The sequence below is a fragment of the Passer montanus genome, unplaced genomic scaffold, assembly GCF_014805655.1.
Source record: "Passer montanus isolate IOZ18808 unplaced genomic scaffold, ASM1480565v1 scaffold13, whole genome shotgun sequence".
NCBI lineage: Eukaryota > Metazoa > Chordata > Aves > Passeriformes > Passeridae > Passer > Passer montanus.
The window spans coordinates 1,873,750-1,945,838 of record NW_024359832.1 but is presented as its reverse complement, the minus strand read 5'-3'; the positions used below and the strand labels follow the sequence as shown (position 1 = coordinate 1,945,838).

The 72,089-nt window shown below is 42.4% G+C and overlaps 1 protein-coding gene across 1 annotated transcript; it reads right to left on the bottom strand.

Moving 5' to 3' along the window:
- Positions 1-11,835: 11,835 nt before the first annotated feature.
- On the bottom strand, positions 11,836-41,949 carry KDR (kinase insert domain receptor). Its single transcript, XM_039698956.1, has 30 exons — positions 41,705-41,949; positions 40,414-40,504; positions 39,728-39,924; positions 38,467-38,591; positions 38,016-38,184; positions 36,597-36,736; positions 36,207-36,375; positions 34,705-34,816; positions 34,450-34,613; positions 33,487-33,643; positions 32,272-32,392; positions 31,572-31,680; positions 30,462-30,806; positions 29,413-29,559; positions 29,137-29,268; positions 27,360-27,466; positions 26,821-26,956; positions 26,453-26,557; positions 25,714-25,827; positions 24,282-24,370; positions 22,333-22,489; positions 20,766-20,866; positions 19,292-19,414; positions 19,047-19,158; positions 18,558-18,657; positions 18,336-18,441; positions 17,119-17,270; positions 14,516-14,612; positions 14,337-14,425; positions 11,836-13,472 (listed from the first exon to the last, which is right to left on the bottom strand). Exons 1-30 carry the CDS (start codon positions 41,754-41,756, stop codon positions 13,268-13,270), a joined length of 4,023 nt encoding a protein of 1,340 aa, XP_039554890.1. The 5' UTR covers positions 41,757-41,949; the 3' UTR covers positions 11,836-13,267.
- Between the last annotated feature and the right edge of the window lie 30,140 nt (positions 41,950-72,089).

The following is a 72,089-nucleotide window of genomic DNA, read 5'->3' as shown; positions in this document are numbered from 1 at the left end:
CCCTACATGCCTGTCCTTTCTATGATAATATCTCTGCAAAAAGGCTCTCAGAAAAATCTTGAGCCAAATAATGCCTTTTCTATGGATCACAACTGCATGGGGAAGCCCTAGCACTTCAAAGAATCCAGGCATTTTTTCTGGCTTTCCAAGGAGCTACATATGGAATTACATGTACTGGTCCCCTCCCAGTATCTGAAAAGCAATAGGGTCTGTGTAATGGGATGATGTATGCAAGGATGTAACTGTGACTCTGGCTGGGCTGGCTGCTGCTTTCTACACTGACTGCAGCAGAAAGCTCACAAAGGTCAGTGCAGAGTCCAAACCGAGTCCAAAGGCAGAAAATCCAAGAATGAAGCATTGTTAGTACGAGTGGGTGATGAATAATCCATCATTAATTGCTAAAATGTTACAGTCATCTATGGATGGAAAGAGGAGTTCACCCCCAGGCACATGGCTTGACTCTTTGGGATGGTCCTGCACATGGCCAGAATTTGGACTCGATGATGTTTGTGGGTCCCTTCCAACTCAGCATATTCTGTGATTCCATGACAGAGACATTTACACTTGGATTGTGAATAGCTATACACCTCCTTCCTTAGGACATCCCACTTGTTTCCCAATTATTCCTGCTGTAGATATTTAGGCATATGGAAGTGCGAATTTAGGCATCTAGCTCTTTTTTAGGTTTTAGTATTGAATCTTCTCTAAATGAAAGGATCATTTCGTTTGAGTCAACATAGCGCCTGGAGAGGAGCAACAGAAACTTAAGAGTCAGGTGTCATCTATAGTTTGATCCTTTAAGCTTGCTGTTTGACATCTATTAATCATTATAGCTAGAGCCTTTATTTCTTGTCTAGTATCATATAGACACATTAAATAGAAAATATAAGAGATTAGACTCCAGAAAACCTCACAGGGCTGAGGTCCAACTACCTCAAAATATTTTTTTTTTTTTTGCCTTTCAGGAGTTAAAGGACTGAAATTACTCTGGTCCCTCCAGAAGTTGTAGCTACACTCTACTGAAATGCAAGGTTCCCTTTCTATGATCTTTGAAAAGTCAGTGAAACTGGGAGAGGCCTCTCTCTAGTGACCGGAGAAAAGCAAATACTACAAACACATGGTCAAAAAAAGACCAAAAATGACAATCCAGTGCACTGCAGACAGACAGTCTCACTTTGATCCCTGAGAAAATTTTGAAACAAGTACTCTTGGAAGAATTTTTTGTCATATAAAGGAATGAAGGTGATTGGTATCAGTTAGCAGGGACTTAAGAGCGGTAAGGCATGCCTGATCAACCTGATTGTCTCTTGTGATAAAATAACTGGCTTTGCAGAGGCCTTTGGCGAGGCTTTTTGAGGCTGACTCTCACAGTGATCTTGTATCCCATGTTAGAGCTCTGTAGTCTGGATGAGTGGATAACTAGAGGGCTGAAAAATTGGTTGGATAATCAGGCTTTGAGGGTTAATGGGTCATCCTCTACCTAGAAGGTGGTAACAAATGGGGTACCACAGGTGTCCTTCTTGTAAACTCCTTTTGTGTTTAGTATCTTTATCAATGTCTCAAACAGGGTGGTGAAGTCCACTTTCATCAAATCTCAGGGCTGGCCATGCTTCAGCAGAAGGCTAGAGGAGAGGCCTTCTGTAGTCCCTTCAAACCTCAGTTATTCCAAGATGCTGTGAGAAGACATTAAATACAATTCATGCAGTTCTTACAGAGAGTATTAATATTTGAAATGTAGCATGCATCAGCATTCTCTGCACTTCATCACAGTGCCTGCTGCAGGCAATTTCCCTTTCTGTTTTTCCATGTCATGGGTATGTCCATCACAGAAGACCATGATGGGTCAAATGGCTTTGTTGCTCACAGTTCACATGCTGAAGCTGTGGTTTGGTTTTCTCTCTGCAATGAATTTCAGCACTTGGCTCTCACTTCATATATTCTAGCTGTCACTGTGGTTTCAAATCAGCACAAGGTTTTCCACTTAAAGAGTTAAAAAGAGAAGCAATATTCCAGCACTAATGAGTCAAATACTATAGCTGAAAAAGGGCTGTGTGTCCTGAAATAGATTGGAGAGGATCAGTGCTGTAACCAAGTTTCCGTGTGAACCTCTGACTTTTATAAATACCAGAGACTCTTTCCTTTCAGATCCCAAGTTTACCTTCCTCATCTGGCTTGTTGCTTCCTTTAGCTGCATTGGGAGGGGACTGCTGTTTGTAGGGAGAAGCCTGGGTTATTGTTGTCTAATTGACCTTGTTTTTTTCCACAGATACTGTCCCATGGGCTTCAGAAACTGTGAGGCCAGTGAAAGGTGATTTTTCTATGCACAGTTCTTGCCGAAACAGCAACACTTAAAATATTGGCTGGTTTAAAATCCAAGGTGAAACACTCTTGGGTTTCAATGAGCACAAATTTTCACACAGTCCTTTCTGCAGGATGATGTTCCTCACAAGGAGGAGTTTATATGAGGGCAAAAATCCTGTGAACTTCAGAGAAAACTGGTTCCCTGGACTCTCTATAAAATGTATTAGGTTGTTGTGGTGTAATATGTATGGCATTTAACTGTTTTGCATAACATCACTCCGATGGTTCTTGCAGACCCTGGGCAGGAAATCACTCTAATATGATCACACTGTCTGCCTGTCCTCCCTTCCTGCCCCCTGCAGTAACCTTTTAGCCAACTAACTACTTGAATCTATTCATTTTCCATTTTATCATTTTATATATAGGCTAGTGAGGGGAAAAGACCTCAGAAGGAGTTTGTGACTTAATAGGCACTACAAATCTGATGGCAAGAGCAGGAGCCACAGCTAGTTCAGCCTCACTAATTCTAGGCTTAGAGGGCAGACCTCTCTGCTTTCTCCTTTTATTTCAGTCTCAGGTGATATTAAAATATTCTTCTTCTAATGAGTTTTATTTTAACATGCCCTTGTCTGCAGAAAGCTGAGTTGAGAGAAAATCAGATATAACTTGAGTTTTCCCTACTGATTTCCCAGCAGAACAGCAAATGTTTGTTCCCAGGGGCTGATTATCTCCTGCTTTGACAATGCCAATCACAGCCTTGCTGGCATCTCCATCTATTCCCAGCAATAACTAGGGAAAGCTATACCAGGTTTCTAGAGTCTTGCTCTAAAGCTACCTGGGAGGATGACTGAAATGTTAAGGTGTCAGAGTGTATGTGAAACAAGGGAAAAGGAAGAAAACACCTATTTGAATAGTTAACACCTACGTTCTAACCCTAAAGTTTCGAGGTAGAGCATTTTTAAGGGAGAGTAAAGTAAGATGTGTCTGAAATTTCCTGTGGCCCCACACCACATTTACAGTCATTTTTGTAGAAGAAACTTGTTTACAAGCTCATATCATACCTCTCACATGGGAGAAGACTTAAAGTGAGCCAGTGACTTGCTGGAAAAGGACACAGATAGTAGTGAGGTGTCAGCTGAAACAGGGAGCTGGGTTTCCCAGAGGGCAGCTTTATCAGGCTGTCTCTTCTGTTTCTTCCCTTCCCCTTCTCCCCTTCTTCAGCCTTATGGGAAAGGCTTGGAAGAAGTCAGACAGGTTAACTGCTGTGTTACAGTCTTGTGAAGGGGTCTTACCTGTCCTGCATGACATGGTTTGCACAACCCCTGGATCCAGATCTCTCACGTACCTGCTGTGCATGGGCTGGCAGAGCTGTAGCAGCACTGACAGATATTTGGTGCTTGTCTGCACTAAATACCAAGCTGCAAATCTGACAGGTTGTTTCTGCTCAGGCTCATATTCAGGGCAGCTATTCATTTGTTTGTAGAGGTGCTGTGGATGCACAAGTGCCACCAGCTGTAGGACTGAGCTCAGTGTATCTGGCTATGCTTTATCACTGGGGATTTTCCTGAGGCCAGAATACTAACTATCTCTTAAAGGTTGGTGCCCAGGGCAGCATCCAAAGACACCAAAGTAAACAGCATTTACATGTCATGGACTTGTACTTCTTCTCAACAAGCAGTTGTTTAGAATTTCCATGCTTTAACTTCGAGGAAATTTTTCCCTGTAAAATTACTAACTACACAGGCACCAATGGTGTCAATGAGCTTTCCCTCTCTGTGCATTGCTGAGCATGGTCTCGTGTTGTGTTCAGTGAACTTTGAGCTAGAAACATGGAGTGATAAGAAAATGTGATTTAGATTTTCCTTTATGAATTACCAATTTACATTCACCTTTTGGTTTTTTCCATCTTAAAAAAATTGGTAAACAGGTTGACTTCTTCACCAAGATTGTGTGGAAGTACAGGATATATATATTTAGCTCCAGTCAATCTGTTCAGAATGAGTAGGAAACCCATCAGTTCCTGAGGCTGTAATAGATTTCCTCTGAACAACATGTCAGCAGCCTGATGGAGCTGAGGATATTCTGCCTGTGTACTTGAAATGTCAGGAATGCAGTGTTTATTTGCAGCAAAAAGGCTGAAAATCAGGGCCTGAAGTCTCTCACCCAGAGGTTACATGACTCTTCAACAAGCTGCTGAGAGAGATACAAGCTGTGCAGCTGGTACTTGGTGGTGATGAAGCATCACTGAAATCAAACTGTAGGCTGCAGCCACCCGTGTGAGGTGTCTGTGACAGTGTCTGGTCCACTGCCCTTCACCCTCTCTTTGGAGACACACTCATTTTCCAAGGGCTTGGAACCACTTAGAGCAATTTGAGCAGAATTTGTTTTACCAATGTACACGGTGCTCTTTGCAGAGCACTTTAAGAGTGTGCTGGAAAACACACATTTATCATCTTTTACATGCACCTCAAAAACTGTAACTCTTGCAGAGAATTAGTGTCAAGATACTGTTTTGGTTAACAATAAGAGCTTACAAGTTCACTTATAAAAGCTTCAGGGGGTCATATTGCAGTACACCAAAACACCTTTCTAGGAGCTTTAGCAGTCGACAGTGGAATCCGAAGTAACAGTAAATCAGCAGGATAAGGACATAGAAAACTTCAAACACCCTGTCTCAGTTTTCCATGATTTGCAGCTCAGAGATTTCTTGAACCTGTGATGTGTTTTGTATATGAATGCTTTCTTCTTCCATTAATTTGCTCAACAGTTTGCTCAACTGATGTAAATTTTTACAACCTGTGGAAAAGAATGTCACAAGTTTTCTGAGCAGAGATGAAAGCTATATTAATGTATTTGCAGCTGATGTTCACTAGCTCTTATGCTGGAACAGACACAAAACCAGTTTTTCTCTACAACTCTATTTCTGTAAGACACAACCTATGTGAGGTGTGAAAAAAGTATTATCAATTCTCTCTAACACAAGCAAAAGGAATGCAGAGAACCCTTTTGATGAAGACTTTTACACATCTGAAGGAATATCTTCAGGTTTACTTGAAGTTCCTTCAGCTACTGAAGAAAAAACAAGAACATAGTGAACAGAGGAAAATGCCTTTCTTCCCATCTCAGAAAATGCCCCAGATTGAAGCAGTGGGTGACTCTCCCCCATTTGCAGCTCACAGCCACATTTGTGCTGCATCTGAAAGAGGTTGCAGTGGTTAAAAATAAGTTGAGAAAACCAATCAACCAATCAAACAACCCCACCACAATTTGTCTTTCAGTCAGCTCCATCCTCTGCTGGCACAAAACCCCACAGAACATGGGGTAAGGGTTAAGCCCAAGAGTCCTAAGGCAAAGTCAGGGGGTTTCTTCAGGTGAAGAAACTGCCCAACTCTGACACTTAATGACAGAGTACGTGTCAGAGAAATGCTGGGTTGAGCTATACTGAAAGTATATACACTGCAAGTACATCTTGTGAAGCAAGAACTGTCTGAGATGTACCTTGCATTTTTTACCATGGTATTTATGCTCTAATATGCCCAAACATAGGAATATACACTTAAATAAGAAAAAGCATCATATAATGAAAAATAAAAAGCACTTCATCAACTCAGATGAGAAATCTACCACAGACACTTCTGTGGCAAAGTGTTCTTCATTAGACTAGTGAATTTTTGGAGTAATTGACAGATATGTTTACAGCATTGTGATTTGAGTATACATATTTAGATGAGTATATTGATTTGCTTGAAAGCTATGTAGTGGTCAGGAATTTTAATGATATTTAGGCGTCAGAAGGGGGGAAAAATTAAATATACAACAATGTTTTTATAGAGTCTACTTGTAAAACTGTTAATTGAATGCAAAGATTTAAGACTGTGGACAGATTTTGCAACCTTTTCTTCAATGTCTAAGACATCTATCTCATCATGCATAGCCCAGTTTCAACAGAATTATAATGATTCCTCCTTATTTGATTTCAAAGTTGGCCCCATAACAGACTCTACAAACTATAACTATTAAGGGACTCCACATGGTACAATATTGATTTCTCTAATAGCTATATAATTATACTGAGAAGCAAATTGCTAATAAAACTCAATAATCCTCCTGAAAAATTAGCAACATTAGCCTGGGAGCAGGCTTGAAATGACTAAAGCCATTATTCTGATAGCATTAGCAAACATACATTAATAATTCTATTGCTTTAACTACACACTCCCTGCTGTTTTAGTACTTAACTATGCTGAAATGCTAAATAGTTGTTGCCAGTTTAAGAAGTTTATCAGACAATATAAAGATGTCTTTGTGATTGTAATACAAAACTACACCATAAGTGCACCAAAAAAGTTCTGCTGGTGAAGTTATCTCCTAAGAGCTCCGTTTATGGGTATTACTCAGAGTTTAAAGAGAGCTTTTATACCCCTGAGTCTTAACCCAGTAAGTAACTGATAAGATAGGCCTGGCTTTCCCTCTCCTTGGCTGGTTCATGGTGGTAAATGGTGCTGCTGTTTGTGCTGCATTTCAGTTATCCAGCCCCTGCCTTCTGCCTCTTATCCCTCCCCGCAGCCAGCCAGGAGCCAGCACAAACAGCCTGGGAGCAGGGCGACACTGCACACAAGAGACAAGTCCGGCCAGCCCCGGGAAACCTTTCACCAGCCAAAAATAGCCGCGCCGAGAAGATGCCGGCAAAGTCGGGTCTTGACATTGACTGATGCTCGCCAATGCCGCGCTGCACCCGTCACGCGAACCGCTTGAGAAACACGGCCTCTGCTGCCTGTCCCACAGCCGCCTTCCTCCCCACGGAAGCCGGGAATCTCGTGGAGACCTGCCTGGGAATCACGCCAGACAGATGTCACCTTCTCACCAAGGGGCCCTGTTTACAGGTTTGGGGAGATGCAAACAGATTTTGCAGGAATACTCTGACTTCAAAGGGGATGACTGGGGGATAGCTGTCCATAAAATCATGAATAACACGATGAAAGTGAGTAGGGAAAACTTGATCAATATGCTGAAAATAGCTTGGGCCATCAAGTGAAAATCTGCATGCAAACAGCTCTTGCTGTGGGATGTTGCAGATGTTAAGGGTTACACACGAGTTCAAAAAGTGGACAATCCATCGACAGACATTAAACATAAGGATCCACTGCTGGTTCAGGTGCCTTGCCCAGATGATCAGCTCTTAAACCATAGCCTGAACATGCTGAACAGAGAAATAAATGGAGCAAGTCTACAAGTGAAAACCTGGAAAACTTCAGGAATTGTCCTTCCTAGGAACAAAGGGGCATATTTCTGTATGAAATATGCACTATAAAGCAGCCTCTACATAGCTAGAAGAAAGCAGTGCTGGTCTTCCAATCCAACAATGAAACCTGAAGGTCTCTAACAACCAAAACCCTTTTGTTCTTCCTCAGTTCCTGATGCTAAAGCAAAACTCTGCAGGACCTATGCATATTTGCATATTTGAAAAGGATATACACAATTATTAAAATTTTATTTCAGTCGTTGGCTCCTCTCCCCTGCTCCCTGCAATGCAGCACTGCCAAGCCCAGGCAGAGTGTCAGTCCCAGAAGCAAGGCCACTGCTGCCTGCTGGTCCCCATCAGCTGCAGAGTTAACCAGGGTCCAGTACACTGGGAATGAGTGCTGGAAAACAACCTGCCATATCCAGCCTCAAACGAGTCTGACAGAGATGAAACATGACAGATGACCTTTGCTGTTGCAGTACATGGCACAACAGAAGAATAGAATGCATCAGGAAGTGCAAGAAACTCCAGCAACCAGACATGACTTGCGTTCCTCTGGTTATTCCCAAATGGGGAGATGCTGCAGCTAAGGGGGTGCCTTCAGCACATACAGAGGTTACCCTGTGGCTGACATCCTGCTAGTGAGAAGGGTGCCAGCAGCACAGACTTTGCTGTGTCCCACTATCATGGCACCATCACAATAATGGGCAATGCTGGGCCAAGCAGAAGTCCAGGCTGCCAAACCCTCACTGCTGCTTAGCTGGGCAGGATGAAAACTACCTTCTGTCTGTCTAGTGTGAGTGGCAATTATGCTTCTGACTGTAGCGTGAAAACAGACCAAGAGAAATAAAACTAAACTCTCTTTATGAAACCATTGCTAATCGCACCACTTAGCATGACTATACTGAAAGAAAGAGCAGCATGGAGCCCAGGGAAACAGCTTTGTAGGATGGTGAACAGATCCAGCTTTCCTTGGAAAAGATAACTGAACTTTATTTCATATGTTCCACCTTTTGAGAAAGTCTTTTTTTTTTTTTTTTTTGACCAAGACTTAGGAAACCACATGGCATGCCATTTTACATGGCACCAGAGCCTGTGTCTGACATTACAGCTGGGTCTGGAAATTGAATTCATTTCCCCCTGCTCCACCCCAAAACTTACAGAGCAGTCATCATTCACCATAACATGTCATCCCAACAAGCTGCAGGGCAGAGATACCTCATATTTGAACCAACTGCCAGCAGCCAGTGAACAATGTCTAGGTAACCAGAACACCCTTCATCATGAATCTGATATGTTTAACAGCTAATTAAACCTGTGTAGGGATTAGGCTTTACATTGTACAGTTTTATGGCAACAAAACCTGAGCTTCCTAAGATTACACTGAGCAGCTCCTTATCTCTGATGCTGAGATGTTTATCAGCACCATATGTTACAAGCTCCTGCTCGGTTTCCCAATGACCTTCTGGGACTTAATCATCCCGAATGTCAGGGGTTGAGGAGCTGAGGACATATATTACAACACAGAATGCAACACTCAGCCAGGCAGAATAAAAATACAGGGCTGAAGTCCAAAGAAAAGGTCTTTGTTGGTTAACTTCTGTCCCTAATAAATTTGTCAATTAGAAAGAACAAACGTTAACTTTGTTTTCCTTGCCCTTGCTGTTGCTCTGTGAGGTCCCACACTGCGAGGTAACACAGGGTGTGTACTCAAGTATCAGTGATGAGGGGAAACCTCAGATGATTCATGGTTTGGGAATGTTTCGCATAAAAATAGCAAATTCCGGCTTTATATCTGGAGGCTATCCACGCTACCCAGTTATGTTTCCCAGTCTTGGAACCATAAAAAGAGATGCCATGAAGAGGAAATTTTTGTCCCCAATGTCAGCAGCTCTGATGGTAGTGATTTTAGACATACACTGCTTTTAGAATTAATAAGCACTCTGTCCCAAAAGTATCCAGGCATGGTCTTTTGTGATGACCACATCAGAAGACATGGAGTATAATCCTAACACTTTTTTTCTTATGTGAAATGCACTTGTTTGCAATTGTAGATGCATTAATAAGAAAAGCTTAGGCAAGGACTGGATTTGCCAAGACATTTCCATGCAAATGATGAGACACTGTAATATGTATCTCTTGCAGGAAAAAGGACCTACTTGCTATTCTTGAACACCCCTGCATTCTTCACGTGGCCTGTGTTTATATTGATAAGGGCTGATATGAGACATCTCCAAGCCTGAAACTGTCTATTTCTGGCATGGCTGTGCTTGATTCCCCACATCCTAACCCACCAGCAATTACTGCTCACTCTGGCAGCTCCTCTGAACAAGAGAAGTCAATCCCATCACTGTTTCTCCTCATCCAACCCAGCTGCTCACAGTGATATGCTTGGATACATAATTTCGTAAGTGTCCCTTCTATTTATTCTAGCTCATTGGGCTCAGATCCAGGCTGAATTTCATGGATAAGGATGCTGATCCAAATGTTGACACTTTGCTGCATGGCTGCAGGATAGAGATAAAGCTGGGACTGGTTTGCAAGACATTTGCAAATCTGTGCATTATATGTCTGTTGTTTCATTGAAAATATCCCTTTTGGAATTTAAAGCATCTCAAAGAGAGATGTGGCATGACAAGGGTTTAGCTGAATGTGCTGTATTCAGAATACAACAAAAAGTCCAGGTGTTTTAAAGGATGTCATGGCCATGGTTCAAGAAAAGTATTGTGTTACTGGATGCCAAAGATATGAACATTTATAGAACCTTTGCTTGCTTCTGACAGTGATTATATGGTTTGGGTTGATTTTTTTTTTTTTTTTTTTTTTTTTTTTTTTTTTTTAGAAACTAATTTCCTTTCCTAAAGCAGGTGTGTGCTAATTGCCACATTTTCCAGGCATTTTTAAAACTATTTGGACCCAGAAGAGAGAGTTTAATTGGCTGACAAGGATTGTAAGTGTGAACTTAGTAACTGACATGGCTATGTCTTGAAACTTCATTAGTCTGCATGGTGGGAGGCTGTTTCAAAGGTACTGTGAACACACAGATATCTCTGTCTATGAGGCACATATCATGTGTTACACCAAGCTGGAGAGGGAAAAACTATGAAATGAGATGTCTAAATTGAACATCCCAAACCTTGAGGAATGCAGGTCTAGGACAGATGGATACCAATGGTACATCTTCATTTCCACCTCAGTGTCAGGACTCTCCAACATATGGCTTATCAAGGTCCTGCCAGTGTCAGTATTTAATGTCCATTGTGTAATAATACATGGAATAGCACTTTCATTAAAGACATTGAAAAATATTGCAGAGAGGGGATGTTAAAGGATGTAGCATTGTCTGTTGAGCATACTCTGCTGGCTAGACTCTTGCCTGGGAAGCAAGGCAAATGTCAAATATATACGTGAAATCCTTCCTAGAAGTTGTTACACATGATCTAGGAAGCCTCTTCCTTTTTTTCTGTCTGACCTCTCTGCTCCTGATTTCCTGGCTATAAAATGCTTTACATTTAGGGGGACAAACATTTAAAGCTTAACATCTCATAGCCTTGTATTTGGGTAATGCACAAAAAAGTGTAGAAAGCATTAGTCCCATGCTCAGCCTGAGAAGAATTTAGCAGTGAGATCTCTCACCTTCTAGACAAATGTTCTCACTATGCAGTAGCCTATCTCATTTCAAACTGCAATAAAGAGAAGCAGAATTAATCTGCAGTTTGTGGCTTAACTTCCCCTGCACTGTTTTTTAGCACAAGCTGTTATGTCCCTAGCAGTGGACAGCCTTGCCCTCAGAATGAATACCTACACATGCAGTAGATAAAGTCAAAAATTGTCCAACAGAGTGAAAAGGTAGGAGCTTTAAGAACAGATTTAAAATAAAGGAAGACTTCACTGCACAAGAGCAGGGACAACATTTAGTCTGTGAGAAGTGAGCTAGGAGAAACAAAAGTGGGAAAAGATGAATAAGGCTTTAAGGGAAAATGCCACTCCCCAAGCAAAAGCCACAATACAATTAGATCAACCATCCCCAAAGGAACATAAACTTTCTGAGGAGATTCAGCTCTTACAAGCAGTCTCTTCCTCTGACCATTTCTCTAAAGGTATTTATTGCCAACTGCTAAAAATCACTGAAGTTTCTTTACTACACGTGCCTACTACACATGTCTGTAGACTTGAAACAAGCAGTACTTTAGAATCTTCCCTGTCAACAGATAGGATATAACAAAGGAAAACAAACCTACTTGTAGCCCCCAGCTCTAAATTTCCAGTCCCTTTTAATAAAGTGAAAAGTTTTAGCTATTAAAAAATTTTATGACCTTTGCAATGCTACAGAACACAGATACAAAATGTGAATAGTAAAATATCTGTTATATAATATATATTTATATTTTAATATATTACATTTATTTCTACATAAAGAGGCTATAAATACTGTATATGCCTTATATTCATGGTTCCCAGCATTTGACATTATAGTAAGTACAAACAAAAAAAATACTTATAAAAATACAAAAAGAACTCAGTAGAAATAGCTTTACATTTTAAAATCTTGTAGTCCTCATTGTGTCTATCAATAGAGTTCTGGGACTACAAGAGCACAGGTAAGAAGTTGTCCAACAATTAGGCACAGTTTCATCACTCAGAGAAAATCGGAGCTGCCATGAAACCAGTCACGGATTCCCAAGGCTACATAAACTGAGATCTCTGCCACTGCAAACAAACTTTCTCAAAGGGAAAGAGTCAGACCTAAATCTGAGGGAGGGGGAATGAGATGAGAAGGTGGGGTGCCCTCAGGATGCCCCACCAGAACCACAGTGCTTCCTGTGGTCCTAGGGTAAATGACATTGCCTTTCCTACCTGTTTTGCAGAGGCTGCCCAAGTGGTGATCTGGGGGGAGGGGAGTATTTTCTGCAGCACTTTCAGGCAGCTCAGAGGCAGGTAGGCATGTGGCATGAGTGAGGGTGCTGGGGTGAAAGGGGAGCAGAGCCATCCTCAGAGGTCAGGCACAGCCCTGCTATTTGAGCCCCATCACTTGGCTCAGTGCTCTGCCTTCTCCCTGCTAACCAACTTCACTGAGAAACTCATGAGGACTTGTACAGCAGCCTTTTTCCTCTGCCAAGGACAGAGACCATCACCCCCACCTATATTTAGCCCAGCCTATGTTTAGTCTCAGGCCATCAGAGTGCCAGAGCCTTGAGCTGGAGGTTCCTTTTTTTGTTTGTGAAGGTACAAGCAAGGAATAGCTCTGAGAAACAAGAAGCCAGTGCTGTGCTGTTTCCTTCCTGGAGTCCAGCCACAAGGGGAAAAACAAACAAAAAAAAGCCCCACAAAAGCAGGGATGTGCCATTATTTCGTACAAGTAGGAACAGTTAAGTCGAATGCTGTGATGCTGCCTGCATCAGGCAGACACTCAACATCACCAGGCTCAGCCTCTGCCATGGGGCTGGCACAGCCCACACACCACAGCCAGGGCTCTGCACCCTCAGAGGTGCAGTGTCTTTTGAGGAAAGAGCCCCAGCCTGTCTCTTGTCAGTGTCTCTTGAGGAAAGAGCCCCAGCCTGACACGGCGCAGTTCTGCTGCCAGATGCTTCTGCATCATCCTCAGGAAAAATAAGTGTCTTTTCTTAGTCCCATGGATGCTACCTCTCAATACATCAAACCTGAATACCACCAGCCCAGGCAAGGAAGGCACATCCCAGGGGGGATGGAGCTGCCAGCTTCAACCTAGAGCGGCGCGGGGCTCTCGTAGGGGAGCCCATGGGCGCGGCAGAGCGGCGGCGAAGCCTCCTGGGCACACAAGAGTTCTGTTTCCTCGCTGGAGTAGACGGTGGTGTCCATGTCATCCGAGTGGTATCCTGACTGGTACCCACTCGTCTGGTTGGAGGCTTCGGACATGACGGACTCGTTACTCTTGCTGGGCACCAGCGTGCTGCAAAAAAACAATGAGAAACACGGCTGAGAGAGCTGTGTCTTCTGCAGGGCAGGTGGGCAATGCTGGATGGCAACTGCTTTCCATCACAGCAACAACCAAAGCAAAAGGCTGTTCTTAAAACTGGCTTCAAGCCTTTTTAAACATGCATTTGATTATAAGGAAAGACCTTTTCATATGCTCTAACTTCACTAACACATGAAAAAAATCTTTAATTTTATGACAACACAAGGAGTTAGATTGCAACCACAGATGAAATGGAGAAAAAGCTTTTAGAGGCTTTACTTCAGCTGCAGTGCAATTGTAACTGCAGTATATCTTCATCTGCACTGGAGTTGTTCTGGAAAAAAATAATTCCTGAGAAGCTCTCAAAAAGCATACACGAGGTTTCAGCTCCATGAATGCCACTGTGCTTCCTGTGAACTGCACAATGAAACCCCTGTACAATGCTCTGAAAATACACCCAGGTACATCCTGAAAACTTGAGTGCCAGCTATTAGGGAAAAAAAAAAAAGAAAAGAAAAAGACAGCAAAAAACCAGGAGCTGTTCATCAGTTCAGACAGGTCTCAAGTGCTCAGCTGTGTGCACCAGCTCAGTACCTTCGAGGGCAGGTTGATGCCACTGCAGCTAATAAATACAAGTCCTCTCTGGGTGCTGACTCAGGCTTCCAAAAGCTGCATTACCTCCCCTCTCCTAATACCAAAGGGAGATGACCAGGCATATTGGGCACAATTTTGCTTTCTGTTTTTTAAACAACCTTCAGAAAAGATTTTTTCTTCCAAACAATTTTAGAAACCAATCATCAGTCTTCTGACATATGCAATAAAAGGTTATATTCAATTTTTGTGCAGCCCAAGCCTTACCTAAAGGGTATTTTCACTTGTTTCTCACTCTCTTCCAATGCCTTCAGCTCTTCAGATGCAAGAACCATTCCACTATCTGTCTGGTTTTCCTGCAAAGGTGTTGGAAATGCATTAAAAAGATTAAAACCACAAAAAAAAGTATCAACAGAAGGAAAGTATGTATAAATAGACAAACTCACCTCCTGAACAACTTTTACAGTGGTTACCAATGGGACATCTTCAAATGTTTTCACGCTTGCGGGGCGGCTTTTTCTCTTGCTACCTTGTCGGTACTGACTGCAAAGAAAACAAAACAAAAATAAATTTGCGTCTGCTATCCACAACTTGGCTGCAAACAGCACAATGATATCAGAATCCTTTTATCTCTCTTCAGAGAAGTTAATCCTTTTGTCAAAACATATTATGCAAACTTCAAAATATCTATTTATTGAAAGGGATGAACAGACTAGAAAGTGGCATATTTCTGACCTTTTGCTCCTGACAATATTGATCTCTGAGCAAATTCTAAGAAATGGCGTTGAGAAAACAGCTTCTTTCCTCATTTACACTGGAGGGCTTAACTTCCTGCAAGCTTTGCTTAGAACTATAATAAACAGAGAAGCCTGGGGCACAGACGTGCGTCTGTTTCTTTGGACTGCACTTCTGAGACCCCTGGCTGGACCTAGGACAACAACAGCAGACTCAGCACACTGCTGCCCTTAAGCTCTGGGGATCAGGACAGGGAGTGCTAAATCTCTCTTGAAGGCTCTTCTCCAAAAGAAGCCCTCTGGTTCAGGATGACATCCATAAAAAATATTGGAAAAAATAAAATTAACTTTCATGGAGATACTAATACAGCCAACAAAACGACACCCTCAGCTTTCTGCCTAAGCGAAAATGGAATTAAATGGATGGTGTTCCAGTTAAACGGGGCAAATTTATGTTCTTAACAGCTAATGAAGGAAAAGCCAAGGAGTTAGTAGAGTAATCTGCATCTACTTGAAGTGCAAAGCTGGAGACAATTAAGAGCATCATTCCCCCCTTTTCTCAGCTTTGAGTCTAGTTATACTGAATCCTGCTTATTTCCAATAGACAATGATTTAAATTGGCGGGGATTTTAAAAGTGCCTTGAGTAGCCTGCTCAGGTACTCAATCACAATTCAGAATGTTTTTCAAATATTAAATATTTATTTTTAAATAAAATTTATCCTAATCCTGGGGACACTGAACAATTATTTTACACCTTCTTTGGAGCAAATTTTCATTTACTAAAAACAGTTACTATATTCCCTTTCCATTTTCTCTTTCTAAACTTAACAAAACCAGCTGATTTTAATTTATATCAACCATCTAAACATTCTTTAATATTCTTCACATTTTCCCTGTGCTTGCTATCCTCCTCTAGCTCTGATTTAGAGATTATATTTTTTCATAGTTAGTACTTTTGTGAAGATTGAAAAAGACATCTCTGAACAGATCAATCTTTTCCACTACCTGTATAGCAAGAACCATGCCTACAAAATAATTTTCAGCTACCAGAACATAAGAATAAATCCCCTAAGCGTGACTTAACCTCCTCACTGTGCCTCTCCTAGCATGCTTACTACAAGTGCTTTCACAATGCTGTCACAATGTAAGATGAGAGAAAAGAGATTCAAAGTCTCCTTAAAATGTTGACAGAGTTCTTTTACCTCTGTTCATAACAGGAAATGGGAACAAGAAAAGCCACACAGGAAGTATTAAAAGTGGAAAATAAATGCGATGTTTTCAGTGCTAAATCACGCTTTTTTGTCTTTTAAACAGGTATAGTTTGAACTGCCCCACTACTAAAACATGGGCGTGAGAGTTCAGCTGCAGGACCATAAGCTGAACTGAAGTGTGAAATGCATTGTGCGTATGTAGTCTTTTCTAGGACCACATAAAAATGTTATCCTGCTCTACCTCAAATCATTGGGAACTCCATCTGGGGTGGTTGCGATACAAGCAGTGAGGCAGAGGGCTCTGCTTCATGGAAACCCATGAAACCTGTGAACAGAGTCCATCTCCTCCCTGATGGTCGCGTTGCTCTTTGCACCCTCTTTCTTATGAGATTGCATTGAACAGACCAGGGCTCCCAGCATCTCAGTGGCTGTATTGGATGAGAAAATGCCTTTCTCTCTTACATCCCATGCCAGAGGTCCTCAAAGGGTCCAACATAAGCCCCTGAAGAGCATTAGTACAAACTCCATAGAGGAAAGTCACCTCTGCCGTGATACCCAACAGTATCTACCATTGTGGATGCCCTACGAGCCCACCAGAAAGAAGCAGTGGACAAAAAACAGTGACAACACTATTTATGTCATGTTCTTCTTGCCTATCAATTCATGAGCTGTTTTTCAATGTTTCACTTAAAGAGGGGAAATGCCAGAGAGGTTATTAGTGATACATCTATCATCATTAATGTTCTTGGCACCTGCAACACAAGAACACTGCAAACACAACTGAATTGGACCAGTAAAACCCTCTATATGTTCTGGTTCTTAAAAAACAGACATTTTCATGGGTTTTGGTTTTTTGTTTGTTTTTGAACAAGAATACCAAGTCTTGAAAGGGTAGCAACAATAAAAGTAAATAAGAATATCACTAATTGGAAAGGTAAGAAAATAGCTCTTGCCCACAAAAGCTTTACAAATTCCTTCTTATCCCTATGGAGAAGGTTAAATATGGACCAGGCAGCTGAAGTCTCTTCCTTTCATTTTCCCTCCCCCCAGCATGAACAAAACCTTCCCAGAGGCCCCAGTAGGATGTCCACCATATAAAATACCTAATTCCTGCTGTGTTGTCATAATGGAATTTAGGATCACAGACTTCCTCTTCCTCCCTACAGGAAGCAGGTGAAGTTGGGAGAGAGAGACCCGAATCCTCTTCCATATTCAATGATACTGACAAAGGAAGGACAACGTAGTCTTTACCATCCTGTAGAATGCAGTGAAAAAACACAAATTTAAATAGGCTACAGAGACATGCAGACACAAACAGATACATGCACGTACATGGAGAATGCATCAGCCCAATGGTGTGGGTGTTTTATTAAACTATGAACAGTATACCACCTTTGCAGGAGCAGCTACATTAAAAGAAGGAAGATTGATAAGAATCACTTCCAAGTAGTTTTAATTTTTTTTAAATAATAGATTTTTATATTATATACTGTAACATAATGTATAAACCGGACTTTTCATTGATGTCTTTGAAAAAAGAAAAGTAGATCTCATTAATATTTGAATCCCAATGCCACAAAGAAAATTAACCTGACAATTTAGAAGGGGACTGTAATTCCCATTATCACTGAGAGGTTAGAAAGGAGAGAGTCTGTCTAATATGGAGCACACAGACAAATCCATCCTCCTTCATTCTGTGGGCTCACATCTATGGCCCTGACCTTGTCCGCTTCCGTAGTAACTGAAGAGGAAGCCACAAGATGGAGAGCTTGGAAGGGAGGCCCATGTCCCCACCTGGCCACGGTGGGCTCTCTTACTGCAATGCCTGCACACAGGTCATGCCTTACTACCTTCACTTGCATGGAGCTGCTCACAGGCAAGGAGGTTCTTGTGCCCTTGTTTTCCAGGATAGCCATTAAAAGCATTGCAGCACACACCCTCACACAGACAAAGATAACCATCTTTGGCACAGTAAGATCAACAGGAGCTACCTGCTGGAATGCGTCTGCAGCCTGCAGAGAAATCAGCAGCAGAGCAGGGAACTGAGCCTGTGCCAACAACTCCCCAGCAAAGACAGCAGTAGTGTCATGGGAAGCTCTGCTGGCAAGGCAGAGCTTTTGGTTACCACAACACAACTTCTGGGATCTTTACACCACAAGTCACTCTCTGCTAGTCAAAGACCCAACTTCTGATCAGTAATGGGGGCAGTAGAAGAAGCCCAGGCTCCCTGACAGCTCCAGCAGACAGTACCCAACTATGGAACGCTGTGATGGCTGGCAGGACAGGACAGATTCAGATTCAGAGAATACAGGTCACATACCTGACGGACATTGGCTTGCAGTAAATTCCCCAAGTGCTCCACCAGCTCTGAAAATGTTGGTCTCTGCTTAGGATCTCCATGCCAGCAATCCAACATTGTTTGATACCTGGAATGACAAAACCAATTAAAATACCAGCATGAAGAAAACAGCACCTATTGCTTGCTCCTGCACCTGCTAGTAGTGTGGGGTGAATGTGGGCAGATGGAAGAAGGGTTTCTCACATTTCTGGTGTTGTATAGTCTGGTGCTCTCATTCTCGTTCCTTCTTTCAGTCTTCTGCAAAATTCCTCATCAATTTTCACTCCAGGGTACGGTGATGCTCCTAAAATTAAAGCAACAGTAATTTTAATGCATTAGACTCTTAAATTTTGGGATTCATTTTCAAGCAAATAACTTGCTATGGTTTGTGTTAATAAGACAATTTGGTGTATTTGGATGTGTATATAATTTTTATTTATGATGGAAACAGCAACTGATTGAGTAAATGAGGCACATCATCACATACTGAAATTGTATGAAGAAGCATTTCAAGGTTATGTTCCTACATTGGCATTTCAAAAAAAAAGTTGAGTATTTTATTTTGATGGAGAAAATATACAGGAATTTTTCAAGAAGTAAAAGGAAAATGGTACAGAGGTTCCAAGAACACTTCAACTGCTTTCTTCAGACTCTTTTGTTTAGACATGGCTCAGTAAAATTAAAGTGACTCACCTAATGAAAATATCTCCCACAGCAGAACTCCAAAGGACCATACATCACTCTGAATGGTATATACTCTATCAAAAATGGTCTCCGGTGCCATCCATTTTAGGGGTAGTCTGGCCTAAAAGCATTTTCATAAACAAAATTGTAACACATTTTAGCAAAACATTGAGTTTCCAAAAATCTCTTTAAGGGAAAAAAAGAAGTCCTGATTTCATATTAATTCTCTATCAAACAGATAATCTGAAACTTACATCTCCTTTCCTGACGTAATCTGGGTCTTTGTAGATGTCTCGAGCCAAGCCAAAATCACAGATTTTGACCACGTTATTGTCTGACAAGAGGATATTACGAGCAGCCAGGTCCCTGTGGATGCACTGCAAAGAGAAGTAAACAACTTCATGTGCTGCCTGTCGTCACAGCTCTGTCCACAGGGCTGATTTCTTTCACATATGTGCTCTCCTACCCTCAAAGGCAAGATAATTCTTAAAACCTTTTAAGAAAAAGAAACCTCAGCATCAACAGTTGCTGATTTTAAGTGCTTTTTTGATGGTCACAACTGATTTGGCTCAGAGAGACTTGTGTTCCCAAGTCCAAACATACGTCTGTTTATCCACTGTGCAGAGAGGGCCTTTGAAGTTAGCTAATTAATTATCCTAAGAAGCTAACACAAAACAGGTTCAGATCTGATTACCTTTAGATTTACTTAGGTTCACTCAAATCTGTGTACTCCACCATTTCTCTGAAAAACACCACACTAAAATGCTGACTTGATTCCAACACAAACTGATCTTTACTACAGAGAAAGAAGTCCACATCTCTACCTATGCAGAACAGCAGCTTAGTTAACAACCCAAACACTTCAAAACTCCAGCCTCAATAGCCTGAAGTAAAAAAAAAAAAAAAAAACAAAACAAAAAACAACCAGGCTCTGAAAGTGGCTTCAGATTGGCTTCTACTATGGATTGGAACTGCAGATTCTGGAAGCAGGTATTTTTACATTTGCACATCAACCAGGATGAATATGAGAGGCAGACAAAAATATGTTTTTAGAAAAAGACTCTGAAGTCTGCTCTTGAACACCTAGCCTGCACTCTAGAGCAGTGCTGTATTTTCTGCTTCTATGTTCTATTCCCATTTCTAGGTGGTTTTTTTCTATACAGCTGCAGACAACTCCTCACTCTTACTGGAATTGTCATCCTTTGAAATACGTGCTCTACATATTTAGGCTCAAACAGAAAAATACTTCTAGAAGGAGAAAATGCAGGTGAGGTGCTGTTGACTTTCAGGGTGTCCTTGGCAAGAGATTCTCCAAGGAGTCATCCATGAAGTTTCATATTGTCTCTCCTCACACTGCCCTTCCAATCCCAGTGCACAATGTACACGCAACCTCCTTGGGGCAAAATCCTTTACTCTTGTTTAGCTCCGTTTCTCCCTAATTCCTTTAGTTGTCCTTATAAGTCAGTTCCCCTCCTCCAACCACTTAACCATTCCTCTATGAACTGGTGGCCCATAAACCTCATACAGATCACTAACATTTGTGTCAATAAATGCATGGGCTGTTTCATGCTGTAGTATTAATGATTTGGGTATGTCTTAGAGCAAAAAGAAAATGTTGCGGATGACTGCCAGTCCAAAGATGAACATGCTGTTTCCTTCTGCAGACCTACAGCATTACTTCCTGCAGTCAAATAAATAACATGCCACTCTTCCTGAGAAGTTCCTTACTTTGCGTGAAGCCAAGAACTCCATTCCTCTTGCCACCTGGAAGCTATAACAGATGAGGTCCTCCATGGTCAAAGGGTTCTTGCAAAGGTCTTCAGGACCAGCTGCAAAGAATCAGATGACAGTCAAATATGCCCTTTGTCACTGATTTCACCAATAACTGCTTGTTAGGTAAAAGTCCATCCAAACCTTATGCCACACTGGACTGGAGGAGCAAATCAAGCACTTTTTTTTAAAGCTATATAATTATCACTAACAACCCATTTTACATCAAACTAGTCTTGTGCAAAATAAACTTTGAGACGAGGGGCTATATCCTAGGCCTCCTAGCTTATTTCCAAAGGAAAGATTTGTAAAACAGTCTTGAAAGAAAAACAACCAAAATTCAGCTCACAAATTCCTAGGACAGTAAGGCTTTCGCTGGTTTCAGCAGATGAATTTAGAAACCAATGAGAGGGAGGCCCCACCTAGTCTTTATGAGGAAAGAATATGCCATAGGGAGATTGATTTGGCAAGAAGCCCTGCTAATTTAATGTAGAAGAACCCTAACCTCATCATCTGGTGACCTGGAGGAATAATGCACTCAAATATCCAAAGATACCTAGGCATTTAGTTCCTGTTGAGATAAACAACTCTGTGACTTTGTTCAGCTTTTGATTTTAAGCAGACATCTACCAAGAACTACAACACTGGTGGCTAAAACCATCACCATAAGGGCTCCTTCAGGTCTACATACGTATTGTAACATTCCAGCTCAGAGGGTCAATGTCTACACCAGGGAGTACTGGAAAGGGACCAAGATGGTGTGGAAATGCATGAGGTACATGTCTGACAATACCTATTGGATTGGATTGAAACTGCAAGATCATTCTCCCTGTTCACATAACTGATGTATTCTTGGCACTAAATGATTTTTAGCAGCAGTAGAGGTACAGGAAGTAGAGCTATGGCTTTCCTCCCAACTAGTCTGATCTCACCCCTAGGTGAAATTAGCAGCCTGCGAAATGGCAGCACTGAGCATTTTGTGCTGCATCTGCCAAAGGAGAACATGGCAAACGCATCAGTGAAACCACTGCAGAGGATATGTGCATCCTGGGGAGGCTTTGAATGAGTGGATAATTCAGGCTTCCTGTTCCTGACAGACCACCTGGGCAGAGGGAAGGCAAAGCAAGCTCTCTACTAATAAGCAGTGAATCAAATAGCACTTCACAGTGTTTAACTTCTGGGTAGATATTAAGGAAATTCAGTTGGCATGCTGGTGCATCCCTCTCTGCACTGCCTTTGGAGTTTGTACTCTGCAATTTTCCCTGAAAATACTGGGGCATTAAATAGACATATCTCCAAAAAGCTTCACACTAAAAGCAGACCCTTTTCATACAGGATATTATCTGGGACTGGGCTAAGGGGTTTGGGATGCTGATCTAGATAAACCATACTCAGGAACTTGGGTCATCCAGAGAATACCCCACACACAGTTTTGAGGGAGCTTCGGAAATCACACAGTCCCCAGTGTCCCTCATCAGCCCCACCAATGACACATGCTCCAACACCAGAAGAAGATGCATCCTACCATCCTCCTCTTCCACGTCACTCAGGGACCGCTCCTCCACAAAGCCAGAGCTTGCTGAGCTCTGGCTGCTCGTGATGCTGTCCAGCCGTTGCTTCAGGTCAGAAGAGACATCACCAACATAGTTCTCCTTTCCCTGCCTAAATCTGGCACACTTGGTCTAGAAATATGAGAGAAGAGTGAGAAAAATCAGAAGCTGAAAGCATGCCAGAAGCTCCTGCTGGAGAGGCAGTGATGCTGCCTATGGTCTGTGCCAAGGTCACACACAGGGAGGGCACGGAGAGCAACCCAGTGAAGGCATGATCAGCTGCTCTGCTCCAAGCCAGCTCTGGCTGGGGCTGGTGCACTGACAGTACCAGCAAAACCCAACCCATGGCCATGCAGGCTCACCAGCTGGAGCACTGTCTGCCACTCCACAGCACAACTTTCTCCTGCTTTCACAACCTCCCAGCCAAACCCCAGCAGCATCTCCACATGCAGGTGACTGAATGCACACTGAGGAGCTGGTGTCCTCAGCCCCTGGTGCCCCCCACTTGTGAAACACCTGTGGATGGATGCTGCCAAACCCTCTGGCACACTCCAGCCTCTCCGTACTGCTATGGCTTCACCTCCTGCTAATGCAAAGGCTCTTCTGCTAAACCTCCACCTTGGCCAAAATCCTAACTGCCATCAAAATCTGACTTATTTCCTTCTTCCTCTAAGCCACTGCATGTCTCTAGGGAGGAATCCAGCCCCACAGGTATCCTCCAAAACATTTCCATTTTCTCCAGCTTTGGTTTGGTAATGTTTTCCCTGCCAAGGCTGTTTTTTAATACAGCCAAATCACATTCCCACTGCTTATGTAAGCAAGGGTCAGCACTCTCATGAAACCCTGTCTCTTACTTCAAGGCCTCTCAGATACTTGTTTATCTTTTTTACCTCACAAGAAGATGCAGTGACTTGCAAGAAACCCTGTCTCTTACTTCAAGGCCTCTCAGATACTTGTTTATCTTTTTACCTCACAAGAAGATGCAGTGAGTTGCCTTTGCCAATACAAAATAGTAAACAATGTCTCCAAGGATAAAGAAAAATAACCCCCTGGAGAGCCAACAAGCAGTGGGAAGAAGCTCTGATCTAAACACAGCAGCTGCAGGAACGCTCAAGTCTACCAACATGGCAGAGCACAGCCCAGGGGCCTCCCTCTTGGCTGTGGGTGGAAAAGGGTAGGGTCCCCAGGGTGACCCTGAGTGCTGGGTACACACAGGCAAGTTCTCCATACATCAATCTGACCCTCAGAGAGTATGGATTCTCAGATGGATGCTCTCCATAAATAAGGCCTCTCAGAGGTGCCCAGAAATGAGTTTTAAAATGCCATCTTCCCACTTCTTTCAAATCAGGGTGCGGAAGGGGTGCTGTAATGGAGCTCCTTTTTGCAAAGGACTCAGGAGGTGAAAAGCTGAATGCAAACTCATGAGCTACATCAACTGTACAAAACTATTAACAGCAGAAGAAATGTGTAGCCTCGTTCAGCAATGAACCAAGGGGGCAGAAGAACAGATAATCATGTGACAGCAGATACCTATAGATATCTGATGGGTATATACACTAAGCAAGGAGTGCAGTTATTTAAGGTGGTCTGGAGCTTAACTAAGAAAGGAAAAAATTCAGGCTGATAATCAGAAAAAACTTCCTGAAAGATACAGCCAAGTGTAGAAGAGTCTGCCAAAGGAAATAGTGGAAGCCCAGTTCCTTTGCACATTTTAAGCTAACAATAACAAAACAGCTACATTGCAGGGGCCAGGGGAAAGACTAAATGACCTCTGATGTCTTTGCCATCTCTCATTCCCATGAGAAGTACTAAGACATTCAGGGTCCCCAAGGATTGCCACTTCAGTCTGCACTAGAAAAAGAAACATTGTGTGTGGAAAAAACCCACCAAACCAAACATTTCACTGTTAACCTTGACTCCTTACCTTGTACGGGATAAATTCACTCCTCTTGCTCCGTAGGTAAGCTGACAGATTTCCAAACTTGCAATATTCCACAATCACCATGAGTGGCCCTGTACAACACATAAAGCAATTCATTAGACCATTTATATCCCACCTTATCTCACAGCATAAATTCTGGCTAGAAATACATATGGTTCAAAGAGCATTCCAATAGCCAAAGGTTTTTAAAAATATCAGTAATAAAAAAAACCAAACTAATCAAAGCACCAAAATTATTAAATTTTCTGCTGTTTAAAGGAAGAAAACAGAGCACATAATATTGAAAATCATGGGCTTAATTTCATATGTCAGAAAGTATAGTGATGTGCTTATATTTGAAGTGCCAATAACAGCCATATTAATTGACATTGTAAGGACGAAATGTAAATATTTGAAAGAGCTTCAGTGCAATTAACCTCTACAATAAAACACACATGTGATTATCCATGCCTTTTTCTACAGGTGATTAGAGTACTAAAAATTTAAAACAGGAAACTTGGTTTCAGACATAGATGTTTTAATGTACAATCTAAATATGGTATTTCATGTTCAAATTTACTTCATATAGGCATTTGCTATGGTGATAAATTTTCATCCTAGGTTCCGCATACTGGCCATCTCTATTTTATTATGAAATAAACAAGGAAATAAATATTTATGGATTATGTTTCCTTCAACTACTGACTTCTGTCATGGAACTTTACAAATTAAATTTTCATCCCACAGTAAGCCAACAAGTCAGCTTCCCTGAAAAATTATTACTGAGTTACTTTACATTGAATTTCTTCCAAATTAGTTTGTAGTACTGGATTTGCTAAACAAAACATCTGTCTCTGATTATAAAGTGAAATAGATTCCTCCAGCCAGAGCTGGACTCCAAATTGCAATCTCCCCTCCTACACACACACGTAGGCACCAACAGCCCATCCAGAGACAGAGAGGGGAAGTCCCAACTCGCAGTCACCCTGTAGCTGCTGACAAGAGTAAGAGTAGCTTGTTAAACCTGGTATTAGACTTGGCTTGGAGGTCTGTTACACATGGGCTGCCCGCTATGAACGTGGCCCTCAGGTACAGAAAAGCAAAGTGAGAGAACAACTAAGGGATGGAGCTGCATGGCCCTTATTTCACCCCTACTTCACCTTCATTCCATCTCTGGACCTGCCAACTCTGATCAGATTTTTTTGTTTGTTTTGTGTGTGTGTGTGTGTGTGTGTGTTAGAAAGAACTACTCCTTCATTCCATCTCTGGACCTGCCAACTCTGATCAGATTTTTTTGTTTGTTTTGCGTGTGTGTGTGTGTTAGAAAGAACTACCCTTTCCAATCCTTAATTCTGAATTTCAATTGTCTATGCAGCAGAAATGGATGCAATAGCGTTTTCATCAGCACCTTCTCACCCACTAAGAAGTGACTCACCTCCTGGCTTTGTGCAGGCTCCAAGCAAATTGACAACATTGAGATGATGGCCAATATGAATGAGTATCTTCAGCTCTGACATAAGTGCTCTGTGCTCACTATGGGTTGCCCCTTCTGCAGAGGTAAAGCAACACAGGTCAGGAACACCACAGACAGAAAGGTTGTGCTCCCCTCCCCAATCTCTTCTGGTATTTAACCAGCCCATCAAGTGAGGAGCCTTGTTGGCTAGTAGGCTGTGTCAGCTGTGCCAGTAGAGCACAGGGTGGAATACAGCCCCCAGCTGCTGGCAGCCCCATTTTGCTGCCCCATTATGTCTTCTTTAAAAACAATGTGTCTGGGAACCACACATTTCATTTTTCCTGTGGCAAGTGTGAGGCAGTATAATATGATTTAAAGTGAGGAGAAAGCTATTCCAAATTGCAATTCAGTTTGGAGCGTGCCTAAGCCATTGTGTTGAGACTTGCAGAAAGCTTCCAACAAGGATGCATAAGGGACATGTGCAAATTGATTGCAGGAGCAACTTTACATTCTGAACCTAAGTAGAATTATAAAGCAGTGGCCAGAAAAGCACAGCTGCATTGTTCCAGTTATCAATGAGGGAAAGGCATGTACTTTTGCTAATAATTTCTTCATGATAACAGCCGTTAAGCTTAACTTTTACAATGATGGGTATAATGGTTATAGTGTTGACATATATCCCTGTATTGTATATTCAAGTTGAAGTTCTAGTCATTTTTACCTTTCAGCATTTTCACTGCCACTGTTTTGCAGGTAGCAGTTTTGTCAATCCCAAATGCATCTGCTTCTATGACCTGGCCAAAAGCTCCACGTCCAAGAGGTTTACCTTGAAGTGAGAACACAAACATATTTGCTTGACACAGCAGGAAAAAGTTGTAGATTTTAAAAGCTACTTCAAAATGAGCTCATGAAGCAGAAATTAACAAGAGGACTTAAAATGTCGATAGGATGCATCATATCCAGTGGGAACACAGAGCCCACCCAGGGATCATGCAGCAGAGCAGTCCTGTGGTGAGCCAGGACTGGAAACATCCAGCAGCACAGTGCTGGCTGCAGTACCACTAAATGGCTCATGCAATGAAAACTCACCTAGCTTTAGCCGGTCTCTGGGAAACTCCCACTTGCTGGCATCATATGGGAGCCGCTCACAATGCTCATCTATAGGGACTTCATCAGGATCCATGATGATTGACAAGTAGCCAGTCTTCATGTCCCCTCCGTTGGCCTGGAAAATGGTATTAGTTGCAGTTGCACAGTTTGTTGCTGGCAATGTGCAGGCAAAATGCCATTTTCTCACTTTAGAGTATTTCATTAGTTCCCAGAAATGCCAGGCTACCATTTTGCTGCACCATGTCATCATGAGTGTGATCATTGTTAATTACTTGCACTTTTTTTTTTTTTTTAATAAACAGAACCAGATGAAACATTTTTCTCTTGCAAGCGCCTGTTCAATTAAAAACAAATTTCTGCGCCCCCGGTTCCAGGCAAGAATGTTATGGCATGGAGAGAAAAAATGTGTCTGTTGATTTAAGAACAATGGAAAGAAGCAATACAAAAGGCCTCAAGTCAGCTCTCATTTGTCATGCAAGACCAGTGCTGATAGGATGGTATGAGAATTTTTTCATTACCCGCTTAACGGTCCGGAGGATGATTACAAGAAGCAACCAGAAGAACATGGCAATCACTGCAGTGCCAACGAGGATAATGAGCTCCAGATTTGTTTTCTCTTCAGCGCCTGGGAAGAAATAAATGAATATTTGAGTGATAGTTGGAAGCATATTTGTTTTGTTCATTCATTAAAGTAAAGAATGGAGGTCCTTGTTCTGAAGGTTCGTTTTAAAAGTGCAACATGGAGCAAGGAAACGAAAGCAAAACAAAACAAAAAGCTTGGGGGTTTATGTTGGAATATTACAGTTTCATGCTGTTTTACACACCATCACATTTCTCAGCATCAGTTTTGTTCCAAAATCAGTGTCTGGACCTTTGGCAAATATAAAAAAGTAAAATCTGCACTTTGGAAAAAAATAATTGTTTTAGAATACCAAAAAGTAATTACTCTTTCTTTAGAAACCAAAAAACCACCCTCATCATATAGAAAATAAAGAGCTGTGAGAATGACCTAGAGAACAATCTCTCTCTTGTCTCTTGACATCATTCAGCTGGGGCATGAAAAATGTGGTTCTACGAGAACACATGATAATAAGGTCTTATTTACAATGTTCCTTTTCCCGTAGAAGAGTGGCCAGCAGATACCATTTAGTGCACCCACACAGGTCTCCTCTTCAGCCCGTCTGCCACATCATGCTCCTGTATTTCATCCCTTGCACCACTGAGATCTTCCTACCCAGCAGCACACTCCACTGCATGACCCCCACGAGCTGCACTATACATTTTCTGGAGTGAAACAGTATGTCCTACACAAATTTCAAACTTCTACAGATGTTACCACATCAGCTGAAATCCACATCAACATCATCTGCATATAATTTCTACCCCATGTAAACATTTTGCCCAACTTCTAAACATCCTAAAGAGACCTCTAAGAATAATATAATATTGCTTTAATTACCTTAATGGTATGGATCAGACAACCACCCTGACCTTTAAAGACAGAGGTGTGTGAAGGGCTCAGTGACTAAAGTATGCAAATGTACTAATGAATGAATGAATGAACTAACATCAAGAGCAAGGACCTTTTAATTTGAGGCCTCTTGTTGCAACTCTTAGTGGAAAGTCTATTGTGGTCCCAGCTACCCACACTGCAGACTAACCTCTTGCTACCATTTATTGTTTGTCATTGTAATTTGTATTTTGGTGTGCCACAATAGGACTGGAACAAGTGAGAGATGGGTCTCACAAATGCTGCTTTCAGAGTGTGATGGACCAAGGCTGGAGTCCCCTAACTCAAAATCACTACCTGTTTCACTGAAATGGAACAGCAATCACAACAGACTGCAAAAAGTCTTCACTGTGTTTTCCGTAGATGCTGTGAAAGCAATTACATAATTTCAAAAGGTACAACATACTATGCTAAAAAACATAGTATGACAATTATGTTACCTAGACAACAGAGATGCCCCAGGATATCTGCATGTTTATGGGTTTGTATCTGCATGTTTATATCTGCTGTATGGGTTTGCATGTAATATAGATTGGCAGAGTTTTCTTTGCAACCACAAGTAAAATAGATCCAGTTTTTGTTGAAAAGCTCTAAGCAGCATAGTGAAGAAAAAAGCACCAACCTCAACAGCTATGACAGCTCCCAATTTGAGCTTCATAGGAATGGTCAGGACTTTTCACAAATTTAACAGTATATTTTCAGATCTCCCATCGGGATAGTCAGTAGATTTCCTTCTAGTTATTCTAAAGATGTTATGCACAATCTGGAAAGAAGCTAACACCAACCTTCCACTGAAAAAAAAGCCACTGCTTTGCTGCATCCGAGGGCATTGCACGCAAGGCAGGTGTACAGCCCTCCATCTTCTTTCCTCACTCGACGGATGGTTAGTGTTTTGTTTCCATCTTTCAAAACAATACCTGGGAAAAAATATGATTCTTAGTTTTGCTATTTTTATGCCAATTTTGTTAAGAATTCAAAATGAAACTTCTCGTGGTGAAAATCAGCAGTCCGTCCCACAAAAGAAAGCCTTTTAATGATAATAGTAAATGAGCAATCCTCACCTGAATCTTCCACAAGTGTCTCATTATTTTTAAACCACATGATGCTTGGAGGAGGAATGCCATTCACTGCACATGACACTTCTATAGTTTCACCAATATTTGTTGTTTGATTTTCCAGATTTCCAACAAGTGTGGGTGCCATGGGCTCTGTTGGTTTGAAAACACGGTAAAATTACTGTTTATTAAGAAAAAGATCCATTTTTTTCAGTAGTAGCAGTTCATGTCCCAGTAACAAAGTCTCAAATCCTTTTATTACACCAAGAGCCACAGTGTTCATGTTAAGATCATAGTTCAACTTCCACATGACATGAAAAAATTACAATAGCCAAGAAAATTTCAACAGTATTGCTATAACCTGCTTTAGCTGATTTAATTTGTAACTGTTTAGGCTGCTGAGGGAAGAGGGGGTAGTTGAGAAATTGCTTCCCTCGCATTTCTGTGTCTAGAGGCCTTATGAGAGGTTTGTCACTCTTGGTCCATTAAATGTCCATTCAGGACAGGCCATGAACATGCATAAGTATTTTCCTGAACCTGCCTGACCAACCTAGACATCTAGACCCCAAAGCAAAGTCACCACTATTTGTGTGGAAAGCTGACTGATTATCAGCTTGCATTGCTTGTGCTGAGTACCAGTGTCACTCATGGCAGTTTTAAATTACAAGCACTACTCCAAACTCAAGAGCCAGTCACACAAAGCAACAGCATTAATGCTATGAGTACACACGTGTGTATACAGCTACAGAGAAAAATGTGTTCAGAAAAGTAAAGTGGAGAAGTTACTGAGCTAAACACATGGCTTCAGCCGAAGCCAAACACATTTCCTTGCACAGTGGCTCAGTCAGTGTTTCCTCACTGGTATTAATGAAACAGTGCCTGCTGCCTGGACAAACCCCAGAGGAGTGTGTTACAACAACTGGTTTAAATCTATTTAACAAACTGAGCACACCATTAACCAAACACATGCAAAGCCTGAACATACCAAAAACTGACACTACTGCAATGCTTTCATACACAGCCACTCATTTTGCTTCAGAGTAAGAGATCCATACCTTGAACAGAGAGGTGCTTCACCAGGCAGTGCTGTGTTTTAGCCTTTTTGTCCTGAGCAATGCAAACATAGTCCCCTCCATCTTGGAGGGAGATGTTACGAAGGATGAGCTCTAAGGTGACGTTTTCACCATTGGTATTTGAAACTGTCCCGTTCAGCTTCTGGAGAGCATTGAGGTTCTTGCAAACAGGCATGGGCAGCCCTCCGAAGGGAGTCTGTGAAACATGAGCACTGAGCTTGTACCATGATAGCTTCTCAAAGGTGAACTTGTCTGCTGTGCATCGCAAGGATGTGTTATCCTTCTCTGTCAGTTGATTCTGGGGCTGGACATTAATTTCAAGACCCCCTGCAAGTTAAAAAAAGTAAAATAAATTCCTATTTGATTGTGAATTTTGTGGCTAACATTAACTTGCAAAAGTCATTTTGGAAATACAGATTTTGTCATCCTATCTGGTTGAAAATAAGGAAAGGAAACAAGGACTGAAATAAAAAAAAAAAAAAGACTGACAATCAGTCAACTAATCAATTATCTATAGAGTACAATCTCATTAAAAGTGATACATTTCAAATTAATCAAATTAAGGACTGTGTAACGAATTCAGTCACTCTTCCTGTAGAAACTTACAGCAACCTGAGATGATTCTCAGCACTATCTTATAGTTCATTTTTAGATTTTGATTAAAATAAAATTTTGGCACATGAATATGGGGACTGGTTGTTAAGGAGACATAAGTTCTTTGCCACTTGTTTGGAAAATTTTAACCTTAGCTCTTACAGTAAATCTTTACTCATTTTGTGACACTACCATAATTTCTCTGCTGCTCTTTTAAGTGACTGCTAAAGCTCAACAGTAGTCACTCTTGGGACAATATCTTGGATCACTTTCACTGGCCTGCCACTCCACTGATGCTGATACAACTAATCACCTGGCTGAAATTAGTGGCAACTTTAAAGGCTGCCTAAAGAAAACCTTAAGTAAACCTAACATCCAAAAGAATTAAAGGATTTCATAAAGGTCAGGAATCAGGTAACATCACTGAAGTGCCTTTCATCAGCAAACAGACAAAATGAAATTAATTTAACATGGCTGTCCTTGGCAGGGGGCACTTACTGGTCACATGGAAGGAGATCACTCTCTCACTTGACCCAGCCCTGTTCATGGCCGTACATCTGTACAAAGCAGATACATTTGCTGCTTGAATCACGAGGGTGCTCACAGTCTACAAAAGAACAATCAAGCAATTTCATACCACATCAGTGCTAAAGTAATGCCCAACCACCTCAACAGCTCAGCAAAGGGCTCTGCAGATATCTGCACAACCAAAAATCCCTCCAAAGCACAAATCCATGGCATGGCAGAAGCACAGTCCCCTTCTGAAGTTTACATTTTTGTCCCTCAGCGTGTAAAAATCAGGTAAAATAAAATGGGAAGAAGCAGAAGGTGGACTTTGGTATATGTATTAAAACATGCTGCATCCACAATTTCTTCTCCTTTTCAATCTCTCCAACTTCTATTACAGTTAATTTGCAAGATTAACTCATCTAACTTTAGACCACTAAAAGGCAGTTATTGAAATCTAAGTCAGTTATATTCCTCAGTGGAGATTCACTTGGGAGCAGTGTTCAAAGGACCTGAAAGTGTGTATCTCTGCCTCTTGGCTTCAGCAGGAGCTTGCTCATCTAGCTGAGAGTAGATCCCCAAGTTTAACAACAGGTGAAAAGAGTTTCATCTCCAGTGATGTATTTCCAGACACATAGACTCCTGAAGAGGGTTAATCATTCCCAGCCAAGAGGAAAGAAAATGTACTCACCTTTGTTTTCCCAGCAATAGTAACGACCCGGTGCTTAATTTCAACCTGATTCCCACCCTTTCTCTCTGAGATCATTTTCCATTTCTTGCATGCATATGGATTGGCCCCTGAGCGAACTTTCCTGAAATGAAAGTAGAGACACATGCATTAGATAAGAGGAATATTTGCCCTTCAAGAGAAGTATTTTGGGTTCTACTTATAATATGAACATATTTATAAGTCAGATGCGTCACTGGCCACAGCTTGCATCTATGAGAGAAGCGTATGCTTCTGGAAATATTTCTATTAAATTTCACCCTATAACCTCCTGAGACCTTCATGCTCTTTAAAGTAAAGGACCCCCAAGCCTAAAGGTGAATTTCCTAATTAATCTGCCTGTGTCAGCTCAGTTGGGATGGCTGGAGCAAAGCAGCTATTCTGGGAACAAACCTCCATTCATAAGTGGATGATTCAAGTTGATTTAGTTCAAAGGAAGACAGAGAGACATAAAAATCGCTGAACTCCCTACAAGAATTTCTTGAGGACAGTAGCCATTGTGTAGGAAGCAACCAGGCACCAAAGGAAGAAACTAGTGGAATCATTTTAAAAACAACAACAGGAAAGAAGAATGCCTTTTTTTTTTTTACCCTGGACCTTTTTTTGTTAAAGGAAATCTGGGCTTATGGCAGGTCCAGATAAGGGAAGCTGCGTGAATCTCAGTCAGGCACTCTCTCTATCATTCCCCAACATCAATCAGTGCACTTCCTCTGAGATACACTTTCACACAGATAAAGAGCCCCATCACACTCAGTACTTGAGCACAAGGGAAAAAAACACCACAAGGATGCATCATTAGCATAAACAACAAATTTCCTGTGTTTGGGATGGAGTTTTGGGCCAGCAGCCCACAGGGGGATCTGAGGGAAGGGCATGCAAACAGCTGCATTTGAGACCCCATGCAAGTCAAATGCCCTTCAAGAGAGCACAAGAGCAACATGCCAGCACTGCTGGATCCTCTCTACGGGTGGCCCTCGCCTCTGCCAACAACAATGACCTTGGCAGAGCCTGCCCGCAGCAATCTGCAAATTAAGCACAACAATCTTTTTCTTCGTTGGCCGTTGGGTTTGCACTCAGTAACGAGCCTGGATGAGGGAGGCACCGGACAAACCCCAACCCAACACAAATATCCCTCAAGACCTCCATAAGCTGCAGAAGACAAGAAGACTTGGCACTCACTGGGGGCTGAAGGTGCACTCCTCCTCCAGCTGCCATTGCCAGAGCACGGAGGTGGGTGGCGGCACGGCGTAGACGGTGCAGGTGAGCGCTTGGGTCGAGCCGTACTTGTAGGAGTCCACGGGGGCCATCAGAGCATTCTCACCGATCTGGGGGGGCACTGCAGGACAGAGAGCAGGTCACACCTCCTGCTGAAGGCTCCAGTGTGCATGCACTAGACCCACGGTGACCAATTCACACCATGCCCCAATACGAGCCCAACAGAGCATCTCCAAGGATATGTGGGGAAGCATTGAACCCGCCCAACACTTTGAGGATCAAGATACTTAGGATCTCCTACAAAATCCCCCTTCAATACTCCATGGTTTAAAATGCAGCTCCTGGATTCTCACCACCATTCCCAGCCATTAAATGCACATTATTCCCCAGGCCTGATCCCACTGCACGTAGCCTAGCTGCCCTTTCCAAGACCTGCTGTCTTCAAAGCATAGGCTGTTTCCTGGGGAGCAGAAAGGAGGAGGTAGGGGAGGAGGAGGAAGGTTGTAGAGGGCAGGGCAGAAGAGGAGGGATAGCTTGTGTGGGGCAGGAAGGATGGGTGAGGCGGGACAGGGCCAGGATGGAGCGGGGGGGAGGAGGACTCCAGCAGCATAGCCAGCAAGAAGGGCAGGAAAAGTGCAGGACACAGAGGCAAAGAATAATATACAGAAAAAAGAACCCAAAACAAAACAAAAGACCCCACCCCACACAAAGTATCATCATGACACCAACACCCAGAGTCTGCAGCCTCTTGACTGACACATCCTACAGCCAGGAGAGACAGGTCACCTCTGCCCTCCCAGGGCTGAGGGTCAAGGACTGTTCTTCTTCAGTACTTAAATCTTCATAGGGAGGGGGTGAATTAAGACTAAGGATGGTAATATACCACATCCACACATGAAAGAAAGGCACCTCTGTTACCCCACTTACCATTTACCAGCAGGGTAAATGTATGTCTTTTCTGCATCTTGTTAATGGGGTTTGTAAGGACAACCGTGTAATTCCCTGCGTCCTTTTCAGTTGCTTCAGTGATCACTAATGCATAGCCAAGTTTAACTGTGTGATTTGCATTGATGGCTTTTACATTTTTATACCTGAAGAAAATAAAGGGCACTTTGAATATTTCATGATTTGCTTTAACTAAGAATAGCTCATTTTTCAAATACATTATATCCCAGTTCTTACCATTTAACCTCTGGTGGAGGATATCCTTTAAACTTGACAGGAATTTTGACTGTGTCGCCTAGCCTTGTCTCAACAACATTCTCCATTTTCTCCAGGTGAATAAAAGGACTTTCTGGAGGGGAAAAAAGGAAGTAAACTAAATGGTGTTTTCTCATGGACCAAAGCAAAAGTGCTTTCCATTTGGGTTAGCACCTAACAAGATGACAAATAGAAGTTAGTGATAGGATGGTGGGTCCTTGGTAAAGCACAGCTGGCTCCAAACTGGGCTCGGGAGAGATGCCACCATGAAAGCCTAGTCCTTTCCTTGGCACAGAGGAACAGAGCAGGTCCCTCACTGGGGAGCTCTGGAAAGCAGAGACAAGACTCAGCTCTCAGGATAGTGTGCCAACTGTCAGACGTGTATATACATACACATATCATAAAACTCTCATAATATACTTATTCCAGGAAACGACACTATTCAAAACTGCAGTGTGATAAAGTTAAATACTCATGTATGTATTTCAACCACTGCAGTCACAGGGTACCTTGAAATTATTTACATTACTTGTTATAAGCTATAAACTCGCATTCAGACAGAAGACAGCGATTAGCCTTTTGACTAAACTAGCCTTTTCACTAAGATTTAGGATGGTTTAGACTTAGTATCTGGTATACTCAGTATAGTACATGATCTCATTTTGGCTCCTGAAGAGCAGAACAGAAGGAACCCAGGAGAAAATTCAGTATATCTTGAATCACTATGTCCACAATAAGTTTGAAAGTCTTTTGTTTTGTTTTATAAGTGCCATGAATATTCTGGCCCCTGAAATCAGACCTCAGGAAAATCAGTCTCCTTCAAAATATGAACCTCTTTGTCTGACTGGTGGATTAAAAATGAACCATTCTCATGCTGGAAATTTTTTTCTATAAGTAAGTTAGTGGAGCTGGGGCTGTGCCCAAGTGGGGGTTGAGAAAAGGCTGTAGGATGTGGCCTCGTACTTATCTATTCACTTAGCCAAAGCTGTTTCCCTTGCATCATTTCCGTACCACCAAAACTCCATTTGATTCATCTATTCATAATGCAAAAGCTGAAAGTTTTATTTTCTTAGCTTCATTCATGCTGACCCAGACTTTTGTGTCACAGAGCCACCAAGACCTAGCCTAAGCTCACCAAGAGTGAGAACAGGCAGCCCTTGTACAAAACCACCTACACAAACTGAATTTTACAGGACCTTTAGGAGGTCAATGCAGAAGAAGGTCAGAGGCTTGCATCGGTTTATTTTACTGCCCACTTTCCGGTGGGATTCTACAGCTTTCAGTAAAATACAGCATCCTTTAAAATCTTATTATGAACTAAGGCTGTGGCATAAAAATGATCCCATACTAGTTGCAAGAGAAATACTATAGCTGCAGTTTGGTTCATTTCTGTCATTTGATTCATCATCGAGATGCATTCTGCATCCCAGTAATTAATCCTAAATCTGAAACAATCAACAAAACTGAAGTGGAAAACATCATACCGTGGATAACAAAGTAACTGCTGTTTTTCATGTTCATACGACCACTGGATGCTGCGCAAGTGTATCGACCATTGTCACTTAAGGACACACTGTCAATGGTAAGGGTGCTCACAAACTTCTTTACTTCTCCTGCAGTGGTTTTTACATCCCTAATAGTGGCACGTTTTTCCTGCAATAGACAAAAGGCAGATGTTTGGAAATGTTGTTGTTATTCCTTCTGTCACCCTTTGCACTTGTATATACCAGAAATTTTGTTGTGTATTATCATCTTCTTTCTCAGTGTTTTAAAAGGGGAAGTGATATTATACCTAAATAAGGATATATACCTAAATAAATATTATACCTAAATTGCTTTGTGATGAAGGCACCTGTAAGTTAATAGAACATTACCTTGATGGAAGGGTAGTCCCATTTAAAATCAATTCCCACATTCAGCTCTGTCCTTACAGTGCAATTGAGAACAAGTTTTTCTCCCACTGCCAGCTCTACTTCGTTGTGTGGGTTCATTGTCAGGTCATAAATTCGGTACCCTAGAGAAAGACAAAGGCACACACGAAACATGGGGGCAAATAAGCAAATAAGCAAATAAACGATAAGCAAATTTCCCAGGTGAATTCACCACAACTCCCACCAAAACCCCAGCTACAAAAAAGCCCCTTGATGCCCGTGTGCAGGGTGTACAAAGTAACTCCCACCAAAACCCCAGCTACAAAAAAGCCCCCTGATGCCCCAGTGCAGCACAATAATGGGTGTACAAAGGAGCCTGGAGAGAAGTGACGTGCCTGCTCCGAGCTGAGACCCGTGTCAGACAGTGACACAGCAGGATGTGTGCACTTGATCAGAGCCCCTCCGGTGGTGGGAGCAAGCAAGAGACAGTGACTCACAGTGACTCCTCTGCCTCACACACCTTCTTCTTATCCTTGTGAGACCTAAAACTAAGGGAGATTGTATACCCATTCCCAGCAGTAAGCAGGAACTTTATAGAGAATAACGGTGGGGCAGTAGCAAAATTACCCAAAGTCTACTTTGTGCAGTAAAATATTTCAAAACAGAATATTCTGAATGCAGAAATTCTACAGATATTCTGAAATTCCTCCAAATCAGAGTGAGGATCTGTGAATTTGGTGGAGAAGTAAATGCCTTCTGCTAAGAGTAAAGAGGGAAGGCTATGCCTTCCTGACAAGCCAGGAGAGACTGCCTTGGTGCCATTTGGATATTTGAAATGGTCACTCATTGAAATGTCCTCAGCTGAAAGAAAAAGAGCTGCTGAGTTTCAGTTCAGGCTTAAGCCTCCACAGAATTATCACATTGTTTCTAATGATGAACAACTGACAAAATGTAGCAGGAAAGCATAAAACCCTGTGAGAGTCAAGACACAGGTCTTTAGGGAGACAAGACAACCCAGCTCACAGTGAGAGCTTCAGATCCACCCTTCCCTTGGTACCCACTCAGAGCAATTTCTTTTTATCTGCTGCTGATGGTTGCTTGTTTCTCATTTCCTTCCACTGTGACTGAGATTGTGGATAAGTGATTTTAGGAAAAAAGTTTGCATTGTCAGAACAAAAAAAAATTAAAATCCCTGGCATCAATGTAAAACACTAAAAATAGAAGCACTTATCCCAATGATCAACGAGAAAGAACACAATACATTGCATTTAAAAGAAAAGTGATATAAATCTCAACATCCATTTTGCATTAGCTGCATTGTCAGTATTGAATAACCTAGTGCCCAACCAAATGTAATTGGTTCAGTGTGCTGTAGAAAGCAAAAGAACATTGGTTATAGAGAAATAAAAACCTTTGGCTTACCTACAACTGCAACTATGTATATCACAGACTGGTAGCTTTCATCGTCTATTTTAGCTTCGCAGAAGACCATGCCTGCATAGTTGATTAAATGACTGGGTATAGTGAAGCCTTTTTTATTATTCCATGAAATGGATTTACCGTCAGGAACAAATATCTTTTCTGGATATTTCTGTTTGGAATATTGATAAAACACATAGTCAGAATTCAAAAATGGAACAACCCTGAATTGTCACCTCCAGCATTTTCCACAGCTGCAGGGCCCCCATCTCAACATTCTAGCTCAGGGAATTAGCACATGCTTTGAGAATACAGCACTCATCTTGTAATCACAGGCTATAAAACTCACAATGATGGAAAGGAGTTTTTAAGAAATGTATTTTCACTTCAAACAACATATTTATGGCAGAGTGACTTCAATAACTGTTGAAAAATTAACAGGCTTTTTCCTTACCGCATGTAGAGATACATTGAGATTTGATACGGTTCCAAGGCACGGCACTACCACAGTTTTATTCTTAGTGATGTATACAATGCCAAGCTGATCACTCACTGAAGTCACAAATGGTGATCTGTAATCTAGAATAATATTCAATTGATAAGTGGGTATTATTCATCACATGATTATGAAAACTGGAATCTTTTCCAGTTTTCTTATTTCCCTATCTTTTCACAAGTCAGTTGTATTATTTTCCATGTCATAAAGCACTGAAATAATGAGACTAAATAGGGGAGGAACGTGTTTTTATAGACACCCCACCCCCCTGATTTAGAATATCATTATTCTCAAAACAGTTATCAGCAGCAGAGTGCACTTTGAGAATGGCTTCCTGCTACAGCAGTCCTTTTGTCGACAAAAAACTGATTTACCCTAGTGTGACTTTCCTTGCATAAGTATTACAGGAAATATCAGTTAAAAATTGTGACATGTTACACTGACTCCCCTGATGGCAGCATCCTTTTCAAAGTCAGACCGAAACACAAAAAAAAATAGCTCCATGATATTACAAAACAAACTAAGTCATGCACTTAATTACATCTCATTTCTCAAAATGGTAACTATAAGTTAACAATAAAGAGGAAACAGGATGCATATGGAAACAAGGGTGAAGCCATCAGTGCAAAAAGGCAGATGCCTCAATGAATGCACTTATTGAAGCTGAGCGTATAACTGGAGTCTTTGCAGTGTCTGCGACACTTAGCTGAAAACTGAGCTCTTACAGCCTACACAGATTGTACCAGCAGAGTCAGCAAATGTGTGAAAGTTTATGTTTTGGGGTTTGGGTGGTTTTGGGGGTTTTTTTAATGGTATCAGTACAAACCGTACATGGAATCGGATCTGTAATTTCTCTGTATATAAACTCTGTAATCCTCTCTCATATGAAACTCCTGCTGAGGTCAGTAATAGCTCTGCATTCATGAGGACAGGCTCAGAGCTCAGCAGAGATACATATGCTAAATTCTGGGTGGAGAACAGCAGACCATGTACTGCGTATGGCAGGTCAGTCCAGAATTATAGGTACAAATGCTTTTGTGTTGATGGCAACTAGCATACCTGAATTTAATTACTCAACCTGAAAACAAGAAAAATGTTTCATAGGATCAAATATTCTAGGATTAATAAATTTTAGCATCAAAACTGTTTTGAGACACTATATTCCTTTCTTCTCTTGATGCTAGGGAAAGAGACACCTGAGAGCTGTGTAAGCACTTACCTTGAACATAAACATAAATGGTTGTAGCTGCCTGGTTGTCCCTGTAAAGGCACTTGTAGTCCCCTGTGTCATTGCCAATGACTTTGCTCAGAGTAAGTGTCTTGCAGTAGGGGCCATCACTGCAGTCTGTCACGGAGATATGCCTCTCAGCATTGCTCTGCTTGCTTGGCCACGACCACTCCAGTGGTCTCTGACCTCTGGGAAAGCAAATGTTAGAGTGGCAGACACTTCTGATATGACCCCCAGCCCCACCACTCTCTGGCTATGGAAAGGGATGGGCTTCACCCCGTCACAGAGAGAGAGCATCAAACCATGTAGGACAAATTCACACACACAGCCTACTGCTAACAGCTACCTGAAGCTACTTGAGATTTACCTTCTGCTGAATCTAAGTGACAAAGCCCCCAAAAGAGAGTGTTGAGAGTATGGCTCAGCAGCAGGATCCCCAAGGACACAGCCGATGCTTCCTCCCCCAGCCACCCGACACTCCCCAGCTCTCTCTTACTGCAGCCCTCCCACATAATTTCTAAAACTTGTCAGGGAAAAGTGAGGCAGAAGGCACAAAGGGAGTGGAGAGAAAGCAGGAGGCCTGGCAGGAGAGAGATCACATCATGTGTGATTCTGTACAGAAGCTCACTACATAAATTACCAATCATCAAAATCACGGTGAACAGATTTGTCCTTACCTGCAAGTAATATTTAGTGTGTTGTTTGCCATTATTGTGAGGACATCTTTTTGGATGCTAAGGGTTGGCTGATCCAGAGACATAAATAAACCTGCAAAAACACGTGTTAAACCTCTCTAATAAACAAGTAAATGCCACTCAATCAGAAAAGTATTATATACAGGAATATTTATCAGGTTTTAAGTGGACACTTTCACATCACCTATTCAGCAGCAAAGGGTAAATCATGATTTTTCACACATCCCAAAAAGTTCAAAAATTCTGTCATAACAGGAAGCAAAGGCAGATGGTCAGGAGCTAGCTGCAGAGCACTACAATTCAGCCAGCCAGGGTGGAGTTCCTGTTTTCTTGCATTGCCAACTTCAAGGTCTAACAAGAGGATGTGGGACATTGAAACGAAGTGAACCTTCATCTGATGATCTCACTCCCTTGGGGATTACCAACTTTTTTTATAATAAATTGAATATATTTCTTTGAGAGTACCGATCAATGAATTATGCAAATAAACTATTTTTACAGTTTGTCACAAATCTGAAATCCCATTAATTTATTTTATGCCACGATTTTCTAAGTTTATCTCTTTCCTCCTAAGAAGTTAGGCAAAACTGTGTTGCCGCAGTTACTACTCTGGGCACAGCGGCTGGCATCGCACCCACCGGAGCCACCGGCGCTCGTGAGGGCTGAGATCTGGGTGCCAGCGCTTGCTCTCAGGCACCAGCCCAGCTCGTGCAACATTTGGGAGTACCACAGGGGAAGATTTTCCCTCCTCCCTAGCTGCTGCCATCGCCTCACCGTGCCGAGCCGTGACAGCCCGGCCGGCTTCAAGGGGCAGCAGGAGAGCGCGGCCAGAGCGGGACATTCCCATTTCGCCAGCGTTTCCCCGTGCTTTAATCACTTGCATTCCGAGCAGGTTCTTCTGATGACAGGTTTCCCGCGTTTGGCTCCAGGGACATTTTGCTCTCGGAAACGACAGCTGATGCTGGAGCCAAGCGGGCAGGACACTGTGCCGGGCAGGCAGCCCGCTCGGACGGGCCAGCACCAGCGGGCCGGACCGGAGAGGCCAAGAGGCCAGGACAGGAGGGGCCAGCAAGCCCGCAGCCACGGGCGCTCCGTCCCGCCCGGGACTCGCTCTGCCTCGCCAGCCCCGACAATCCCACGGGAAAGCCGCGCCCGCCCTCCGCCGCACCCGGGCATCCCTCGGCCCCTCTCCTCGGGGTGCCGCGGAGCTGCCGGACCCCGCGGCTCCTCGACAGACCGGACCCGGGTAACGCGGGGCTGCCCGAGGGCTTACCTGGAGCCAGGCACAGCAGGACCGCCAGCAGCCGCGCCGCGCCGCGCTCCATCCCGCAGAGCCCTCTGCCCGACGGCAGCTAAGCCTCGGCCAGCCCCGCCGAGTCACCCGAGCCGAGCCGAGCCAGGCCAGACCGAGCCGAGCCGAGCCGAGCCGAGCCGAGCCGAGCCGAGCCGAGCCGAGCCGAGCCGCTCCGCACGCCCCGCACCGCCCGGCAGGGATGCGGGACCCCGGCGAACGGTGCCGCCCCTCTTGTGGCCGGGGCGGGGCCCGGGGCCGAGCCCCCGCCCTCCCCAGCACCATCCCGCCCTCCCCAGCACCATCCCGCCCCCCTTCCCGGCCCCAGGCCCCCCTGCGCATCCCGCCGGGATGCTCCCCGTCGGACGGGCAGCGGGAGCTCTCCCCTGCTCGGCGGCAGGAGGGCCTCAGCAGTAAGATTCAGCGTCGTCTGGCGCTTCGTCGTGTTTTTTTGGGGGTTTCTTAAACTTCCCCCCAACAGAAAAATCCCAAAGGGCAGCCACATGAGGTACTGTCAGTGAGACACAGCCGTGTTCCTGCTGGCAGCGACTGTACCCTGGGTGTGAAGTGTCTGGCAGCGTCAGTGCTGAGTTCAACGTGGAGTCCCCTACCCATGTAGCACGTACCCAACCACCCTGACTGGCCACATCCCAGCTGATGGGATCCAAAAAGCGCCTGCCACAGCTGTCCTTCCCACCTTTTAATCAAAATTATTAACTAGTGGCTGTTAAAGAGGAGCTTGTGAGGTAGTCCTTTGGGAAAAATAAACACACGGTGGTCATTAATGTGTTATCCATACATATGATATAAATCCTATGGGGGAGATAGATCAGTAAAGAGAGGTATGTAGATAACCAGGTAGACAGAAACACACAGCTGTGTACATAACTATACATGCATATATATGTGTGTGTACCTCTACATGCCATCTTTTCCTTTTTCCCTGCAAATCTGCATGGGAGCCTGTCCACAAATGACTAAGTTAATGAAGCAGTGATTTTATTTTGCATGCAATGCAATTCCAGCTGTTTTACTGTACTGGGGATAGAGTGTAATTTCCTTTGAAATTACACCCTTGTTGGTCAAAAAGATACAGGGAATGGGAGAAGTCAAAGTTTTCCTAGAGATCAAATAAAATCCATGAAAAGTCAAATAAAACTCATGTGATTCAAGTGGCAGCAAGTCAACACCATGCAAATAAAAACTGCACTTGCTATTCCTATGAGCTCTTAAACCAGAATACTGGGAGCCCTCATTAATACCCCTACCTCCATCATACTGTGGGTCAGGTCATTGGTATTGCTGAGTGATTTGGGGAACTCTGGCAGTGAGTTCAACTACTGACCTTGCTGAAACTAGGCTGCATGTAAGGTTTCTGTGCTAGTGACAGTACTTAGTGAAAACCAAAGGTACATACTGCTAAAAAAGCCAGTTTTAGTAACTTTATTTGTGGTGATGCTGGTTTTGTTGGGTTTGACTACAAAGAGAAAAAATATTGATGAGGGTTGGAAGACCTGCAAGAAGTGTTTGCCTCAAAAGCAGTTTAGGTAGTCAACAAAGAAAATTAAATTACAGGGGTAAGTTAAAAACTATTTACATGAAATTGTTACCAGATCCACAGAATCACTAGCAGCTCACTTTAATGCTTTCTGCATTCTTACATAGGCTTCCAAAATGCAGCTGTAGAAAATATGCCCCTATATTGATTTTAACAAGTAACTTTTCTAAAATTTAGTCAGATGATGTGCAGCTACAGCTTACTGCAATACCACTTGGGCTCTGTTTTCATGCACAGTCATTGCTATTAAGTGAGTGGTTTGGAAGGGGGGGCTGCTTTCACTGTTGAAAATTATTGTGGCGCCTGAGCTTTATGGAAACAAATACCTACTGTTTGTCCTAAGCACATCTAAGCCAAGAGAGATGAATGCTAGCCCTCTACAGGCCCTTTGCCATTTGCCATGTCCCCTGCCTCCTTCTGCCCTGCAGCATCCTGAGGAAGGGAGGCAGAGAGAGGGGCTGACCCTTCAAACACGCAAACCTGGCGAGTGCACCTCGAGCTGAGCAGCCGGCAGCAGGGAGCTCACACGTTGTGGCTGTAGCTCATCCACAGAGAACTCTGCATTTTAAAAGCACAAATTGTTTTTCTCTCCCTGAGTGATCCCAGTGAGATCTCAGTTTTTACACTGTGCTTCCTAAATGGGACACAATCCTTCAGCACTTTGCCTGGCTGTCAGTATGATCTTGGTAACTAGAATAATTTTGCAGGAACTGCTGCTTCAGTGCATGAATTGCCATCCCTGTAGTACCAGGGACATTTGTGGAACCAATGAGAACAAGAGGGTGACTTCTTTGAATGGGGCCCCAACCCTGCAAACATTTAAGTTACAAAAGTAACTTTATTCTGAAAAGTCAGTCAACAGATGCAGGATTTTCATCTGATTCAAATTATTATATGGTGTTGGTGAGACTAATGCTCTAGAAAGATCAAATAAAAACTAGAGCCAAGTGTCATTGAAAATGGTAGATGTTTGGGGAAAGTGAGAATTGGAAAAGATGTGAGGTGACTTTATCAATACATGGTGGATGATGTCATATGTACTTTGCTAAACTGATTTTTCTATTTTGAGCTTCTGGGGCTTTTGCAAGTGGATTTTCCCTGGAAGATGCCATGGGGAATCTCTGAGAGAAAAATCAACCAGAGCACAGGAGAAAGTCACCTAAAATCCAAGTCAGTGAAAGATTCATGTAAATATATTGTTGCTGTGATAGCTATGGGACACAGATGTCTGTTTACAAAATCAAAACCCCAGTGGTTTAAGGGATGGCAGCTCTCTCATCCAGCTGTTTAGGCTGTGATCTCTGCACAGCCTTTGTGTCATCCTTCAGACTTGTAGAGTACCTAGTGTAGTCCAGATTGCACCAGAGACTATCAGGGGTCTAGTGAGAAAAGCCAAACTACATATTAATGTAGTTAGTAAGTACAGGATGGGATTTCCTCCCTCTCCAGAAACAGTGTGAATATGGACAACTTCCTGGGATCTAAATCCAGCCTGCAATGGCTTCTTCTAAAGATCTTCTACCCTCTGCCTCATCATTCTCACCTGCCTCAAATAACAGGAAAACCCACCAAGACTTTTTAAATTTGTCTTACTTCAAAAAGGTGTTTCTGTCTTGGCCAGACAATAGCAGCAAAGAAACGTGGAGCTAGAAATGTGGGGCATGAAACTTCAGCCGTCCTGCCACCCTGAGCAGATCTCAGCTCAGCATGAGACCAGACCTGGGGAGTTGTGGAAGGCTGGTGTCAGACAGACAGAATGCAATCAAACCCTGTGCATCGCTCCGTGCTTCATCAGACTGACTCCCAGCTCACACAGCACCTCCCAGAGCCCCTGGGAGAGCAGTTTCCATTCTGAAATCAGTGAGTTCCCAGTGTCTGGGCTCGTCAGCCCCTCTCTGCTGCCGCCTGCACGCCGGGGAAGCTCCGTGTCCATGGACGGTCCGGGAATGGTCTGGGCCATGGGAGGGGGCACCGAGCCTTGCCTTGGCCAAGCAGGGCCGGCGAGCCTTTGTTTGTGCCTCTGCTCCTCTGGTCGCCAAAAGCTCATTAAAAACGGGACACAAAGGAGCAGCAGAGGAACCGGACAAGCCCTCTCGCGTCTCCTCCCCGACCTGTCACGACTCCGCCGGGCTCTCTGGCTCTGTCACGGCTTCCCGGGCAGCCCTGCCGAGCAGTCCGGCTGGAGGCCAGAGCCGCAGCAGCCAAGCGGCCCTTTGTTTGCTTAATTATTCAAATAACAACCTGGGGGGAGATAAGGGCTGGCCCTGGCAACACCGATTATGTGCTTTCCCGCTCCTGCAGCTCAGCAAGTTTACCAGGGGTCAGCATCCCATGCAGAACACATCTGGAATGCGGCAGCCGTACCGCCTGCCGGGCACACCTCTGTGCCGCAGCCGGCTGCGAGCTCCTCGGCATCTCCCGCAGGAGTGGCTGCTCCCATCAGCTCCGTCTGCATTGCAGACTGCACCGCTGCAGCAGCCTGCAGCCTTGGCCCTAGCGTGTCTCTCAGCAGGAATGCATCCCCAGCACACCGATAAAATTTGATGAGGCAGACACGAAGTACATACAAGATGCTGCTTCAAGAATATGAGATGGCCTTCATGCAAATGGCATGCAAGATCAGAAATACATTTGCCACAACATATACTTCATGTGCAGACCCCACAAAACGTGTGGGTTTCCAAGGGGCATTGCAAAGGACAAAATCTAACCTTCCAGATAGAAATGAAATCATAAATTGTCTCAGGTATGAACAGATGTGGAAGTAGGAATGAGGTGGCATAAACCCACTAATTTTCAGACAGAGTTGCCTAAAGGTAGAGGTGTGAATGCTTCTATTTTCAGAGTATGACAAAAACATTGGTACCTTTGTTGGAATCTGAATGTGCTTTGCATTTGGCTTTGTCCTTCTACAAACAGGAGGTGTGAGTTTGGTGTGCATGCACATCCCCAAAGCAGCTCTATTCTAGCTTGGCTGGATGCTGATGGTAACAAAACTGGAGGACCATGTTCATTGCTGTCAAGCCCCAGACTAATCTAAAGTGTCTTGGATGTGTCTCTCTGCTCCTAGGCACGTAATTATGGTTCCAGGCATGTGGAATTTTAGGGATGCACCTTTGAAAAACTCATTTTATAGAATTGTTTATTTACTTGTCCCTATTGTGTTCTAAAACACTGCATAATTACTCCTGCCAGGACAAGAGGGTCTCCTACATACCCTCCATTCAAGGAGCTGTTCCTTTCTTTACCCTACCTAGTTGTTTTTTCCCACCAAACTCTTTCCGGGGCAAGGGCTCTGTGAAGAAGGACAAATGCCTTTGTTGTTTGTGTGGCTGAAGTCTATGGATTCCCTGTTGCTTGCAGCAGGAAGCAGCTCTGAAGCATCACTTTCTGAGCAGGAAGCAGAGGGTGACCAGGGGCCCCTGGTCAGTTTGGCTAATGGATGGGCAACTGGTGACAGGGATAAGCTACAGATTCCTACACAGAAGTGGCATGCAATATTTTTTTCCTTGTTTTTTGTTTGGTTTTTTTTTCATTCTTTTTTTTTCCCCTTGACTTTTCTTTTTTCTTTTTTGGGGCTCAAAGTTATAAGTCTCTGAAAAAAAGTCTCAGGGCCTAGGTTGAAAAAACTGCCGGAGAAGGAGAAAATATATTTTTCTATTAGTTACCTGGATGCATGTTTTCACTGCATCCGTGTGAAGAGATGTGTACTCACAAGGATATCCTCACCTCCATGCTGCAGGAATGGAAAGCAGCATCCTTAGGCACTGTGTCCAAATGGCTGTGTTTTTACACAAATTCCCTTAACATTCAAGGAGCAAGTGTGACACTACTCACAGAGAAGGTCCTGGAGCAAAGATCTGGATTCTGGACCATGTGCCTGCAAATAGAGAAGGAGTTTGATGGAGGTGGAACAGCATGATCAGGAAACCTGAAATGGCCACCTGTTATGGCATGGTGTCTGAGGCTTTCTGATGACACAAAGCCAGGCCTCCCACAGCTGAATTTCCATGGTAGTAGAAGTCTGACTTTAGGAAACAGTCTGCCACAGATGTATGTTACTGTTTTTGGGTTTTTTTATGAAATAAGGAAAAATTATGAATGTATCTGATATTCACAATGTCAGCCAATCCAACATAATCTTACAAGTTGCCATTGTGCTAGGGATAGAAGCAATGCACCCCAGATCCCAGAGTGTTTGAGTGTCCCATACTGCATAAGAAAAAATCCTAAGGGGTTTGTGTTGTTTGTAGCACTTTTCTGCTGTGGAGGTGCCTCAGTGTCTGCCAAGGATTTTATCATGTTGCAGCCTTTCACTGGTGAGCACTCTAAAATCAGATGTCTCTCCTACACCTTATCATTTCTTAAATGAAATAAATAAGGACCTAATATCTTAGAGACATTTAACCACTGTCACATTTGCTTGAAACTGGCAGAAGAGTTAAAAAATTATGAGTCAAGTAGATAAAAAAGTAAACAGACAGACATGAAATGTGATTAGTAAATCCTATTTCCCTAGGGAATCATCCTAAAATTTACTGGTCACAACAATTGGAAAAAACTGCCAGCACTTCAGAGGACAGCATTAAGAGTTGAAACTGGAAGAGACTCAAAGGAGAGCAAAAGGCTGTCAGGAATTGTGAAAACTCAGCCTACAAGGAAAGGCTGACAGATCTGAGACTGTTCAGTCTTGAAGAAGAGGAGATCAGACAGACAGAAGTGATAACAACCTTCCAGTGGGGACAGGCTGGAGGTCCCTGATCAATTATCCTTATAGTCACCAAAGGTAAAAGAGGAAATAATCAGTCTAATTTTCTGGACAGGAGATCTATCTCAGATAATGGGGTACATTTTCTGATTTTCTGGGCAGTTAAGCACCAAATAAGGTTGTCTGGTGAGTCTGGGACTGACATCAATTGAGGTATTTCAGATCAGGTCTGTCAGATCTTTGTAAGGGATGAAATTTAATTCTAATTTGCGATAGAAGTGAGTATTAGAGAGTCTTCTCAGGTTTATTCAAGTCACATGTATTCACAATTAATAGGAATACAGTTTGTGGTTTCCTATTCTTTAATAAAACAGCCCAAAATTAATTAGTTCTTCCTTGGTTCACGTGTAATATTTCATCCAGCCTACAACAGCATTTCAGCGTTCCTTTCCAGCGAGAAGAACTAATGTGATCAGTTTGAGTTGATACCTCTTCTACACCTTTCTCTTGGAAGCCATCTTGAAGTTACTGGATCTCCTGTCATTTTTTGTGCTCAGCAACACAACAAGTTCAGCTTCTGTTCAGGCTTCCTTTCCAGGACACAAATCAGTCAGGTTTGAAAAGGAATAGGGAGAATATCACAGCTTCTTTGCTGATCAAAGTATTCTCTTTACAGGGGTACAAATCACGTTTCAACAGTCTGGGGAAGCAGACTACAGCAATTCTCACAATCAAATTCTTTACCCCAAAGCTCTGTTTTCTGTGTGTTTTGCCTTTGTGAACAAGTGTGATTACACTATTTCTAATCATCTGACTATTTTCTCACATCTCTCATCCAAGAAGTAAAATCATAGCAAATATTGTACTACCTCCTCATTGTTTTCTACTGTGACTGTAGCTAAATGAATCCTCTGAGCATTTAGTAGCTGATGTGTGGCAATATGGGACCAGAAGAAAAGCATCAACAGGAAAGGAAAGGAAGTGACCAGGCACTGACCGTATTCTTCACTGGGTTTGTCTCACCAAAGGTTGTCACCAACCAAAGGTGAAAAAATACATTCCACATTGTTTTCTGGAGGGGGACGCCCAAACAAGCCATGCACAAAATTCATAGAATAATCATTAAGGACAAAAGGAAACATTAGGACATGTAGTCTGACCTCTGAAAACCACAGGCAGCCAAGGGAGCCCACTGGGGCACAATGCTTCATTACTGAAATACAAATTCTACTAGAAGAGAAGAGGAATATTTACTAGAAGCATGAGCCTGGCTGAAGTTAGAGCTAGGCAAAGGGCTCAGAGCCTGCATTTTATTCAGGAGGATCATATATAATAGCAACTTTAGCACTGTGTTGAGATTATTCTAGAAAGACAAACTGTATAATCATATATATGGGAGCTATGATATATATACATCTATATTTATACACATACATATCTGTACTTTGTGAGAGGTCAGGAATATTTCTGGAATTCTATTAGTATAACATTTATTAACTACACAGTAAACATAGCTGATAAGCATTTGAAATTATTTAATTTCACTGAATTGCTGATTCAGTGCTTGTAATACATTTCCATTCCCACCCTTTCAGCTGTGGGAGTCACCAAGGTGACCCTTCTTTATAACACTCACAGCAAGCAATGAGGACACTTTTTTCCTCCTGCCCAGACTCAGAAGGAGCTGATTAAGGCTAGCAATGCCAAGGAAACAATAAGGAAAGCACAGAACCCTGGGAGGGGCTGGAGGGTTTCCTAGAGAACCATCCTGCAGCTGAGGGAGCAGTCAGGGAAAGAGCCCAGCTGTGTTCTTTTCCACAGCCAGCATCACATTTTCCAGGCAAGCCCTGGATACAGAACACCACAGGCTGGGAAAACTGATCCACGGGAGACTGCGTGGTGGAGGCTGCCAGGCTGTCCTCTGGGGCATTGCTGTCTCTGCAGAAGTTACAATTCAGGGCAGCATTTTCAGCTGAGACCAGCAGTGAAATGCCGGGCAATGGTGAAGAGGTGAGATGGGAATTTTGAGTCCAAGAACGACATGGTGCAGACTACACAGGTGCAGATGTAGATAGGGATGCCAAATCTCCAGGCTTAAATTGGTAAGAAGAACTTTTTTTTTCCAGAAGCCACAATATCAGCATTAGAAATGAGTGGTGAAAGCAACCATTTGGGTGAAAAGGGTGAAAACCTTATGAAAGTGACATGGACCTCAGATTATCTGGTTTTGGACTTCTGTCCATAAAATGCCACAGGATGTGAGTCAGCAGGAATTCTCCATAAGCCTGAAATTAGACCTTTATTGCAGGAAATACTATGCCAACACTGAAGCGTTGGCACCACACACGACACACCTCCTTATTCTTTGACATCTGCAGACTGTCATGTGCCAAGAAAAAGGTAACTGAGCAGTTCAAGGAAGAAAGATATTGAGATCAAGGTCACTGGTATCTGCCAAGAAGACATTTTATTTAAGACTTAGAAATACAGGAATATTTGATTTATAAAGGGTAAGAATCTAAGCATAAAATTATCATTTCTAAATTCTTAAAAATCACATTTTTTTAACCCAAAAAATATAGCAACAGGTGTCAGCGGAGAACAAATCTGTCTAATGTCCACAGATGCGTGAACAGTCACTATGTAGAATAAGCCTCTGCCTTTTCATTCCTTTCCCTCTGCCTCATTTATTGTGTTATTTATTGTATTCACACAGTTTAACTGCAAATTTGCTATCCTCTTGTTATCATTTCAGTCGCTAGATTTTTGTGTGTGTGTGGGAACCTGTGAAAATATTTTGATTGAACTGGTGCAAAAATATTCCAGGCAAATCCAAAGTATGGATGTCAAAACATGCTAGGAGAATAACACACCTACTGGTATATAATAACACTATATCGTTATTAAAGGAAGCAAGTGGGAAAATATAGGTATATGGTTTCTAGCTAGTAAAAAAAAAAAAAAAAAAAAAAAGAAAAAAAAAAAAAAAAAGAGAGAGATATCCTGATTAAAACTGATTAAAAGCTGTTAAATTACTTTGAATAGTGCTTCCCTTCCTTAGTCCATTGGCCTACAAAGCATGGTCCCAGCTGGCCAGGAGAACACAGAGGTAGGCAGCTTTGCCACACTGGCCTGGTGCAGCCAGCGAAAGTCGCTTTCCGTAGCCTCCACCTTCCTCTTGGATATGCGTGTCATCAGGAAAGCTCAGCCCAGGCTCCCTACTTTCTCTTCCGTCCCTTTAGCTCCACATGTTTCCTGACCCCTGGCTCCTGTGCCGCGAGGGCTCGCCACCTGCGCGCCGGCTCCGCGAGCACAGCCACATCCTGTGCCTTGCCGGGCCAGGGGTCGCTGCTGTCGTCGGCCCCCAGCATGGCTGTGTGATGGGAAGGTATTCGGGTTCAAACGACCCTGGTCAATGAAAACAAGCCAGTGTTTCCACTGCAGGGTGCAGCAGGGAGAGCTGAGTGGTAAAAAAGGAACCAAAGACCGTGTAGCGTCGGGCTGGTTGCCTCTTTGGAAGGATGATGAATGCCCCGCGGGCATTCAGGCTCCTCGGTCCAGTTAGAGTTCAGCATGGACCTTTTCTTACTTTTATGATCCACCACCCCAGATGGCTGCTATTCTGGTGCTACACAAATGAAATTACTGCCCACTTGCAGTAATCAGGCTGTATCATCAAAGGACAGTGGCTGAGCAGTAGAAACACATCCTCCCACATGAGTCCCCAGTGCTGTGCTCTCCAAGAGGACAAGGCAGGCCGAGGAGTAGCACGACACTCTCTGGCTGTGTGGTGACTTTGGAAAGCCATGGAACCCAGAGCATGCTAATGAGGGCAACAACAAAATTCAGTGTGTTAATATGTTACTATGTTCAAAGGTACTTCAGGTGCCAAATGCTAAAGTGCCTTGGATTTATTCATTGCAAATTGTAGAAAAATGAAAGTCCAGTGCCTTCCAAAAAGAAGCCACAGTGTTTCCAAAGTCCAATTCTGACCTCCTGCACACTCATGCAGACTGGAAAAGTCTGCATGAACATCCTTCTTTTCATTGGTTAATGTAATGCCACTTAAAACTAACTTGCCCTGAGAATGCCAAAAGACAGAGAAAAAAAAAATCCCCAACTTCCCTGATAGGATTATTCAATTTAATAATCCTTTTGACAGTAACCCTTAAATTTAGTAGCCCTTAATTTCTCTGAAGTTGATAGTGACTTCTGTTCAGTGTGATGAAAGAAGAAATGCCAAGTAGTTCTTCATCTGAAATATGATCTTCTGATTGTCATGTAAAGAGTCCTCAGACAGGACCATAACTTCCATCAGTGAGTAAAAAATTATTTTACCCGTGAGCTAATATCAGATCTATTTTCTTAAAAACAGTGGTCAGTGTTCCATGCAAGAAAGAACCTACACAAAGAAGAACACCAGCTTTCATTCATCAGGAGGTGTTTGCACAGCCTGTAGAAATCTGTTGGTTTTATAAAAGACCCACAACTGCAAAGGTTATGTGCTCAGGGCAAGAACACATCCTTGGAATTCAGCTACAACTTGTTTGAATAAATGGTAAGGCTATTTCCACCAGTAAGTTTAATCTAGATTTCTTCAGTATGAACAGATTAGAAATAATTCTTAATGGTTAAATTTTATCAATTATCTACCTGAAGTCATTACTTTTAAACTGTAATAGAGAAAGATACAATCCTCTAATGTGAGTGTGGTGGGGCTTTTTATGAAGTAGGAACAGAGACATCATTTTCTTCAAAGTGGACATCAACACATAGTGACGGACAATGAAGTTCCAATATGGGGAAAAACTTGTGTCACATTTTGGAGGTGACATTTGGAAACAGCCTTAACCTGGAAGAGATTTACTTTGGGAGATGACACAACAACAAATCAGGCTTTCCACACTTTATCCATCACACTGAAAGGTTTGTACATTGTCCTCCCAGAGGTGAATGTAACCGCCCCTTATCTTTGGATCAACTTTAGTAATAGCTGCATAGCACTTTGGAATGGCAGCCTTTATACCCTGAGGACTTGTAATGGACTGGATAAGGAAGACCTTCCATTTGATGTCAAATGCTAGGAAAGACTCTGCAAAATGAATTTTTATGAAGGCTGGAAGTGTCTGGGTTTGGTATGTTTTGGTAGAAAAATGCTCTAGTTGTGAGAGAGGGTGTTATAATGGGAAGATAACACAGCATCTGAACAGAAAATCTTCTGAACATGTAAGTGGGAGAAGTATCTCAAGAGCTCTCACCTAATTGACAAAGCCACAGAAATTTTTCCTTCTGTGAAATACTTCTCAAAATTACCATTGTCAATCCAGGGGTCACAGTCTTTAGGTTTAGGTTTTTCTTAGGTTTTGTTAGAGCCTGGCAGTCTTAATCCAGTGTTAGCAATTACAGTTTTGAGTTACCATTAACAAGAAAGGACATAAAACCCAAGCCTCCCATTCTTGGCTATTCAAGTTGACTACTGTGTTGTACAACAAATGGGCTATCATGGTGGACTTTCCCAAAATAAAGGTTCTATAGTCATATTATAGCCCAGTGCAGCCAGCATAGGATCAGAGGCCACTTTGCCTAATTTCTGAGTCACAGTGGAGGAGAGGGAGCTGCTGCAGCCAGCATCACTCTGGCTATGGAGGCAGCACAGCAAGCAGATACAATTTTTGGGCCCAACAGGGACATCCAGGCCAGCTCAAATGCTAGACTGGAGTGGTTGATCAATGGAAGTATTTTTAAATCTTTGGATGGAGAATCCATGTAAATCCTGTTTGAGGTGAATAAGTCCTTTTTGTGCTCCTGGTCCTTTGATGCACAAAGGATTTAAAGACCAGCAGTGTATTTATTTTACAACGCATTCAGCGTGTATACTTCTAAATGATAAGATGGTTTATCTGTTGTTTGCCTAATCTTTTCCTGTCATTCATGGAGATTAAGCACCATTTTCATTGTAAACATTCTCTCTGCTCCCCTCATAATTCCCTAAGGATGCACTACTTCAGATACCCCTTCAAATAATGAACAGGCAAGGACTAATAAATATTTCACACATAAAAGGAATCTTGCAGCAAAAAGCTCTAACAGCCCCCTTCATTACAGAGGGTATTTCCATCTGATTTTTACTCCTTGAATCTTTTCTTATAACTCAGAGACAAGTATGGATTTCCAGTGAAAGTGGCAAGCACACCCAGACCTAGATAAAATAAAACGATGGAAAATTAACTGTCAGGAAGCAGAGCACTTATTTTGTGTGCCCATCCCACTTCCTATAATGCATTTTAAAACATGGGCTGTTCTATATCCCAGCCCAATGAAGTTTACTACACATTTTTCCATTTTGATCAAAAGCACACTGTACTTTTAAGACTAAAGATTAAGTAAAGGGAAATTGAAAACATAATACATGGTGAAATTTCTGTACTTATCAAATCTGAGTTTAAAAAAAAAGCAAAACAAGAAAAATACCAGAAAGCTCATATAGTTTCCCTCAGCTGGTTTTTAAGTAAGAGTTGCCAGTCTATTCCATTTCTAGTCATCAGAGAGTAATTAATTAGTAAGGCATAAGATATTTCATTTCAGTGGTTCTAATAAAATCCCAATGCCCAGTCTGGGCAGAAGTCATGCCATCTTTGATGTTTCTTCCCACATCTTGAAGGTATTGCTTCCTTCATTTTGTTTACTGCCCAAGTATTTGCCCTCTGAGAAAAAAACACCAAACAACAAAACAGGAGAGGAAGTTTTGTGTGTCTAAATATGTAATTCCTTTTTACCAAGAATCAGTAACTTTACTTGGGGGAAATAAGTCCACAGATTCCAAATTTATGCATAGTTTCTTGTTTAAAAAAACTGTAAATGGTTAAGAAAACAGAAACTGTGGTTTTTCTTTGAAAAAGGTCTAATTTATGAACTGATTTCTGTCACCCGTTTCTCAGAAGCTGTTACTTTTGCTCTAGGACATCTCATTGGCCTTTATGAATCCATGGGGTTTACAATCCAGCAAAATCTCAGAATGATCACCTATTTTGTGAAAAGATTATAAGCTGCAATGGTTCAGTAAGGGCAACATCCTTCTGGAAAGAAGAAGACTGAAGACGGGGACCCAGATTTCACCTAAATCCATCACATCTGCCTAGGTATGTATCCCACTTCTGAGGTCTTCCACATGGACTTAGCTGGTCATGTAATTCTTGGCCAGTCCTGTGATACTTGCATCCAGACACACCTCTAAAGGATGGTGATGATGGAGCACCACTGAACACAGAAGTGGCTTTGGAGCTTCCCCTTCCACTTTCTTACCAAGTCATGCCTACCATTTGCTGAAAAACCCACTCAGCAATCTGTCACTGCCAACGTGGGCACAAGACCTCTGCATTCACTCCAAGCTGTGTTGTTGATGCCATGGCTTGATCCCTCATCTTCCTTTCGTGTGGTGAGTGCCACTGTGCTCCTGCCATGGTAAATGAAACTGCATGAGTAGGAAGTTCTCACTTCTGGCAGCTAAACAGGTTTTGACCACATAGTTGTAGCAATAGCCAAATCAGCTGGATGGTCAGTTTTCAAAATCTTGAACTTGAATCATTCACCACGACACACATGTACTGATATTAGTGAAAAACTTTGGTTTGGGAATTATGTTTTACTTACCGTTGAGTATCCATCTCAACCAGAGGCAGAAAATTTAACTTGCATACCCATAAACACAGCAGGTTGAGGCCCTGACATTGTGCTTCACATGTGAGCTGAGCTGAGACTACTTCTGAGAAAGATGGTCCCAGCCTCTTCCCCAGACATCCCTGTGGCTTTCTTAGGGCCAGCATTAGAGCTACAGTCCTAGAGGAAACACAGATCCTGCCCTCCCTCAACAGAGCATTGGTTTTAGGGCTAATCTGAATATTGCTGGCCAGCTAGTGCCTCAAACATGGCATCTGAAAATGAAGCTGAATATTTCACCTTCTCTAGTCTGATCCAGGGTCACTGGAAGGGATCCCATGATACACCTCCAGGCATAAGTTGTCAGTTCTCTTTATTGACATAATCATACAGTTACAGTGAATTGGTCAATTGAGTTCATCTGGCAGAAAACAGACTCAATTCCAAGAAACAGCTTTCCATCAGCTCAGATCAACAGACCAGCACAACCCATAATCATGCAATTATTAGTGAGTACAGAACTTATGGTAAAAGCTGGGAAGCACAGATCAACTCCTTGCTGGCAGTAAGCACTCAGGTCTAATTTGGTAAATCATGAAATTGCACCAGAATGCTGCTGCCTCAGATGAGTCTAGTGGATCATGTTCTCTGCAAGGCTTCCTGTTTTCCAAAAAATCATATTCAGAACTGGCATAGGCAGCAGTGTCACTTGCCTTTGCAGACTGAATCACATTCTCGATTCCCTCTTTGTATTCCCCTCTTCCTTCCTGAGGGCACAAAGTCTGGAGGATTGCCCTGGAGTTTTCACCAACCTTTACTTCATACAAGTTTTGCTTTTCTTTCTCCCTTTTGGAAGCTGTTGATTAAAAAAAGCTCATACCTACTAAAAAAGAAAGTCCTGATCTGATACAATCATGTTTCAAGACGATGTTGAGTTTTGACTGCTTGTGAGCACCTTGCCTGCAGTGACCTTGTTCAGAATGCCAGCAGGCTCTCAAACAGAGAGGAAACCTTTCCAGCGAGCTCTCAGCAAGGCGTGCAGGGAAGGCAAGAGCAGATGGGGAAAGAAACAGCTCTGGGGCTCTGGCCTGTTTGATGGAAATGAAAAAACATCAGCAAATTTGTAAGAGCTGACTGAGGCCTTTTTCAAAGAAGCACAACAGCTGCAGGGCTGACTTTGAGGCTGTCATCCTGTGCTGTGCAGTGCACTTTGACCACACTCTCACAAACACCATCTTCCAATTACAGGCAGGCTGGGTCACTTTGCTGGAGAAAATGTGGGGTGAAATGATACACCAGCACTGCAAGAGCAGTGACCAACAAGGAGATCCACAGTAAGAGTCATAACAATGCGGATGTTCATAATTAATAAAAGAAACAGCATCACAGCTCAGGAGAAGAGGTGGGAGGAGTCATAAAATTTCAAAAGGTTAATTAACAAAACTCCATATTTCAATATGCAACTTTCTTTGCTAAATAGGGTAATTTGATTTGGACATCATCTCTAACAACGTTTGTAATTTGACCTCACATAGGTCCAGTTGCTTATGGTTTGTTTTAATTCAGCCCTTGCTATTCCTGAAGAGTGTCAGCTTGTGTTCTCATTTTAAAGCATGTATGTATCTCCCATGGCTGTCACAAACAGGAGGAGTGTTTTGAGGCTGATGTGTACCATGATGTGTGTGCTATGGGCCTGCAGCTTGGACACTCATCTGCAGCACATCGTGAGATCAAACCTTGCACGATTTAAAGCTGTGACTCAACATGTTGTCCTTTAATATGGCCTCACTGGGCTCGAGGAGCTGACCCTAGGCTGTGTGTCATTTGGAGAAAAGTGACTTGCAGTGAGAGCAGGAATATGTCTTAAGGAGTGAGTAATTTTGCTGCATGCTGCAGTTTCCACCACAGTGCTTTACTTCAATTGCTGCTTCTTGCCTCAGGGAATATTTTCTCACTCTTTGGTGTTTATAATGATGAAAAGGCTGGTCTTGATTTGGAAAGAGCAATGTGCCAGATAAGATAAAATTGCTGCTGAGGAGCTAAGAGCAGTCCTTTCTTTGCATTACTGTTCACTGAAGGCCAGTGTCTCTTACCAGCCTCCCTCTATCTCAAGAGCAAGCAGCAGAGCCCAGTGCTGTATATGCTGTTCAGCCAGTTTCCCAGACATCAGGAAATGAACGTTTTGACAACTTAGCCAAAATAACAAAATAGCTAAAGTTAACAGGATAGCAGCTGTGAGGACTTATTTCTCACATGGGGCTTACTGACAACTGTTATTGCATGCTGAGGTGGAAGGATGGGACATCAAATTACCCCTTAATTTTATATATTTATTAATAGAAATAGCTTTTGTAGCAGGTCACACTTTTAAAGTCTGAGGTCTGAAGCCCTCTGATTGCTTACAGAGAAAAAGTCTTTCTCTATTGCAACACTAGCATTTTCTGTCATTATCCAGGTGAACACATTTGGAAAGGGAAGATTAATTTTACTACAGTTTTAAGTCAGCCCTAAGTCTAAAGATTTTAGCAATAGTTTTTTGTTTGCTGTTGGATTGGGTTTCTTTAGGAAAGGGGACAAACAGGAAGCGGGGATCTCTCCTGCACGAAGCTGTGCCCCTGCTGAGCTGTTCCACCCCACTGCACCAGGCAGGAGCAGGGCAGCCCCCGTTCCCCACCTCCCTGTGGCAGCATGATGAATGATGAGGTCCCAAGGCTGCGGTTCAAAAGGCAAAGACCAGGAAAATCCTACATCCCTGTGAATCATGAAGTCAAGATAGGAGTGCAAAGCCTTTTGTTGAAGGGTTGGGAAAGTCTGTGTACATCAGGACTGTCTACACCAACACAGGACATCTGGTCTCCCAGACTTAGACAAAATGGGCCAACATGATCTCTTACTGCACCAGGAATCATAGCAGGATTTGAGGCCATCCATGCTGCTGTTATGGAAAGCAGATCATGAATACATGGCATCACTGTGAGTGACCATCATTCCCACCCAGAATGGCTGGAGAATGAACCACTGGATCAATGAGTTTGGCCAGGAGTAGAAATTTAAATTGCTGGAAGATTGTGCAAGTGTTAGCCTAGAGCTCTGGAATTAGGAGCCACAGTGGCAGTTAGGGAGGGCTCAGCATCCTGAGGCTGTATGATGGAAGTGGGATGCAAAATGCTCCATATTACCTCCAGATGAGCAGGTCTGCCTGCACGCCACTGCAGAGGGCTTCTAGTGGGACTCGAGGCATTCTCATTCCCAGGCTGGTGATGCCTAGCCTGGGTGTTTCTGTGCTGGTCTCCAGAGCACAGTATCCTCCTATGAGATTTTGTGTCTCTCATAAAAAAATCAAGACAGGTGCCTTCCTGAGGTAATCAGTTTTACAAAAGGACAAGTTTTCACTTATAATGGAGGAAGAGCAGTGTCATGGGATAAAGCTGGAACTAGTATAAACTGGTGTTATTTATTCAAAGTCACTGAAACCATCTCCACTTATACCAACTGATTCAGCCTTTGAGGTATGAGAGAAGAATTTAGCCAGTGGGCAGCTCAGTTAGAAGAAGTGACAAGCGGAAGGCAGAGTAAAAAGCTCTTTATGGGATGGCCTTTATGAAATTCTCCCAACAGTTTTCAGACATTAATGAGAAACATATCATGAGGTGACAGTGTTGACAAGTGTTTTCCTTGGTCCTAGTTATGCTATATAATGCAGAGAGCAGAAGCAAAGGCGAGGTTTGTGATGCTACAGGACTTCTCTAAAGCAAGGGCCTTTATGAAATGTATGGCTTGTTCACTCTAGACTTGCAGAAGCTCTCACTGATGTTTTGTAAATATTTGGTATTGGTAACCCTGGTCCTTTACACGCCTTGTACCTTAAGATTTCATAGTGACATTGTCCTTAAACCAAACCACAGCCCCCTTCAGAAGAGATTGTTGCTCTGGTAATTTTTTCTACCAGCTCCAGAAAAGAAAGTAGTACTTCTTTCTGTGAAGAAATAGCTGCTGTGTGACATGATCCTGCACCAAGAGAAGAAAAATCCCTGGAAAAGGTTTTTACAAATAGAGGGCTTTTGTCACCATGGCATGCCCTTTCCTGTAACTTGGTAAAATGATGAAATTGTATCTCAAACATCTCAGAATTCTTCTGATTAGACCCAACCAGGAGGGTACTTGTCCCATACTGACTGGGGTGGAGATGGGGTGCAGTATTTTGGGAGTGATGGAGAAGGTGAAGAGACCCCAGGGCCCAGGGAGCACAGTCCCCCCAAAAACTGGGCTTTTGCTGCTGAGCAGGAGAGTGGGGCAGGTTTTGGCTGAGTGGGGGTAGAGGTGCCACAAGTATGGGGCCAGGACAGGAGCAAGCACTGTGGCATCATTTTGAGGACCAAGAAGAGACACCCATTTTCTCTTGGTCATATAATCTTAAAACAACTTTTATTGCTTTTTCTCTTACACATGCTCAAATTAACTTTGACTTGGCTTCTAGGGAACTAATCTTGTCCTTGAAGTTAAGCACAGGTATAAGTATATTTTCTGGAGCAGACACAGCGTACAAAGCCCCTGGCAGGATCAACTATACACTACAAAGAATCTGCAGAATCCTTTTATAAACTCAAGAATCTGCAGAAAGTAAATATGCCTTTTATGCACACAAGAATTTCTACAAGAAACCTGATTCTAGGTGTTATATTCATTTAACTAAGAGTGCAGAAATTTCTCATGTAGCCTACAGCAAATCACCTCAGATGTCAAATATTAATTGCAAACTATTTGCAAATAGTCTGCAGCCAAAACTCATGTGCAGAAATGACACAGCTAAAAATTTATAACAAATAAATCTGTTTACCAGTCATTTCTCTGGAAATAATGTGCCAAGTTCAAGAAGCCTTTCAAATGATTTCATATAACTTTATTTCTAAACAAAGGTGCTTGCCATCATACTGAGAATGTCAGAGTAATGCCCAAACCAGGTATGCAAACAGGACTACAAGTAGAGGCATAGGCTGGGCCAGAAGGAGATCCTCAGAATGTGAGGAAAGATATAATCATAATTAAAATCATCAAGAACTGAGAACAGTCATAATGAGAAGGCAAGACTTGGATGGCTGAAATAAATTTAGGTTTTCTTATTTTAACTCCTTATCCTTTGTGGTACCAAAATGTATTTTATGTAATTGATCTTGACAATGTAAATAACTGCATTTATTCTAATTAGGCTCTTACTCTAATGCATATTCTACTAACATCCTCTCCAGCAGTGCACAAGCACAAGTTTGCCCAAGTTCATCTCCGATTACCCTTGAGAAACAACAGTCACACTGCAGCCCATAGGTCCTTCCCTTCTTGTGCCAGCTGGATCCTCCCTAAGAACCCCCAGTGGCCTTCAGCCTTGCTTGATGCACTACAGACAGGATGCTGCTGTCTGTCCCACAGCAGCAGCCCGTATCTGCTCCTGCCTGGAGAGGCCTTCAAGAGTCAGCTGGGGCCCATTAGGCATTTTACAGGATTATACTCTCTGCTTGTAGTCCTAGAGAAACTTGTATGTTCGCCTGGTGAAAGCAATTGACGCCTTCTCACTCCGGGTGCGGCTCGTCTCTGGCAGGGCGACCATCCCTGGGTCCCTGCAGCCTGGGATGAGGGTATGCCTGGGAACATGCCATGAGGAGGTGAGCTGATGGCCAGGGAAGGGTCTGGGTGAGCCAGAAAAGCCTTTTCTCCAGCAGTCCACACAGCATGTGCAGAAGGCAGCAGTTGTTTTTCCTGAACATAATTTGAAATGCAGGTGTGATGCAGCTGCAGAGAGGCTTGGACCATATGGGGATACATTTTATTACCAAATAACCTTGACATGCTTTACCAGCAGTTGCTGTCTGGTGTTAGCTTATTAGTCACTTTTCCCTTTTTGGAATATGGGAAGAAGTGTTAATGAAGAGGGTCTAATTTCTCCATCTTTCCCAGCAGCCATTCTAACTCCAGTGCATGCCCACTGGAGATGGCCTTGCTTACTGTCTGCCTATTGAGAGCCTGTTTAGTCATCACTTTGCTGATACTTACAGGAAAGAGCCATTGTTTCTGGGCTTCCTTGTCGATAGCACAAGTTCCTGAATTTCTACTTGCAAGTTAAAGAAAACACCTCTGAAGAAAGCCTTGGTTCTGATTTGTAACTGTAAACATTTTCTGACTATAAACTGCATGAATTGGTTTGATTCTTTAATTCATAGCCTCTGAAGCAGCAAGGGGGATTTAAGCAAACCTCTTTGGGCAAGATTATGGTGCAGCTCACAAGAACTGTAATGCCAAAACAATAGCAACCAGCAAACTTATGTGACTGCCTGGAGGATCCTTCAGTTTTGAAAGCTGCTCAGCCCTGCACTGCTGTTTGGAAGAGGAAGGCAAGGTGCTCCTTAAAGGGTATTTTCAATGTAGCCAACATATTTATCAGGTTAGATCATAGGAAAGGAACATGGGCAAAAAGAAATAATCTTAATTAATTGAGTTGATAAGCATAATAGCTGCCTGGTTCAACATAATAAGGGACAGAAATTATTCAGCCATTTGCCAGTACCCATCTGGTGCATTTGACTGGTTTATAATGTGAGTATTGCTGTTCAGCTAGGAAGAGAAAGAAATTACATCTTCTGGAAAATAAGAAGAAAAGAAACAATGCATAGAAAATAGAAAGCTGGGGAGGCATCAATGTATCTTAAAAAATCACTAGGAATCTAACAGGAATCTGAAAAAGTTGGGTAAGAATGAGACTTTTTTAATAAAGAGACCCATATGGGTACATTGCTTTTTCCGTAGGCTGTGTCATGAATATGCAGTAGCCTTTTTATCTAGCTAACATTGTAGGGAGAGACGGAATTTACCTAGTTAAATGTGCTTAGATAATAAGAGTTTTTCATGTAAGTGCTGCTTTGTAATAGACATGGCCTTCACTGAGATAATGAGTGATTCAGATAAAAGATGGACATACTGTATTAACTTTGAAGACATAACCTTCACTAGGAAATTCTGAAAACTGAAACTAAATTAGTGTTCTGGTAATTGTACATGTCCAGGAACATTTCAGTAGATAAGTGCAACAGCAGCAGCTGAAAGCTGTTAAACTCTTTGGCTGCTGAAAATGTGATCTACATGACATCTACATAAAATTACAGACTCATGTCAATCATGCCAAGTGAAAAAAAAAAAGCAGTAATATTGTAAAACATTTTGACGTTGCTTTGGGTGTTTGCATTAGTAAAGGTTAGGAGTTAAGGCTTTTATAGACTCAAGTCATGGTTCTGACTGTGTTTTCCTCTCAGACAGATACAATTGCATCTGTGCAGCCCTGTGCACACCCAGATGAACAGCACAGCATGGGCACAGCAAGGCTGGTACATACAGTGTGATTTATCTGTAGGTGTGCAATAACACTTTTCCTGACAGCTGCCAGCCTGCACTCCCAAGCCTGGAAGTGGGACCGCAAAAATACAGGAAAGGACATGTCCTGTACGCTTGTCATGGTGCATGGGAGCTGGCCAGGCAGAACAGGAAATCCTATGCAATGTGAGCAGTGAGCAACCCTGGCACTACCTTGGGAGCTTGAATGTAGGGAAGGGGGTGGCTGAAGCTGGGGTGCAAACCCATGAGCTCATACTTTGGGGGAGTACTGTCTCTGCCTCCTCGGGGTACAGCTGCACCAGTGCCTAACCATCCTTCTCAAGGAGCCAACAGCTCACTCTGGTGCTCTCACTGACTCGAAGGAAGTAACTTATATGCTTAGAATTAGCCCTGGAGCAGGGCCAGACTTCTCAGCACATTATGGGACAGAACTGTTGACAGACGATCTTAACTCTCTCGCTTGTGAGAAGTTTGTACACACGCTCAACAGAGCTGCAGGACCAAGGTCTTGGCCTCCCATTCTTGCTGAAAAGCCCATGGTGCTTTTCATGAGAATTAAGATATCAGGATCATCAGTCTGACCAGATCAGATGCTGATGCCACCAAAACCCTCCTGCCCTATCTTCCCTGGGTATTTGTAAACATCTGTGATGAACCAGTTTGCCACAACCCAGCCCCAAGCAGTGAGACTTTGAAACTGTTTGGTATTTATTTGACTTTAATACTGAAAAGTATTAAACAAGAAAGGAAATGCTCAGAGACAGATATTCCTAACTGCTATTTGTGTTCACATGTTCTGTGTTTGTACAGAGCCAAATCAGGGAGTACAGCTGAGGCATTCACAAAAAGCAAGGTGTTTCTGTGGTGGGAACATGCCAACAAGCAAGCAGATGAGTAGAAAAGTTAAACTGGAGTAATATTTTGTTGTGTTGCTTGACAGATTTTTCTTCTGCTACTAGTTTGGGCAGAATGATCTGGAGAGGATGCTCTAGTTAAGAAAGAAGACCAAAGGAAGGAAGACAAAATGCTTGGCCCCAGCAGGACAGTAGACTTTTGTCCTGCTAACCTTTATAATACTGATGTTACAATGAGGTGGCAGAAGTGCCACATGAGGCAACCCCTGACCACGACAAAAAAGACTATCTGAATTAGCAGTATGGAGCATGTTGCATTTCCTGGGAATCTTCTTTTCTTTATCTTACTTGGGTTTTTGATCTATGGATGAGGGAGTCAGGAAGTGGCCTGGAAACACCCCTTTAGCCCCATGCATGGAAATTTTGTAATTAAAAAGCTACATCGACAAGCTCCCACTCCTGTCATGACACTTGGCATGGTTTATATGGTTTAAACAAGAGAGGGAAAGAACTTACCTCCCCAAACCAGTGAAATAATGAGGAACAAAATGCAGCCTTTTATCTTTTTGTCAAGTGAGGCAAGTCTATTATCTGCCCAAGGCGGTCTGCCCCAGAGCAGCAGTTTACAGGCTGATTAGTGTATAGCTTCCTGCAGTAAACTGCCTGCAGGGACCAGAACATGAAGGGGAAAGAGAAACTCAGGGATGAGATTTAAGCTCCAGCCCTAATTTTTGTTGCCTATTCTGTATATGAATATATATTTAACTGATAATTCATGGGTATTATATGACATGCACGCACAAACAAGCATGCAAGCACAAAATAGCCTACATCAACCCCAGGAGTCACTGCTGACTCTGAACCCAGAACAATGCCAAATCAGGAAGGACTGAACCATCTGATTTTGGAAAAAGGCACCCCTGGAGCAGGTTGGTAGTAGTGTCCTGCCAGTCTGCAGGACAGTGCTGGAGTTCTGTAGAGCCATGGCCTTCAGATTTGAAAAGACCCAAAGTCAATGCTACACTAAAAAAACTATTCGTTCTTACTATTTTATATTCTTGGAAAGTAATTATGCCATGTTGAATTTGTAAAGGATTTCCATACATAATCTTGTTATTATTCAGTTAGAGATGCCTGTTAAAAGTGGCTAATTGTATAGATACAACCAGATAAATGTATTTGTGACAACAGGAAGAACCAACTGCTCGTTAAGTGTCTAATTTTTATGGCAAAATAGTGATATGACAGTAAATTTCTTACACCTCCAAACTGCTAATGCTTTATTGCATTGTGTAAAGCAGGACACACCTGGAAAGTCATCAGGATCTTTTGGGTTTAGTGACTAAGAATCTTTGAAAGACTTGGAAGTAGTATTTGCTGTCAGAGTGTAGGACTGCAGGGAGTCCATAAGCACTGTAACAGAAGAACTGACACAAATGATAAGCAAGAAAGTGGCATTATTCCTAAAAAAGCTTTCTGAAAGCTCTGAAAGAGGCGACTTGAAGGCTCACTGGGAGCTTGTAGCACATCTCTTTGTGTGAGCCAATGCACAGCCCACTCAAATCAGCTCTGGTTCTGCAGGGGCAGCTGCAGTGCAGGGTTAGCAGGAGGAGTTTCTCTTCGCTGAAACCAGAAAGATAATCAGCTTTTAGATCCTGGATGTGGTTTTGTTAGGTGCATTGATCTTGATTTGGAGATACACTTCAAATGAACCTTTACAATAGAATTTAAAGAGCCCAGAACCCTGCTGCCCTTTATTTATTCATTATTAGCAACATTATGCACTTTATTTGCTTAGATGCAAGTATTTATTCCAGGTAAATGGGATAACCTTGGAAAACCACTGTGATGATACTGTGTGCATTAACTCTGTGCATTGTGCAAATCTGATTTACCTCAAATATTTCTGTATCCTCTTTGCTGAGATTGTCACAAAAATTAACTGCTTTGGTTTCCTGGCTGAAGGTGAGTTAACTTAACTCCCACCATCCAGCTAAATCCAGTGGGCTATCAGGATTATAGAGCAGACAGCTTGGGTGCAGACCCTGATCTCTCAGCTCCCTGGGTGGTGTTGAGAGGTGCTGCCTTGCAAACAGAGATAAATGAAAAAAGAGAAGAAAGATAACGAAAAAGATAAAATTGCACAAACCTTCTCCATCACCTCTCAAGGAGCCTTAACATCATTGAACTTGAGATAGTCAGGTATGCAAACTTTTCACACATGAGTAAAGAATTATAGACCATACAATTAGCTGTTGTGAGGAAGAGAAGCTCTCCTAGCTCAACTATTCCAGGTGTTTTCACAAGGAAGAGCTGCTGCAGATATTGCAGCTCTGGCAGGTAGCTGGACTGGGCATTCCCTCCATGCTGTCATTTGGCAGCACTTAAATTGCCATTAGTATTTTCCACAAAGAACAGGCATTTTTTTAAAGCATATTATTTGCACTAATAGATTTTCCCAGTCCAGGAAATTCTTGCTACTGTCAGAACCACATTGAGGGGATTTGCACACTTGCAAGCAAGGCGTGATACAAAGAAGGCAAATTTAACTTTAAAAGTCTGGCAAGGCAGGGTATTGAGCTACATCACCAGAGGATTGTTTTCTCTCCCCAAGTCAACCCCAAACGTTACCCTGTTCACTGCAGAGGCACAGCATGAATGTCAGCAGCTCCTGCAGGGCAGCCAGCATGCTGCTGTCACTGAGATAACCTGCCCATGGTTGGCCCTCACTCATCTTAAACCAGAGAAAGCAGGTACAAAGAGAACAGTGTGTCCATTCTTTTTTTCCTTTTCATTTCCCCAAAGCAGGGCAAGCTAGATTATAGCAGGACGGGGCACCATTAGCAGTCAGGGCACAGGACTGCATCCCAGGGATCTCACATCCATCCATGCTTGGACACACAATCTCTGCCTCATATTCCCTGGCTGCAAAACAGGAGCTGTGGTGCACACCCAGCTCTGTGGAAAAGGACCTTCAGATAAACACACCTGAATGGCAGCAGAAGTGCTGTGAGCTATTTAATAATTTTAACTTTTCTTACTTCAATATGAAATGAGTTTTTTTTAAAAAATAACCGCTGAGCAGGTACAGAGGCTGATGAGCAAAATCGCAAAGATCCCTTCAATGCAGCTGAAATGAGAGCTGGATGATACACTTGGCACAGGAAAAGTTGGTGGCAGTACAAAAAGCACTCCAAAGAATACTCAAAAGGTGTCAGCTCAGAAGAGGATAAAAGCCCAATTTTGTCAGGGCAGAGGGGAAAGAAGGAACTGTAGAAAAGGGAACATGTGTGAGGATCACAAAGTGAAGACAAAATCCAGTCCAACAAAAGACTCATGAATCCAAATGAATAGAAAAGGGAAAACATTACTTTTTTATCCTCTGTCACATATGAAACAGAATAGAAGTTAAAAATGAGGCACATCCGTTTTAAAATATAACTTCATTTGCAAACTCAATATGTGAACTGAAACTGCATCTGTTGAAACTTTTTTCCAATGGACTGAAGAAGTTATTGGTGATTTGACTGACAGTACAATGGAGACTTTCAGAAATTGAAGAAAACCTTTAGCACTCATCAATCCTGCACTTGCTATGGTACAGGACTAGAAAAAAAGCAAAGGGAAGACAAAAGCTAGACAAAAACTGGACAAAAGCTTGTCTGAAGCCATCAGAATGTGATCCTAAGAAACCATTTTTAGCAGCCCCCTATTCAATTGGTTTCTGCCCAATAATAAAGTTCCTTATTGCCTCTTTGTTCTGCACATGGCCAGTAAAGGATCAGGGATTTATGGTTCTTTGGGATGCATCCTTGAATCACCCCCCTTCTTCATAGAAAATACACATGTGTACTCTAAATGTGTAATTTTTTCGGCTGTATAATACAGAATTAGGTCCCTCTCCAGCCCAATGAGTACAAGAGAGTGATTTATTTCGTTATATTTGAAGAAAAATGCCTTTATTTGCAAAATATCAGGGACTGCAAAAAGACAGTTGATGATAAGACTTTTCTTACCTAACTCCTCCTAAACTGAAATGGAGTGGCAGCAAAGCTAGAAAGAGTTCCTTCAATTCACAAAGCCTCTCTGTGTCTTAACTGTACCTCAGATTTAAGCATTTAAGTAATATCACAACATTGGGTGGGAGAAGACAGAAGTAGAAGGAAGCTTTGTTCAGTTAGATTCATTTATCATAGATCTGGTAAAATGAAGGACGAGGATATAGGATACAGGATATAGGATATAGGATATAGGATATAGGATATAGGATATAGGATATAGGATATAAGTCAGTTTGTATTTGGCACATGAAAATGCTCAGCACTCACTGTGATAAGTTGCAGTGGATAGTTACATTCTGAAATGAAGGCTTTATGCCATTTTTCTTTGGGGAACAATTTATAGATATAACTAACTGGTTCAATACTTACTGTAGAGATCAAAAGAACATATTTTTTTATTTTGTGACCACTTGGTGCCAGAGCCCAGTGATGGCGGGGTATCCCATGAGGGCCACTGAGCCCACTGCAGCAACTGAGGTTGTGCCTGACTCCACACCTCAGCACAGGGACTAGAGGCATTGAATTTCAGATAGTGCTATATGATGAATAACAAAGCAAATAAACAAGAAAAAAAGAGACAAAAAACAACAACAACAAAACCCAAAACACCAAGCCCCAACCCCTCCCAAAAAAAGAGGAGAGTTAAAAAGTAAGGAGAGATCTTGTTTCCTCTGGTACCTGCAACTGCAACCCATCATCTTCCTCCCTCATCTCTACACGCTGGCTGCTACCTCATGAGGCTCTATGAGGAGGTGTTTTCCTGCCAGCATTTTGCAGCTTGCAATATATAGTTTGATGTCAAATCCACTTTCAGAAATGGCTATTTTTTTCTACTCAGGTGCTCACATTGAGAACAAGGAAGGTTGCTCTTAACAATACAGTTTAATCTGTGTGATGCTCAATTTGAATTAGAAACTGACAGTGTTATCTCCAGAAAATGCTTCAATCTCCTTTGGGATTTCTTCTCTTTTGCGTCTTATGTAAACTGCACTTATGCTTGGATCTGGTGATGGGAAGTGTACAGGATCTTTCTCTTTTTAAAACAAAATTAATTTAGGTTCAGCAGGAAGAGCTTAACTATGGAAGAGTCTATATTTAGATTATTTTCCTTTTGTGTACTGCTGAGTGTATTTCCAGATCCCTTGAGTGTCCGTCATGCTGTGGACAACTACAAAACATATTCCAGCCTTGAAAGTCATTCCAAAGGCAGAAGGAAGACAAGGAATAATAACTAGCTGCAATGATCACAAAACTTAGGAAGAAGTCTCTTCCGTCCTCAGAACACAAATTTACCGTGTTTAACAACACTGTTGTTGAATTACTTTCAATAATTTGTCATAAGTGCTAAAACTCACCCATAAAGGCACAAAACCATTGAATAATTTAAGTTAGAAAGGATTTCTGGGAATCATCTCGCTCCTCACTCAGAGCAGCACCTAGATTAGACCTAACATAAAAATTAAATCAAGTTCTCAGGGCCTTGTCTAGTCCAGTTTTTAATATCTTTGAGACCAGAAATTACATGGCCTTTCTGGACAACTTATTCAAGTGTCTGGTTATCCACAGAGAGAAAAATTGAAAAATTGCTTGAAAAAAGTCTAACAAAGAAGGACTGATTTAAATATAAATAAATCATTTGGTGCTGTGTGAATACTAAGAGGCTTTAACTCCTCAAGAATGTATAAATTCCAAAGATCTCAAATGGGAAATTTAGCATTGTCAGCAGCATAGAGCCATAAGTTGTATAAATAAAAAATAGGTAATTCAGCACATACTTATGTTTCTGTTCCTACTCACTGCTCTTTCTTTTGATCCAGTCAAATACTTCTAGAGAACAAAATTTACAGTTTCCAGTAGAAATATTTTAGTAATTTTATTAATATTTTAGTAACAATTTAATGTCCAAAAGCACACACATTAACTTCCATAACATCTCCATCTCTTAAACAGAAGAGAGTTTTAGGATGTGAAATTCCAGAAAAAAAATTCAAACCAAAACTAGTTTTTTGCTAAACTGAAATTAGTTTGGATTTAATTTCTGATTTTCATTCTAGTTTTTGTGGTTATATTTTTAGAAGGATTTTCCTTGTATTTGTTGTACAATATCAATCAGTGTTGTGTTGAATAATACAAACTATATTTGCTTGTGCAACAAAAGACACAGCAGAATAAATGGAATCTTTAGACAGACATTCAAAACCTTTCAAAATCTGTCAGCCATAGAGAAAGACAGTCAAGAAAGGTGTGAAAATGTGAAATTTGGAGGTAAAAACATAATCACACATTGTATTTAAATGGGTCATAAGTAGCTTCATTTAGAAAATCAAACAATCTTACAATGAAGGTGGTGTAAAACATGAGGTCATATCCACTTCAAAGTGACCTCATTGAGAGGTTAAACATCATCTCTCACACAATTTTGTAATTGAACCAGTGCTCTATCACTATTTTTGAGTTTGTATTTGCACTCACATAACACACTGGTTTTCATGTATCACAACACAAGTTTGACCCTCCAGTTGCTTAAAATTTTTGGAGAGCTAGCTGTTTCTTTTTCAAGAAGATGTGAATCGTGGTATAGCCGAACAGGATCACAGAATCTTATCTCCAGTGTTATGACAAAATAAACAGTCATTACTAGCTGCAAAGAAAATAAGCTCTTCTGTAAGCAGAGCAGATCCCTAGTCTGCCATTTCACAAATATAAAAGCAATGCTTTATGAAGGAAAAGTGTCATGAAAACCAGCTGATCATTAATTGCTGAGGAAAGAAAAATCTTCACCTAGCAGACACACTTTGAAGGCTCTTGGTGGACCCCAGCACTGGCCACACAAAGGTGGTTTTGACTTCTTCCTAAAGCTCAGGATTTCAAGCAAGCCCCTGGTGGGCACACAGCTGTCCATGGTGCAGGGGACACTGGCAGCACAGGTGATGTGCCTACAGCTGTCAGTGGTGAGCGCCAGCCCCATGCTTTGTGCCCAGAGAGGCATACACTGCTGGATGGAAAAGTAGTTGACTTTGGCATTGCCACAGTTTTGTCAGAAAGTTCACATGCTAATTAAATACACACTTAATGTCTGTAGTTAATAACACTCAACAATGTCTGACAATTTGCACAAATAAGAACAAACTCTGGCTGAGTAAGCAACTGAACCACTGCTTCTAGTATGTGATAGGACATAAAGGGTCCAAGCAGGGATTAAATCCTCCTTCAGCTAGGTACTGTACAAACAAATAGCAGAAAGAGAATCCCCCAGCCGAGTTCACCACCTGAAGCAGTGCACTGCCAGCAGCAGGATCACTTACAGCTGAGACTTGGCCACGTTTTCTGAGTCAATGAGCAGGGAAGAAGTGTTTGGTATTAGATGGATTCTGTGAGAAATCTGGAAGCTTGCACTTAAGACAGAAGTACTGGCAAGCAAAATGAAAAGAAACATCTTAAAATTTAGAATACTGCTATCACTTAAAAAGGACAAAAATAAATCATATAGTTTATTGTATGACCAACTGACAGCCCAGGGAGAACAAGTTGTGCAAAAATAATCATGGAATGACACACAGTGTGGCATGTATGTAACCCAAAAAAAGACTGGAGACAGGGTGTTTCTTTCAGAACAAAGACAGTATAATTAGTTTTTTCTTCCATTAAACCTTTACATATTACTGCAGAAATGTGTGACAAGAGGAGGAAAAGAAACAAAAGACCCTTCAGGAGACACTTCCCTGTGCAAAGGGAGAGGACAGAAAGAAAGGAGTCCAGTAGCACCAGCCCTCCCAGCATGGTGGGGCTTTCTCCTTGCTCATCCCTGCTTGCTCCTCACCCTGCTGACTCCCCAGGCACCACAGGACATGGTCCCTGGGGGAACCATGCTCCCCCTTTCCTCAGGACATGGCCCCATGCTGGCAAGTCCATTTGCCTAAACGAGAGCTGCTGGGGCATCCTCCAGAGAAATGTCACTGTAACTACGGCCAGTGCTGCTCCACCCGTGCCGTGGGTGATGGCATGCCTTGAGTGAAAAGCTGCAGAGGGGCTAGAATAAAGCTAAAGAATTAAATTTCTAGTAAATGGTAATGCATTCGCTTTGTTTTCCTGTCCTCCTGTTACCCCTGTTCAGACCATGTGCTCCAGCTACTCTTCTCTTCCTCATTTTAAA

Bases quoted from the DNA above. Each gene is read 5' to 3' on its own strand.
- KDR (XM_039698956.1), bottom strand. From the start codon at position 41,756: ATGGAGCGCGGCGCGGCGCGGCTGCTGGCGGTCCTGCTGTGCCTGGCT. The intron at 33,644-34,449 runs GTAAGTGGGGTA...TCTGTCCTGCAG, and splicing joins ATTTACCCTGCTGGTAAATG to TGCCCCCCCAGATCGGTGAG. The intron at 13,473-14,336 runs GTAAGGCTTGGG...GTTTTTTTGCAG, and splicing joins CAAGTGAAAATACCCTTTAG to CACGCTGGTGCCCAGCAAGA.